Source organism: Mirounga leonina, unplaced genomic scaffold, assembly GCF_011800145.1.
Source record: "Mirounga leonina isolate KUSES-001 unplaced genomic scaffold, KU_Mleo_1.0 Mir_53, whole genome shotgun sequence".
Lineage (NCBI taxonomy): Eukaryota > Metazoa > Chordata > Mammalia > Carnivora > Phocidae > Mirounga > Mirounga leonina.
Genome location: NW_023270807.1, coordinates 1,117,600 through 1,186,606, shown reverse-complemented (window position 1 = coordinate 1,186,606; position 69,007 = coordinate 1,117,600). Strand labels below are relative to the sequence as shown.

At 55.3% G+C, this 69,007-nt stretch overlaps 3 protein-coding genes across 3 annotated transcripts in view; all 3 read left to right on the top strand.

The window, feature by feature from the left end:
* Nucleotides 1–473, top strand: part of MLN (motilin) — a 6,453-nt gene extending 5,980 nt beyond the window's left edge. The window contains exon 4 of the mRNA XM_034990948.1: nucleotides 307–473. Within this exon, the coding sequence (XP_034846839.1) occupies nucleotides 307–314 (8 nt within the window). The 3' untranslated portion in view covers nucleotides 315–473. The remainder of the gene's footprint in view (nucleotides 1–306) is intronic.
* Nucleotides 474–5,659: 5,186 nt separating this feature from the next.
* On the top strand, nucleotides 5,660–22,913 carry LEMD2 (LEM domain nuclear envelope protein 2). Its single transcript, XM_034990371.1, has 9 exons — nucleotides 5,660–6,596; nucleotides 8,204–8,244; nucleotides 11,261–11,336; nucleotides 14,431–14,507; nucleotides 15,422–15,501; nucleotides 17,172–17,317; nucleotides 18,299–18,400; nucleotides 18,483–18,585; nucleotides 21,532–22,913. Exons 1-9 carry the CDS (start codon nucleotides 5,708–5,710, stop codon nucleotides 21,680–21,682), a joined length of 1,665 nt encoding a protein of 554 aa, XP_034846262.1. The 5' UTR covers nucleotides 5,660–5,707; the 3' UTR covers nucleotides 21,683–22,913.
* Nucleotides 22,914–51,341: 28,428 nt separating this feature from the next.
* IP6K3 (inositol hexakisphosphate kinase 3) lies at nucleotides 51,342–63,163 on the top strand. The gene is made up of 5 exons (XM_034991426.1): nucleotides 51,342–51,540; nucleotides 57,760–57,964; nucleotides 59,142–59,317; nucleotides 60,423–60,598; nucleotides 62,547–63,163. The coding sequence occupies exons 1-5, from the start codon at nucleotides 51,342–51,344 to the stop codon at nucleotides 63,012–63,014; spliced, it is 1,224 nt and encodes a 407-aa protein (XP_034847317.1). The 3' UTR covers nucleotides 63,015–63,163.
* Nucleotides 63,164–69,007: the final 5,844 nt, after the last annotated feature.

Genomic DNA, 69,007 nt, shown 5'->3' with positions numbered 1-69,007 from the left:
GGTCTGCCCAAGTAACTTGTGCAAAGCTAGGACTTGTCTGACAAACAGCCACTAATTACTTCTCATAGTCCCCAGGAGGAGAAGAGAGAGGCGGGGAGGAAGTGTTCGGGTTGGAAGAACCAGAGGTTAAATGACTCGCCCCAGGCTACAGAGAAAGCTAGAGGCAGAGCTTCCAGATGCCTGGCCAACCCTCCCCCTGGGGGTGCCCCCTCCTCCCTGGGTCCACAGGCAGGTTTAGAAGTCCGTTTCATAAGTGGACCTGCTGATGTTCCTGAGCTACAAACCCCCTCTGCTTTTCCCCAGCAGATGAGTGACAGCCCGCTCCAGGTAGAAGGTGGATGAAAACCGGGAGCCCCCCTCCCACCTGAGGAAGGCCCCGAAATCTGCATGCCCCACAGCCGGGCTCCGAAGGAAAATGCTCTCTCCCAGGCAAGCCCCCCCGCCCCCCAGCAAATAAAGCAGGAAATCTACAGAAACGACTCTTTCATTTAATATTTTAATTTTTAAAGGTCAAACTCAGGTCATTCCATAAAGGGGGAAAAGAAATAAAGCTCAGAGGGAATTGGCCATAAATGGTGGTACGTACGGGAGCAAAACGTGTGCCTTTGATAAATTCCACATTCAAATATGAAGTCAGACCCACAGAACTGGAAGATTTGTGCCACTGAGGAAAGATGGCACTTTCTGGCCACACACCAGTCAGTGGCAGAGCAAGGACTAGAATTCCGGTCTCCTGAAGCCCGGTCTACTTTCTGTTTATTGGCAAGCTCGAGGTCTAATGGGCCAGAGAGTTGTAAGACTTCTGCACTCAACCCCTTGCTGAGTAACCTCCAGCTAGCCCTTTCACCTCAATGAGCCTTTGCAAACACAAGGTGGTAATATGTGCCTTGAGTTTGGGGGGGACAGGCACCAGCAAATCACTATTATTATTATCATCTTGTGACCACACGCTCCAGCATCCGCAACAAAATTCGACAGCCAACCCACTTATTTCTGCCTTCTAAACAAAACTCGTTGGGAAATTTCATTCTAATTTAATTTTGCATTAATGAATGTTCATTTATTTATCAACCAGGGCCTTATAGGAACCACAGCTCCCTCTAGCCATAGGTTACCAGCAATTTGACATGCTGTCTCTTCGGCATTTCCACCCACCCCACCCATTGTGGGAGCTTAGCCACGGATTGTAGTTAGCGGAACAAGACGAGCCCAACCCTTAGAAAGGACGTTCCTTTGGGGTGCTCTGAGTGCTCCTGAGGGACACCCGAACCTTCCAAGGGACCCAGACCCTTCATGCCGCACAGTCACACAATTTCCCATGCGCGTATTGATCAGCCCAAGCACAGCTGCAGGTTCCCGGGAAATGCTGCCAAGACACCCTGTAATGAATGGAGAGAGGGCTGCACAGCAAGGGTGGAAAAGGAGGAAGAACAGCGGGAAAGTCTACAAAGCATGCGGTTGGGAAGAACTGGATCCAAGACCCCTCCTCGCCCTTTGGAGCTCCGCCGTGCCATTCACGCCATTCCCCAGAACCCACTCCAAAAAGCAGACAAGCAAAATGCTCACTGTCTCTTTCTGGGCGGAAAACACAGCTTTTGTGTCTTTTCCTCACTCTCTGCTCAGATCTGTGGATACAGTGAGACTACCTTCCCCCATCACCAGAGGGGGGCGCTCACCTTACGCCCCCAAGGTCCCAGACTGCCCGCACCCCACCCCACGCCCACCACCCGGCTGGAGAATTTTCCATAAGATCCTGGGGTTAGAGAGCAGCGTTGAAATAGGTACGAAGAAGGAAATGAGACCCCTAGGTGATTGTGCCCCAGGCGGTCTGCATTTCTGAAAATGGGAATTGGTTCCACAGCCACAGCACCTGGGTGGCAGGAGGGTGCTGGTCGTTCTGCAGAACAGCCCTGTTCAAAGCTCAGTGCCGCGCCCGGTTGTCCCTGACCCTCACCCAGTGGCCTCTGATGTGCTTCTCAGTAATGAGCCGCAACAGGGACCCAGCCGCCACCTGCATGTGTATGCACAGTGCCCCAGCCGCCTGGTTAGATGTGTCGGCTCCTTTCTTCTCTCCTTTTCCTCCTGCCGCTGTTCAATTTCTCACAATCGGCTCAAATAATTCTTTTTCTCCAATGAGTTCCTCCAGTTTCCAGGACAGCAGACTCGATTGCTTCTTACAAGACATGCAGAGCCCTGGAAGAAATTAAAACTGGGGGCGGGGGGCGGGGGGCGGATAGTGTGAGCTGAGCTGAGACAAAAATGACCATATTTTCACAAAAGAGAAGAAAAAAGAGATCCACTCTTGGTTAAAGGTATCCATGGCCAGGACCGGGACCCAGCCAGGATCGGAGAGGGTAAAGTGCCCAGAGGAACCAGTCAGGTGAGGACAGCGAATCTTCCTCACATCTTACTGAGGTTTATCCAGCGAAATCGGCAAGAATCTGTCCAGAAAACTGGCAATTACAGAGAGTTACAGATTACCCCTCTTCGTTTGGAATGTACTTTATACTTAACAGGACCGCGGGTAATTATTGGGCAACCTGAACCTCGCTTCACAAGATGGAGATGATGAGGTATTTTCTCGGTAACCACATCGGTATGATTTTATAATTACTGAGCTGCGTGGATTTACCATGAAATTGAATAGTTAAAAGCAAAGAGTAATTGCCTGATATCTGTACTCTGTAATTTAGTATAATCTAATCATGGACAAAGCCCAAAAGAAAATGTTCTGAAAGCATTACATTTTTCTTCATACACAATTCGTTATTGACATCAGGGAATGTATTCCGTGCCTCTAAAGGAACTTTTACCCACAGATATCAAAGTGTGGCCGAAAGAATGAGTGTTTTGTTACATTTTCAGCCGATTGTGAAAAGCAGCCAACCTAACTGCCCATTATACCTGTTCTGGCATTTCTCTGTGACTCTCTTTGCCCCCTCATTGACCTGGAGGGATGAAAGGTAGCTCTCCTCTTCCCCGGGGCACTGAGATAAGCCAGCCAGAAGCTGGACCGTGCTAGGGCCGTTCCAGCCAAAACCTGAGCCTAGATGGCAACCACTTTGTCCCCCACTTTTCAACCACACTCTCCCAGGGCCCCACCATCCCACAGCGTGACACCACCCACGATGTGGTTCCAAGGAAGCCCAGAGAGATGCACGAGGCTGGCGAGGGGGTGGATCAAGGACGAGGCCACAGTCCCCCAGCATCTCTAAGGACCTGATAAATGTGTGCAGGGCTTTTTGCAGGAGGAGAAGGAGAATGGAACCCACTAAAAGATTTATGGTTGTTGTTATTATAAGGCTCTGCTGAGACAGAGGTCAGCAGGACGGCAGGCAGTGTGGCGGCCCTCTGGGAATCCAGAGCCTCCTTCTAGAGGCCCCTCACCTCTGCTAAATGTGTGGATGTGGTTACTAAGTAGATTTGGACACTGGAGCTTGTTTTTCCTCTTCTACCTTTAATAAATCAGCAAGACTGCCCGCAGTCTAAGCTGCTCACCTTAAAAAAAAAAAACCTACAAGAAAGTGAGGAGAAAGCGGGAGGGGGGGGTAGCACGCAGGGCAGCCACTGACTTTGCAATATTGCCCTTTGCTTTAAAATATGCGTTCCCATACTCGACACAGGTGGCAAACTCGGAGAATGCGAGGAGCCTCAGGGGCAGCTCCCAGCGTGAGGCAATGTCACAGAGGGGCCCCATGGCTGAGCCCACGGCGGGGAAGACACGAGGGGCAGGGAAGAAAGTGGGCTGAGAGGGACGATTGACTTGTGAGGGTTTTTCTGATTGACTTTTCTCAATCCGATGGGGAGGCTTCTTCCCCGGGGGGGCAGGCGTCACGGGGGAGCACTGACTGGCAAACACGCTTCGAGGGATGGCGCATGAGCCCAAAGGCCCGCTGGACCCAGCGAGACAAATCCAGCCACTGCTAGAAGCCCGTGGAGGCAGAGGGTGGACCACAGGGGGGCAGAAAGCCACAGCGGCCAACACGATGGGTTCCAGGCTAGAGGGAAGACAACAGGCTTGGCAGGTGGGGCTCACTGGGCCCTAGGTAGATGTAACAGCACCAGCGGCCCCAAACACAGGCAGGCTGACAAAGCCCACGCTGGGGACCACTGCGGGGGGCGGCTCCAGTTCAGGACATATTTTTAAATCGCCCTGGGATCCACTGTGATGAAACAGACCGTAACTCTGCGAAATGCCAGAACGTTCACTTCGTTTAAGCGTCAGATTCAAGCCCTCTTAGAATACACGGGGCCAGTATTGATGCCGAAAGGCTCATTCCTTATATATTGAACTGCACAGCTGCAAGGAGTTGCACAAATGTTACCAACTCATTTGTCATGCAAACAGTGCTTCAGAAAGAAATAAAATACTATTATGTGGTATATGTGTTAGGCAATCACTATATCAAATTCATGGCATTCCGTGCAAACACAGGCAGAGAAAAGGAAAACAACACTTGGTGAGAAAAATTGCACCACATGGGAACAGCTAAGCTGGGGGATATGGGGAGGCTAACAACGGAAGCCTGACTGAGCCGAGGCTCTAATTTTCCCAGCAATTGCGGCCGGTGTAGGAATACTCCGGTGGTACAGCAAGTGGCAAGGATGCAAACCACTGGCAGAGGGGCCTTGCCCACGACCCAGGGAAGGAATAGGGGCAGGCGAGGTGGGGGCTGGGCGATGGGCAGGGACGGGGAGAACTGAATTAGAGGAGTAGCAGTGACAGAACCTAAGAGGCCCAGGGCGGCCATAAGTGTTTGGGACAGGGAGTTGAAGAAGGATGTGGAAGGCTTACAAAGAGGGGAGGAAGGCGGAAGGGAGACTGTGAGCCATTTGCCACCACTCCCCATGCTTCCCTCAGGGGCTTCTCAGCTAAGAGCCTTCCTATAACCAAATAGGGTGCCCTATGGGAGGTTCTACCTGCCGCTGTGGAGAGAGGGGTTAAGTATAAACACTTAGGAACGTGTACCAGGCACTGTTTTGATCCCCTTATACAAATTACCTGTTCTAATCCTCATAGCAACCCTACCAACCGTACTGGCCAGCAGGCTAGAAACGATAATTGGGTATGATCACACATCTGAGAGTGGCGCCGTTGGGATTTGGGAGTCGCCAACCTAAATCCGCAAGTGACAAAAGACTGTGTCTCGGGGGTCTTCCCCTACCCATCTCCCGTGAAAAATCCCACCATCCAGACCTTTGGGCTCCTCCCAGAAGCCTGTACTGCCCACTCAAGCCCAAGGGCACTTGGCTCTTCTGCCCCTCGATGCAAGCAGCATCAGCCTGGGGCACGGCCTACATCCCCTCCAAGCCCCACCTCAGAGTGAACTCCTAGGAAAACACAGAGGCCTGCCGCCCTCGACCCGAAGTCGGACGGGGTCTCAGAACATGCCCGGCGTCTAGTCCACGACCCAGAGCCCCTCCCCAAGCACAGACGGAGGCACAGGATCCCATCTCCCCATTCTCCGAAACGGCTTGTCTTTCACCGTTAAAGCAATTCATCCACTAAATCAACACTTTACTGAATGCCTACCACGTGCCAGCGACCGCGCATGGGGCGGAATATTCGGAAAGAAACACCGATGGTCTTACGAACGAGACGGACTGAGCACAGAGGGGAAAGGAAAAAGGAAGAAGGGGGAAGAAAAAAAGAATCCTCGGACCTCCCCAACATGGCGGCCTAAGGGCCGAGTCTGACCCCCTCATCATGGCCGGCAATCAGGCAGCCGCGGACCTTCTCAACATGGCGGCACAGACAGACCTTCCCATCATGGCGCGGGGCCCCGCCCGCTCCGCCGCGGCCGCCGGCAGGAGCAGTTCCGGGTGCGGTGCGCGCCGGGGGCGGGCGGGGGGCGGTGTCCTGGCCATGGCCGGCCTGTCGGACTTGGAGCTGCGGCGGGAGCTGCAGGCCCTGGGCTTCCAGCCAGGACCCATCACCGACACCACCCGGGACGTCTACCGCAACAAGCTGCGCCGCCTGCGGGGCGAGGCCCGGCTGCGCGGCGAGGAGCGGCTGCGGGAGGAGGCCCGGCTGCGCGGCGAGGAGCGGCTGCGGGAGGAGGCCCGGCTGCGCGAGGAGGCGCCGCTGCGAGCCCGGCCCGCCGCGGCCTCCCTGCGAGCGGAGCCCTGGCTCTCCCCGTCGGGCTCGGGCTCGGCCTTCGCGACCTCTGGGGCCTTCGGCGATGTCGGGGCCTCCGCGGCTTCCTGGTCCGGGAGCCGCGGCCTCGCCTACCCCGCCCGCCCTGCGCCGCTCAGGCGCCGCGCCTCGGTCCGGGGCAGCTCCGAGGAGGACGAGGACGCCCGGCCGCTCGACAGGGCCGCGCCGGGCCACGGAGTCCGTCGCTGGTGGGCCTCGACCCCGGCCCCGGCACGGCCGCCCTCCGCCCTCCTCGGCGCCGACCCGCGCCCGGGCCTGCGGGCGACGCGAACTGGCCCGGCCGGCGCGGCGCGGGCCCGGCCCGAGGCGGGGCGGCGGCTGGAGCGCTACCTGTCCCGGCTCCTGTTCTGGGCCAGCCTGGGGCTGCTGCTCGTCTTCCTGGGCATCCTCTGGGTGAAGATGGGCAAGCCCTCGGCGCCGCAGGAGGCGGAGGACAACAGTACGTCCCGGGCCGGCGCAGGGGAGGGCCCCGGGCGCGCGAGTGTCCACCAGAACGGCCACCCGTTCCTCTCAGCGCACATCGCGGGCCTTGTCGGATGTCTCCGGCTGTCTTCTTACCTCCAGACCCCGATTCTCCCTCCCGCTGTGGGAGGAGAGGGCTGGAGTTCCTGCAGTAATTTCTGTCTTCACTCTCTCCTGTTCTCATTTTCTGCCCTAGCCCTCCCTATCAATCTCCCTTTCAACCACGTGCTGGAAGCAGTCTTCATTCCTAGTCACTTCCACCTCAACCTCTGGTTTTCCCTCTCTAGAGAAAACCACACCCCTCTCCAACAGACAGGTCCACCCCCATTCCTTTTCAGTTCTTTCTTAACTTGGATCTCTTGCTCATTCACACATTAGTGCCCATTTGAAGGCACCCCAGGTTTCACTGCCCACAGATCTGATGTGGTTGGGTTCCCAGCTTTGCAGCACCAGAAGAGTTTAAACTGATATAAATGGAGGCGTTTATCCTTGCTTGCATTATCCTCCTGGCGTGTGTGCTGAGAGGGTTCTGTGAGTCAAGGACATTCCCAGCCATTCTTCTGTCCACACTTTAGTGATTTGACATGCCAGTAAGAGGTCTGCAGGAAACAGTATGCTTCCTGAATAGTTGAGGATTGGTACGTTTCTTAGAAGGGAAATCTGCCTCTTGGGTAACTCTGAGCTTTATAGTCTAACAGAAAACATAGAAATCATTTCTTTATAAATTTAAAGGGTAAAGTGTATAAATTTAAAGTATAAGTATAAAGTGACATTGTGAGTTCACCAACTTTTGATACTCTTTGCAAAGCATTGTGATTAGTACTGCTCCCAGCCTCAAGCCACGGCCACATCTTTCCATGCCTAGCAGGAACAGCCAAGATGCAGGGAGAAGCTAAATTGTGTCTTAGCTGTCGCAGCAGATGGGTGTTTGGGTATATGAACAAGTCTGTGGGCATGGGGATCCCAGACTCATGCACACACCCAAATAACTTCTTGGCTATGAGAGCAGTTTATCCACCTATTAAAGCAATTAAGCAGACCCGGAGTGTTGTGGGACTGTACTGGTTCCACAGTCGTCAAACGGTATACTGTCATACTCACTGCTGAGATGCTTTAAGACCACAGCTCTTGGATATATACTGGGATTTACCTGGAGCACCCCTCCCGTGATGGTACTAATCCCTGTTCAACATATCACTGTTTGCAATTTACAAAACCATCACGTATATTTGGCTTGTTGGAGGTTAACTCCCTGAGTTAAGCAGGGGAAGCTTTATCGATCCCATTTTACAATGAGGAAACGGAGGTTCAGAGTGGTTGAGTTACCCAAGAGCCTGTGGCTAATCATTTCCAGCTAGGACTTGGACCCAGCTGTCCTCGCCCTAGTTCCTAATCCAGGATTGGGAAACCTGTACATGTTACTGTCTGCATTTTAAAAGTGCCCCCATTTAGATGACATCTTCCTGATCCCCACCCTTAGGTTGGTAATGTTGTACTTCCCCTGAATTTTGAGAGTGGTCCCTTTTTGCAATCTTTTCCTCAACCCACACTTTTAATTTCCTGTGTTTCTTTTCTTGGTCTCAGTGAAGTTATTGCCAGTGGACTGTGCGAGCAAAACAGATAAGGTGAGTCCGAGTTTCTCTAGCTTTTGTTATTCATTTTGTATAACATCCTGAGGATGTTAGCCTCCGTCAGGAGGTAAACTGGCCCAGAAAAAGATCATAATAGGATCATTTTCAGGAGTGCTTCCTGTAATGTACCAGAATCACATCGTGTTCTGTGATGTTTGTGTCAGACTCAATTGTGGTAGGCGAAGGAGTACTTGAAACAGAGAGAATTGAACTCCCAAGATCCAACCCTGGGCTTGTTATGGAAGGTCTCCCCATCAATCACAGCTCTGGGGACTTTGATCTTCTGCCTAAGTCAATCTAGGGAGATGCAGTAAGTTGGAGCTGAAGGACCTCTCAAGCTCCCTGGCTTCCAGAGGAAGGGCTGACCATTTTTAAGCACCCAGAGGCCGGGTTCTCAGGTCTGCGTTCCCTCTGGTAGTACGTCTGTGGCTGGCAGTGCTGTTCAGATTTGAAACATCATGGGGTGGGGGGAGGTTGTTTTAAATATATCTGAAGTAGAATTAGCCCTCCTAGTCTATAGATTTGTTTTATGAAGCTTTAATGTTCCCTACAAAGAATCTTTGGGGAAGGCGAGCAGCCCCATCCATTTATGAGTCATGCCCGCAGCATTAGCCGGGAGCTGGGATGCTGGCACAGGTAATAGTCTGGGGAAGATAGGAGGCAGTAAATTTTCAGGTCATAAATCCTACCAGGAGGAGCCTTTTGCTGCCAGAGGGCATGACTTAGTAGTCTAATTATTAATTGTGCAATGCCAGGCCTCTCCCGAGGCCTCAGGCTCCATATCTGGCAGCCCGGGGGCTGGGAAAGAAACAACACATGGTCTCACATTCACTTTCTTACCCATGTTACCAAAGGGGTGGCCTGGTGGAAATAATAGGTTTTATCTTCTCTTTGGCTTCTGCTATATTATTTGGGGGTGTTTTATTATACTCATTTATTGCGTTCATCCAAGTATCTTTGCCTCTCAATTGTTTTGTGAAAACAGATTCATATTAAGTTTAAACTGCCTTGTGCCGTGAAAACCAGAGTTGATGATTATAGGAAGTGGCCCAGGAAAATAGGTAGTGGTCAGAGGGAAAACTAGAATTTTGAATCCTGAAAGCAAAAAACAGGAAACAAGTCTGTAAGACTTCTCTGGTTTCTATCTCTTGGTTCTTCACCCCAGCTGAGTGAGCCCCAACAGGCACAATCCGGGGCCTTGCTAAAAATGTGCTCAATGAGCAGACTGGGGACTTGCAACCTCCAAGCATCAAAAGGCAGGGTCTGGGCATTGTCGGCAGGCTCCACTGAGCTGAGATTTCACAGGATGCTCTTGGCCTTCGTGAAGTGGCCTTCGTGAAGGGAGGACATGGGAACAGGCAGATTGGGAGGTGCTTCTTGGCTTTGGTGAGGCTCTTGTGGAAAGTCTCATTCTCTGTGTGGCTCAGGCTCCCCCAGAACCCAGATGGGCATTGGAGTTCTGGGGATATACGTGTTCTTTCCCTTCTCAGCCAACTATGACACTTAGCGTTTTTCTTTCTGCCTTTGTGTTGCTGAAAACGTGTGGACAGGCTGGGAGTGGGTGTGCTGTCTCAGGCAGGCCATCTCGTGGTCTGGTGCCTTCTATCCTTCTGTTCCCTTTAGGTGGTATCACTCTAAATGTCATTGAGTTGGAACAGAGTTCATTGTGACCACTTTTGTTGTTGTTGTTGTTCTCTGGTTGTGACAGTAAGCGAATGTTTAGTGTAGCAAATTTGAAAAATGTGACAAAATCAGCCATGATTCTGCCACCAAGAGATAATCGCCACTGACATTTTGGGGGCATTTCCTTCCCCTCCCATCTGTGTACATATGTTTATAGAATTGGAATCTCCGTGTACATTCAGTTACATTTCTTACCATCAACATTTCCCATCTCATTCGTCTTTAAAAGGTAGTTTGGGTACCCGATTCTACTTACAGACTTGGGAGTCATTTCTGAACGTTAATGGTCATATGTGTAAATCTTGGTTATGCCATTTTGTACCTCGTAAAGGCTTTTGGGTCTTTAGGCAACACGAGGGGACCCATCTTGGCCTCTGAGACTATGACAAACAAGTCCCACATGTTGCAGGTGAGGGCAACAAGCGAGCCCAAGAAAGAAGGGGACCATGGTTCCTTCTGCAGTTGTCGCGAGCTAGGCCCCAAGCCCGGGCCCTCAGCGTCAGTCGGGCGTCCTGCGCAGTGACAGCCCAGAGGAGGTCTGAAGGTGGCGGGAGGCTTGGATTCGACCGGCTCCAGCGCTTGTTAGTTGTGGGATCTTGGGGTCTAGCAGGTCTCTAAACCGTGAGCTCCTCATCTGAGAAGTTGGGGTGCGGTCGAGATTGTGGTGAAGATTCAGTGCAGACTCATGACAACCCATGGCCTGCCGTTCGCTGTCAAGGAGAGCAGCCTTTCGTTCAAATGTTCTAAAGCTAGCGGCCTAGCGGCGTCAGTCCTGCTGCAGGTGCAGGAGAGCGAGGTGTGCCTGTATCCCTGTTCCTGCGTTCTCGTACAGATGACTTTCGCCCCCTGTCGTTTCCGGATGTCTAGACTCTGGATGTCTAAGGTGAAGCCTTTGCTGCAGCTCATCGACAGAGCAGACGATTTATGGGCAGAATGTAGACACCTGACTCTCCAAAAACAGATGGGAGTGGCCCGAGGGGAGACGAGACTGCAGTAGTACGGCATTTGCCTGGCCCGCCTCGGAGGCCCGACTGCATCTCCCTGCAGCCCCACCTCATGGCCTCTATTCCCGTGAGAGCCGCAGGACAGAGGCTGGGAGCCTCCAGGATGACTGGCCCTTGGTGGCCGGGGCAGCTTTTAGCTCTGCCTCAGCTTTTCTGGTTAACCCGATACTTATCCATCCTGTCCCTGTGCCCACCTCTTTGCAGAATGTGGCTTCTGAAGGGCTCCTCGCTGCTTAGCACTTGACAGTGCAGCCGAGGAGTTCAAGCCAGCTAGACGGAGCCCCCTGTCTCCCTTGCTGACTGCTTGTCCTGTGCCCTTCCAGTTCTGTCAGGCCAGGCAGAAGGCGGCCTTGCTGGAGCTGCTGCATGAGCTGTACAACTTCCTGGCCATCCAAGCCGGTGAGTGCATAGCTCGGGGCCTGAGATTCGAGGGTTGTGGGCTCTTACCCTTAGCGGCCAGGCGGGGGCTGGCTGGCAGGTGGCTGAGATGCTCTGTGGTGATGTCCCAGAGGACATACTCCAAAACCAAGTCTTGCCTTCCCCGCTTCTCCACTCAGACACATCTTTTTTAAGCCTACGGTTGGTTCTCACATCCCCTTGAAGGCTCCCAGGGGTCCTGGCCCATGCACAGGCCTTTCTGCTTTCTCTGGATGCCCACCACCTGATGCTCTAGGGGGTTCATGTTGCATTGGGAGGGGCCAGGCCCCAGGTCTCCTCAGTCTGGGTCTTCTGACCTGGAGGGCCTCCCTGTACCAGACGGTCGGCCAGGCCAGGAGGAGAGGCCTATGCAGGTGGCAGGGGTCTGAGTAGTGGGCTAGTCCCACAGGTCCATCCAGCTTGCCAGGGCCCCGGTGTCACCTCTGGTCCTGATCTCCCCATCTGGCTGCAGGACTTTGGACAAGTCCCTTATCCTTGTGCTCGCTTCGGCAGCACATATACTAAAATTGGAAGTCCCTTATCCTTTCAGAAACTGTCTCCCTATCTAACCAAGTGGTCTTGGGTCGGGTTTTTTTTTTTTCTTTTTTTCTTTTTTTACAGAGTGAAAAGTAAGCGCTGTACTCTAGAGGAGGGCATTTTCAGCAGTGCCATGAAATACGCCCCTAAAAAGTCATCCATCCGGAAGGTTTCCCTACTGTTTTATTTAGAAAATTGTTCTTTGAGGCCAGAGATATCACCTCCCCACATCTCTCAGAATCACTTGCTAAAGGCATAGCTGAATGACCAGAGCTTGTGCCCCAAGTTAAATATATCTGGCACCAGAACCAGACGGAGCTATTTAGTCTTATGAGATGTTCAAGAGGTACCTCTGATCTGTGGGGCCTTGTCTAAAGTTGTTGCTAGGGAATCAAGGCTGGATGGGCCTGTACTGGGCCCTCAGCCCTCGGGGCCAGTCTTGTGGGCCTCAGCTCTCCCACTGCCTCCTGACTGGTGGGAGACTGGTGATGGTCAGGGAAGCGTCTGTAAGCTCGGAGGAGCAGTAGGAGTGGGGGCTCACAGCATCACAGGACTCAGGGGCCTTTCTCCCTGGCCCAAGGGCTCGGAATATAAATTCTGGCCTAAGAGGATGTTCCAGACCTTAGTGACTCAGCTGTGGTCCAGGGACCAGCAGCATTAGGATCACCTGGGAGCTTTTTGGAAATGCAGAATCTGAGGACCATCCCAAACCTATGAATCAAAGTCTGCATTTTCAAAAGAGCCCTAGGGTATAAAGTAGAGAAGCTCTGTCTTAAACAGTGGATGCTGGTAGACATTTCTCCTCCATCCTGCCCTCCGTATGTGGTCCCGGCTTATGCCATCAAGGAGCCTAGTGCCTCCTGTCCTCTGAGGCACTTAGTGAGGGTCTCACTGCAGGGGAATGAGGACTCTACCAGGCCATCCCCCCGCCCCCCCCCCCCCGGAGGTCACCCTATAGGCAGAGCATTGTGTTGGCCTTTGCAGCCCACAGGCTGCTTCTGGTCTAGTAGAAGAGACAGGCCACCTACCTCCCTGACCACTGGCTGTTACGAGGTGTGATTGGATGAGAACCGAGAGGCCAGAAGTTCTAGGAGGCACGCTGCCTTTTCACTGGAGCAGTCAGGAGAGCGGCACAGGGGAGGGTATCTGTGCCAGGCCCTGACACCCAAGAGGAATTGATTCTGTGTATGTGGGGGGCAGGCGGAGCCAGAGAGGCAGGAAATTACAGGGGCAGAGACGGAAGCAGTTGGCCTCATGGGGGAAGGAGAAACAGAAGGAATGGAGTTTGGAAAGGTCGCTTGGGCCCCACTGTGGATGGCTGTAGATGCCAGGCCACGGGGGCTTGATCACCGCAAGCGGTGAGCACCAGGGAGGCTTCTGAGCAGGGGAGCAATGTGCTGAGAGCCAGGAGCCGGGAGGACAAAGGTGATAGCAGCTTGAGTGTAGCAGTGCCATTTAAGCAGAATCATTTTAAACTTTTGTTGATCAAACGTGGATGGGAGAGGGGAGAGGAGGAAACCAATCAGGAGACCATGGCCGTGGTCCAGACAAGCTTAAGCAGGCCAGGGCGATCGGGGCAGGGCAGGAGAAGCCAACTTGATCTCAGGGGTCCCATAAGGTCAAGATCAACTTCGGCATGGGAGGGATAAGCTTTAGTTCATTCTCAAGATTTTTAAAGTTCATTCTCAGCCACTCCCTCCCCAGCACACAGATTGGCCATCGGTGGCCCCTAGGCTGTGCCAGGTTAAGAGCAGTCAGGCTCTGTGTGGGTTCAGGATCTGGTGCAGGCCCACCCCGTGCTGTCCCTGCTCTCAGGAGTCTGGTGACCCACAGGAAGCAGCATGTGGTGGGTGGACCATAGCGGGCTGTCGAGAGCCAGTGGCTGTTGGCAGGCCCCCAAGTCCAGAGTGATTTGGTCCAACAAGACTCCCCTACAGGCCGGGGATTTTTCAGAGGCGGTGGCCCTGGGTGGGCTTCATCCTAGGCGGGAGCTGGTCACCCAGGGTGCTCAGGAGGGAACAGCCCCTTGGAGCCCCACACTGAGGCCCCACTGCCCAGCACAGAGGCGCCCTCTTTCTCTGTGGGGCATTTTGGACATCCCTCCCCAGAACCCCTCAAAACAGTGGGCCTGGGGTTCCGGGTCGCCTGCCTATGTCCCGGTCGGATTCCCTGCAGTGCCTTTCTTTTTTCCCAGGTTGCGTTTATTTATAGTGCCATTCTGGTTCCTTCCAAAGCTATCTGTCTGATCCTTTTAGGGATCAATTGCAAACAGACCTTAGGATTGGGCAGCTTTTTAGTCATTTAATGCAAATCACCACACTGCTTTGCAGGTCAGGTTTTAATGATCTGGAATCGATCCAAGCTAAGTGGCTTTTGATCTTGCTGCAGAGTGAAGATACCCCACAGAAGCCGGAGCCGTGGGGCCACATGCTCCCCATCAGAGCGGATGGCTTGATTCGCACTGCATTTTTTTAGTCTGTTTCAGAGTAATTTTTTTCCACCTCTCCTTTGTGTTTGAATGTGTGTTTTTTCCTCCTAGGTAATTTTGAATGTGGAAATCCAGAGAAGCTAAAAAGCAAATGCATTCCTGTAATGGAAGCCCAGGAATACCTAGCAGTAAGTAGGCTGCGATGCTTACCCGTTCCCCAGAGGTCCTGGTGCTTTTGTACTGATCTTGTGAGCACTGCTTTTTTTTCCCCTTTTCGTTGTGTGTTTGCTTTTTGGCTTTTTTGTTTTCCCTTTTTTTTTTTTTTTTTTAAACTTAGTTGAGTGTTAGGCTACTTTCAGTTTTAGCCAGCAGTAGGGGCGACTGGTCCAAGGTGGGCTGTGAGCCAGAGCCCGGCCTGCCGCATGCGGGCTGCGGGGGTGGGGGGGGCTACTGAGCAGCTGGTGTGGCCACTGCGGGCTGCCCCTTCTTTCAATGGCCCTGTTACTTGCTCCCCACTTTTCTCCTCTTCCCAGCAGCTTTACGGATCTACACTTTACCTGTCTGTTCTCTCCTTTATGTTCACTGTGCAGATTGCTCAGGGTCTATTTGACTATTGGCCTGGCCCCAGTTTGATAGAATTCTGGAACTTCAGAACTGGCAGAAACCTTAGGGGTCACCTAGCTCATTGTCATTTCCCAGATGAGGATACTGAGGCCCGGAGAGGGGCAGGGACTGGCCACCGGGCACCCACCTCCCCGCCCCCGTGCCCCTGCCATCCCCACGCTTTTTTTCATTTTCCCCAAGATGAGCTGCCAGCTCTCTGGCCTCACACTTTGGTCCTTGAGAAAGGTTTGGGTTTGGGTTTGGGCTACCTCAGACCTGCGTTGCTTTCTTGTGTGCTTCTGCATCGACTCTTCCCAGTAGAGCTCTTTCTTGGCTCTCATCAGCCCAGATTTTCACCTGCCACTTTGTTGTGCATTTAGCAGAATGGGGCTTTGGGGCCTGCGGAGGACGGGGGAGAGGGCCTCCTTAATCCAGCAGGAGAATAACGTTCCAGCTGGTCCGCGCAGACACGGCGCTAACTTCCCGCCCCCTCCCCCAGAATGTGACCGGCAACTCCTCCGCCAAGTTTGAGGCCGCACTGACCTGGATACTGAGCAGTAACAAGGACGTGGGCATCTGGTGAGTGTGGGCGAGGCCTCACAGGGTGGCAGCACCGCCACGGCACCCGCGACCATGGTCCTCACCCATCGGCCCGCTGCCGTGCGCTCACAGATGTGTCTTGGGGCTGAAGTTAGAGGCGGGTGTCCCAGCTGAGTCCTGGCGGGCTAAGCCTGCAGCCGGGCATTGGAAGGAAGAAGCATTCGGTGGGGCACCGTAAGGAGCCATTTCAAGATAAGACACAAAATCCAGGTGTTAGAACGTGAGCCTAGTGTTCCAGCTAAGCGTTTCAAGTAACTCACTCTGCGCCCTTTGAATTCACTGGTCCCACATGGGTTGCTAGAGAAGGCATTTTTCTGAACTTCCTTTCATCCGGTGCTAGTTTTCATTACTAGATGAAATGTTTCTGTCTGTTGGTTTCACTCAGCATGGATGTTGCCAAAGGAAATACTGAATTTTATTCTCACTAGGCAGTTCAACCTCATTTCTATCTCTGGGGAGCACTGTTAGCAGAGATAGCAAGCCCCCTCACCCTCCTGAGAAGCCCCATCTGGCTGCTCAGCCCGTTGGGGAGGGGCACCCCAGCGATGCTCCCCCTACCAGACCCCCCATCCCCCAGAGCTCTTCACGCTGGCACTCCCTCCCCTTTCCCAGGGTTTGTTGGGGACTCTGTTCAGGCCACAGCTCCTGATATTCAAATACACTCTAGGGTTTTGTTGCCTTCGTCTCTAATCCACCCAGACAACTAATTCCATCAGCCACGCCTCTACCAGAAGCCCCTCAGGCAACTCAAGCTAAAGCTTGATAACCAGATGCAGGGCCCGATTAAAATTCATTGACTTAAAAAAAATAATGCTTCCCTGAGTGGCTGAGCGATTTTCCTGTGTGTTAGGAACGGGGGAGGAGAATATGGATTTTAGCCTCGGCAGCACTCACCAAAGCTGCTAGCACAGAAGGATGGCATGCACCTTTTCACACGGGGGGAAGGCCGTCGGGAGGGTGGCCAAGCCCAGCTCAGAGGACCAGTACTCAAAGTGGGTTCGTGAGATATCGGGACACTTCAGATACTGGGCATTCCCGTGTGCTGTCCAGAGCACAAGATGGTCACCTAGCTGGAAGAAGGTGCAAGCGTGGGCATCCTAACGTGTCCTGACACCGCCTCTCAGGGACCAGGGTGGAAGCGATGGGGCTGGGACCTGGCCTCAGAGAGCCCAGTGGTTGTCCTTCCCCGAGCCTCATGGCACCCCGATCTTTACACTTAAACAGCTTATGTGCCTCCTTGTCACCGTCACCAAGGAAAAGCACACCCTCCCAGACTCTCTCAGTTCCTGCCATGCAGTGCAAAGCCAGCGATTCAGTAAACATTTCCATTTCTCTATGCTGGGAGGTGGGAATCCAATTTACAGTTTAATCTTCCACACGCTGAGAGGGGCTGTCAAAAGACCCGACAGAGGGGGATGTCACTTTAGCGGTAGGGGTTCAAGCCTGCTGCCGTCTTTAAAGCTTTATTCTTTCTAAGTAACCAACATGGGAAATTTCTGGAAAGCATGCAACCAGGATACCAAGTCTATTTCATAAGCAAGTAGAGGCCTCAAAGCTCCTCCTTTTTTCTCTTTCTGCTTTAAAGCGGGGCTGATTCCGCGGCTCCTGGGAGCTTTTGAACGCCATTGCAGCCCTGTGTCCCGTTTCAGGTTGAAGGGGGAAGACCCATCGGAATTGGTGACGACTGTGGACAAAGTGGTCTGCCTGGAATCTGCCCGCCCCCGCATGGGTGTGGGCTGCCGCCTGAGCCGTGCCCTGTTCACCGCGGTCACCAACGTGCTCATCTTCTTCTGGTGTAAGTCCTTGGCTGCCCTTCTCCCGCGACCCCATCCTTGCCGTTGGGACTGCTCATACAGCACCTCCCGGGAGCCCAGCTCAGTGACACTCTCAGGCATGAGTGATACAGAAACCCAAGCCCAGACAGTTCATTTCTGTCTAGTGAACCTGAGGTCTGTCTAATAAAACAGAGGAGATGAACAAGTCAGCCTCTGCCCTGGGTCATCTTACCTTTAGAGATTGGTGGCAGGAGCATGAGGGTAACTGGAAAATATCCCTGATCAGGGTTGGGGACAATCAGTGTCCCCAAGGGGGGAGCTTGGCCCTGGCTGGAGCCCAGCATCATCACCCCCCAGGGCCCCAGAGGGCAAGCCTCTCAAAGGAGGAGAAGGCGCAGCAGGACCTTGGCCTAATTTTACTTCCTGAACAATGTAAACATCTCCTCGGGAGATCTAGGTACCCGATGAAAGCAGGGTGGACGCAGGGGGCTGAGCTGCAAAGCAGAGCACGGGTCTTATTGCCTGACATCAGGGGCTGCCTTTGAGCAGAGACCTTGGGGTGTCTCTGAAGGTGAAAGGCCGAGTCATAGAAACTGCCCGCTCTGTAGACATGGCGAAGTTACAAATCACAGGCCATCTGGGCGTGCACACGGCTCCCTCAACCACACCATCAGGCACACACATCATTATCGGCAGCAGCATCTCGGAATACAAAGGGCCCCGCATGTATATATGTATGAAACGCCGTGTTCCAGTGCACGAGGGAGGAGATGAAAGGCCCGGAATGAGGTTGGGAGGAGCCGCAATCTGGACAGCTGGGAAGGTCTCTGTGGTGACAGCCAGCAGGAGGACGATGATCACTTCACAGCCTGCCTCCCCTCTGCATCTCCACATCCTGTGTCAGCGGCAGCCGGCCTGGGCCTGACACGTAGTAGGTAGTCAGGACACTCGTGCGGCCAGAAGCGATGTGGCGGATTCACGGGGCCTGTGTTCCCTCATAGGTTTGGCCTTTCTGTGGGGGCTCCTGATCCTCCTGAAATACCGGTGGCGGAAGCTGGAAGAAGAAGAACAAGCCATGTACGAGATGGTGAAGAAGATTATAGGTGTGTGGCCCCTGGGGAAAGGACCACTGGCACCCGCCAGAAGGTCCGTGCCCTAAACGGTGCCCTCTGTCCTACCCTGCAGACGTGGTCCAGGACCATTATGTGGACTGGGAGCAGGACATGGAGCGCTACCCGTACGTGGGCATCCTGCACGTGCGCGACACCCTGATCCCTCCGCAGAGCCGGTGAGTCCTGGGCTGAGCCCGCCAAGTGCCACAGAAGGAGGCCCAGAGCATCAGTTATGAGGGGGGAGGGGGGCAGCTCAGCCCCGAGGAGCACAGGTGAGGGGGCCGTGCATGCCTCCTGCCACTGCTACAGCGCTCGGCTCTTGGAGAGGAACGCACAGACGACGTAGGGCCGCGGGAGCCCACTCCTCTGTTAGCGTCCTTGCTGACCGGGAAGCTCTGGGTGGCAGGCACTAGTGCCCTCCTCCCCACCGTGGCTCAGGCTACATTGCTGTGAGTGCAAGTCCAGAGTCCTGTGGGCTCCAGGCACAGAATAGTCGGGTCTCTGGTTCCAGTTCTCTGTGATGCTTGTTGTCCCGGCCCCCATGGATGTTGTGGGCTGGTTAGAGTTCCTCCTGGTCACAAGGTGGTAGCCCGCAGGAGCAGGGTCAGCATCTGCCTTGTCACCGCCAGCAGGGGAGAGATGGGTCGCCCTCACGGGCAGGAGAAAACATTCCCAGAAGCTGCCAGTGACCCACTCCTCGAGGCCCTGCTGGCCAGAATGGGTTATTTGTCTATTCTTGAATCAGTCACTAGCGAGGAGGAGATTGTTTTTCAAACATTTTTAACCATAACCCACGACACGTTACCTAAAATATCATGGTTCGCTTTCTACGCGCTTAGGCCCATGTACACGTGTGTGCCTGTAGCTGAAGCAGAGTTCCTCGGCACTGGCTGGGGTCAGCTTCCAGGGCGCCCAGCTGCACAGGAAGAGACAGCAGGCCATGGGCATGCCTGGGCTGCGGATGCTGGATGGACCCCGTCAAGACCCAGTGTGGGGTAGCTTTGGAGGATGGGGTCCCAGGGACCAGCCAGCAGGGCATGCCACAGTGTCGGCCCAGACCGTGGGCCCTGCTCAGCAGCTCGCCGCGGTCTCGGGCCGGATGCCATCCTCTCAGAGGGTGCCGAGCGCTCGCTGTGAGCCGGCACTGCCCTGGCCCTCCACGGACACAGCCCCACTCGCTCGGTCCTCACTGCGGCCCCGGGAGGTGAGAGAGCGAGTAGCCCATCTTACAGATAAGGGAACCGAGGCACGCGGAGGCCAAGGAACTTGCTCGAGGCCCACTGCTGGTGGTATTTCTGTGCAACCCAAGAGGAATTGGAAGAGTAAAACATTTAAGTCCCCTTTTAAAGGTGAAGATGCTTAAGAACTTTCAAGCCCACCCTACTCCTTGGGAAGGTGCAGGCAGGAAGCTTAGGGAGAGCAGATGGATCACGGCATTGGCTGGTGCTGCTGTTGGTGCCCAGCATGAGGCAGCCGCATGGCCCTCCAGGGGGAGGACACGGTGCATTCATGCTGCCACCGAATTCCTGGCTTGCCCAGAGTCGTTAATGGCCTCTCTGAGCCAGTTTACTCATCCAAAACACAGAGGTAACACCACCGCCTTGCAGAGGGCTGCGGTGAAGCCCTCATTTACTCAACAAATGCTTACTGAGCACCTGCTGTGGGCCACACACTCCTGGGTCACCCGGGGAGACGGTGGGGGGCGGAAGAAGCCCAAATCCCCGCCCTGCTGGAGTGTTGGTACTCAGGAGGAATAGAGGTGAGAAAGGCAGAAGGAAACTGTGCTGTTGGGTAGCGACAAGTCCCAGGAAGAGGGGAGTGGGGCTGTCGAGAGATGGGCTCGCAGGTCTTAAGTCAGAGCCTAGCACTAGGGCGCTCGTCCCAAGGCAGCCCTTACTGCTCGGCCTTCCGTTAGCACAGCCCACACATCGACCGAAGTACCAGCAAGAGCGCCATTGCCTCCTGTCTCCGGCCTGAGCCACCCGGCCTCCGCGCCCGTGCGGCGGCCCGCAGGGACTGAGCCCTGGCAGTGAACCCCGGGAGACTCACCCCCTGTTGGCTCTCAGCCTCTCAATTTATCTCCCAGGCCCCCCGGTCCGTGCAGCTGAGCCCTCAAGGCGTGAGGACACATCACTGCTGTCGGCCCTGCGTGGGGCCCCCTCAGGTCTGCCCTGCAGAGAAGGGTCTGCCCGTGAGACTGAGCGAGGGCTGGGGAGCCTGGCTCACACGGGCTTGTTCCGTGCCTGTTCATGGGCACGTGGGAGGGAGGGCTGGGGCTGGACCAGCCAAGTGGGGACTGCTAAACAGGCTGAGGGGCCATTGGTGACAGGACCTGACCTCTGAGGTAGAAAACCCCGGCACCCCCACTCTGACTCCCAACCCACAGGCCACCTCAGGAGCTTCACTCCTTTGTCCTCCCCCAGGCTGAACCTTTCCTGCTCCCACACGTTCACACCCACAGTCCCTCTCCACGCGAGGGGTCATGGGGAGGTAGTCTGCAGAGCTGATAAAAGACAGGAACTCATCAAAGAGAAGACGTCAAAGCAGCCCTCTCTGACTACCTTGGAATCTTCCTGTCTAGTCTGGAGGGGGAAGAGGTTATAGGGGGGTGTCCAAGGGGATGCAAGGCCCCAGGGACCCAGCAGAGAAGGGGTCCTGCCTGGTAGCTCCGGTTCCAGGAGCAGCTCCAGCTTCTTGGCCTCCCCAGTTGGATGCTGAGCTCATTCCCACACTCCAAAGTACTGTCGAGTTTGGACTCAACAGCCCAGTGGCCACTCTGATTGCCCCACATGGGGCATTAAAATGCAGCCAGCACTGGTGGGGGGCCGCCTGGCCAGGGCTGCTGCAGGAACAGGCCCTTGGACACTGGGGGGTGCTCTGGACACCTTCGGCTCCCTTCAGCTCCCTTTAATTGAATGCTTTTAGAGCAGAGAAGATTGAGGAATCATTTCTCTGTGGCTCAAGAAATTTCTCTCCCCTGCAGGAGTTCTTAGTACTCCAGTTTGTACAAAGTCCCCAGTTTGTACAAAGGGTGTGTACAGGCCAGCTCGCTTCTCTGGGCTGTGCCAGAAGAGCTTCCGGGGGCACTGCTGGCCTGCTCAGCCTGGCCCCTCTCATTGCAGAAGGCGCATGAAGCGGGTCTGGGACCGGGCTGTGGAGTTCCTGGCGTCCAATGAATCCCGGATCCAGACAGAGTCCCATCGCGTGGCTGGAGAAGATATGCTGGTGTGGAGATGGACTAAGCCCTCTTCCTTCTCCGACTCAGAGCGATAAATCCCGGGCGGGGGGGGGGGCCTGTTCCCAGTCGGCCTGTCCCAGGCCAGTCCCCTCCAGGGGTGTGAGAAGGCCACCAGACCTGCCAGTGCTGAATTCACACTTGCCTTGACTTTCATCTTCCTCCCGACTCTGGTTCCAAAGGTCTCTCTGTAGGACTCTTCAGAGATTAGCTTGTAGGAAAGCATGGGCTTCCTTGAAGGGCCGGGGAGGGAGAGAGCCAGAGGCCAGGTGGGTAGCTTGTCCTCTGCATTGGTCCAATCCTCTCTGTCCCGATTGCTGGCAGAAAAGGGGAGAAGGGTTTGGTTTTGATGCACAGAAAAGATGAAAGAGCAGCAGCGGTGAGACCCTGCCGAGCAAGGTGGGCTGGAGCTCTTCCACCGCTGGTGAGCACTCAGCAGAGTGGGCATCGTGCCTGTGGGAGGTGGGTCGGGACGGCAGGCTGGGGCGGCAGGGGTTGGGGAGCAGTTTGGTCCATGTGCCTTCAGAGGGTGTTACCTGGGAGCTCAAGGGTGAGGGGAGAAAGCCTGTCCTCTAGCTGGGTTGAGCCTCTTTTATCCTGAAGGGGGAAGGTGCTAGAAAGTAGAACAAGTACTGTAGAAGAACTGTCTAGAAATGCAGGTCCTGGCACGCGGGACTCGCAGGTCAGGGGAGTGAGCTGCTGGTGTGGCCTCCTGAGAGGAACCTGGAGCAGGCACAGGGGCCCGGGAGCAGACAGGAGGGTAGGGCTGCCTGCAGGCAGGGCCGGGCTCTTCAGTGGTGCTTCTCACCAAGTCGCGGGTCTACACCAGACCCGCAGCCGCGGCACTGCAGCGGGCGACGATGCGGATTCCGGGACCTTGGGAGTGCCCCGCCTCCGCTGTGCGACGGTCACCTTGACTTAGGACGACCACAGCGGGCCCCACTGTGGGGCCGCGGAGCCAGAACATGCGGCACGGACCCGGTGGGCGCGGGGGCCGCACGGCTGCCCCCTGCTGGCCGCCCGCGAGCGTGCCTGCGCCGCCGCAGACCCTCTAGGTCCCCCGCCAGCCCGTGGGCCCGCCGCGCGGGAGCCCCGCTCCAGAAACGCCCTGGCGGGGGGCCTCTCCAACACAGCCTCGTTCCCGTATGTTCTCAACCGCGGCAGGCGGGAGAGGGGCGCGCGGAGGAGCCCGAACAGCTGCCTCCAGAGGCATCAACCACCCCCTTTCGGTCTTCCTGGTATTTTTTGTTTCCTTAATAAAGCTCCAGTCTCCCTCATTTGAGCAATACTCTCTCATTTCCTCTGATGTCTGGATGATCGGCGGGGCTGGAATCCGAGTGCCGGCCCCGTGGCAAATGGTCTCGTAATCAGGCTCCAGCCAGAAGAATAAGTAACACTGCAACAGGCTTCAATATCAGGGTTGAAACCGTTGGATAAATAAACTATTTATTAAAAATGGATGTGTTTCTCGTCCGTGGTTCTCTCCCTTTACCCCCCAGAGCAACGTTGTAAGGAATGGCAGCCTGCAGAGAGGTCAGCCAGAAGAGGAGGCTGCGGGGGGGGGGGGGGGGTGCTGAGTAGGGGCCTTACCCCGCTATCGGCCCCAACCTTTCCACCACCAGGCTCTCTGGCAAGCCACAAAACCTCCCAGAGTCTTAGTTTCCCCATTACCACTCTGCGTGGCTACCATACCCAGCAGGGTGGACTCAAAGCATGCCCACCTGGTCCCAGGGGGTGGGGGGCAGCAGAACCTTTTTTCCTTGGCCCCATTTCTGCCTGCTTCAGGGCCCCAGAGGCTCCCTGGGGGTGCTGGGCCCCTCTCAGCCCTGGGAGGGGGAGGAAGGAAGAGCAGAGTGAGGTTGGATGGGGCTCCTTGGCAGCTGATGGTGTCTCTGAGGAGGCAGAGATTACTGTCAGCCCGCAGACTAGTGTCTGGGCCCCCACCACTGCGGAGGCCCCGGGCGCAGTCTGGGAGGGCGCAGGGCCAGCACGAGTGTGCAGGGCAAGGGTCTGCTAAGCTTCCGGGGTCCCACCACTCTCCGCCAGGGCAGCCCCGACCCTGAGGGCACGGTAGGGTGTGGGGAAGAGCTGCAGGCATGGGGGCAGCCCTTCCTTCTCAGTCGGCCCTGCTGCGCCCTCCCCACAGTCCCACCTATAGGTGGTGGCTGGCACGGGAGCACCATCTGCGGGAAATTTGGTGGAGAAACTGATCGTCAGAGCACCCAGAAACACAACCCAGACAAAAATGAGCCCACCTTTCCCATTTCTGTTTTTCGGGGAAAGATTTTTCCCTCTGCCCTGTTTTGTCTTAAGCTGAGAAGGGAGCTAATGCACGGCTCTATTTCTGTGACGCTGTTTGGAGAGCGGGAGCGAGATCAAAATAAGCGAAATAACAAAAGGCCCCTGCCAGCCGGCCCCTGCCTTTCTGGAGCACGGAGCGAAGGCACAAAGGCCCGGAGGTGCATCCTCTGCCGCACAGCCTCAGATCCGGCCCGGCAGCCCTCCTCTGCTTTGAAGGGCCAAGTCTCTCTTTCAAGCAGCTCTGACTGCACAAGGGACAGGGCAGGGTGGTGGGATCTGCCTGAGGAGGGGGTCCGGGGGCCTCTTTTTTTAGTGGGAGCCATTGTTGAGAAGTTTCCGTTGCTCTGCCCGGTCCCTTCCGAGGCTCCCCAGGCTGCAGACTGGTCTTTCCTCAGTGACAAACAGCCCTCTTGGGCTTGGTGGCATGGATAAAGAAGCTTGGGGGGGTGAGGGAGGGAGAGGCTGTACCCCACAAATCTCGGCTGTGGAACCCCACAAATCTCGGCCATGGACATCCACCCAGGAGCTCCAGGCCATCTTCCGGAGCCTCTGCTCAGAAGAAAGGTAAACACGGCTATTTGTCACTGACTTATCATAAGAACTGCGGTAGCAGCTGTTCCCCTTAATTAATACACCATTGACTTTGAGCCACACACACACACACACACACACACACACAAATCCCTTCGTTGAGGCAGGTGTGCAGACTTCAAATCCATTATCCTGTCGGCCTCCACCAAGGGAAGGGGCAGCGGAGTGGTCAGACAGTAACTCGGCCCAAGTGCTCCGAACAGTCCTCCTCGGGCCGCCAGGCCAGCTTCTCCACCCCTGTCCCCAGATAAAGCTCTAGAGATAAGGAGAGAATCTGGACAGAGGGGCCCATGGTGCACCAGGGAAAAGAGGTAGAGGGGATAAGTGGGGGGGGGCAGCATGCCACCTGGTGCTGTACCCGAGCAAGCGGTGGGGGGCAGGCGGGCACTCAGCATACTCAGGCCCGGCTCTGTCCTTTATTGGCTGGGACCTTGGGCTGACCAATCACTTTATCCTGTAGCAAGGGACGTTACTGAGAGAGAAATGGTAAAATTAACCAACACATGATAGCATTACGACATGCTCCTAGTGAGCTGTAGCCCACTGAACGGCCACCACACCCCCATGCGGTAGGTGCTACTGTTACCCCTTTACGGGGGCGGGGGAAACTGAGGCACAGGTTGGTCAGTCAAGTAGCGGAGCTGCGGTTTGAACCCAGACATTCCAGCTCCAAAGCCTGTCTTCTTAAGCCCTACTCTCTTCCCTTCTCCAAAGAAAGTAAGGGGAGCCACTCACGATTTGTTGAGCTGCGCTGGGTTCGCCAGAACAGTAAACTACCTCGTCCCGGGAAAGAGCCAGGACCTCACAGAGGCTCTAGGAGGCTCCTCTGACCCGCCCGCATGCCTGCCCCCACTCTGCTCAGGCCACACACCTTATGTGCGCCCTCGCCCTGACCTGCCCACTGCTCCACCAAGCCTCTGCATTTGCTGTTCCACCGGGTCAGCTCTTCTCCCAGGGTGCCACGTGGCTTCCTCCCTACTCTCCTGGAGTCAGGGCCAGTGGAGGGCTGAGGACCCCGGGACCTCAAGGGCGAACCCCTCCACACGGCAGCAGTGGTGTGCCGAGACTGCCGGCCACCGTGGAGGGGCTGCCTCCCGCAGCAGGTTCCAGGCTGCAGGCGGGGACAGTCCGGAGCAGGGGCTCGGGAGCAGGGGACTCAAACTCTGAGAAGCAAGGGGAGCAGAGGTATCACTGGTGATTACAGCCCAATTTCTGAGCCGCTTCTGTTTAGGAAGGAGACAAGGGAAAGTACAGCAATTTTCTTCAATGAAAACAGGCACCAGAATTCCCTTTGCCTCCTTCCCCTTGCAATTAAGCCCTTCTCTGCAAATGAAATGATTTGGTTTTCATGGGGACTAATTTCAGCACACTGGAAGGGCCGCTGAACTTTCTGATTGCAAACACCAGCGTGTGCAAAACAGACTCCCTGACAGCCAGCGGTGCCAGGCTGGTGAGGTGGGCCCCGCCACCCAGCCAGGGCTTCGGGAGGTGAGGCGGGCTGAGCCCTGGGGGGGGGGGGGTGTCCAGCTCTGCCCCCGAATCGGTGACGCTCTCTGCTCTCCGCGTGGCCCACGCTGTTCCTTTCTCCAGCCTCCACCTCCAACGGCCCAGGTGAGGGAGTTGGACTGGAGCCAGGGTGGCAGATCGAGAAGCCTCAGACACAGCTGGTGATGGCAACGAACTGAAGACGCTGCCCCTCCCGTCAGGAGGTGGCATCTACTCTTCTCCTTTGAATCTGCGCGGGCTCTGCGACCGCCTTGACAGTGGAAGCCTGAGGCCTGACCATTTCCGCTTTCACCCCTTGGGCCCAGAGCCACCACGTAAAGTGGCCCAGCTGCCCTGCTGGACAGACCTTGGGGGGGGACAGCTGCCTGCCTGTCTCCAGCAACCCCGGCTGGCATACCAGACGCATGAGTAAGCCACTTCCACCAGTCCCACGAGGGCAGGGATGAGCTGTTCCCCCCCAGCTCCACCCACATGGCAGTCACGGGTAAATGCACCGTTGCTGTGTTAAGCCACTAAGCCTGTATTATTACCGTTACAGTTTTTTAATTTGAAATAGTTGAAGATCCACAAGAAGATGCAAAGAGTACAGAGATTTCTCATGTACCCTTCACCCAGCTCCCCCCAGTGATAATAACCCACATAATTGTGGCACATTGTCAAAACCAGGAAATTGATCTTGATCCAATATACTAACTCAGGCACAGACCTTATTTAAGCACTGTGTGTGTGTGTGTGTGTGTGTTTCTATGAAATTTTGTCACACGGAACCACTAAGTTTTGGGGTGGTCTGTGACTCGTGATGGATAACTGACCCAGGCGTGGACAAAATCCCCCAGGAGTGTGTATTACACAGCCCCTTGGGTGGGCAGTGAAGAGCATTGCACACTAGACTCAGAATGAGCATCCAAGCGGTGTGACGGGAACTCAGGATGGCTGCGTGGGACGGGAGCCGCCAGCATGCACAGTGGTCACTAAGGCCACTGGCCAGAATTCCTGGCACTAGAAACGATCAGACTGCCTCATTCCCTTTGAAATTAGGCATGGCCACATGACTCGCTTTGGCCAGTGAAATGTTGAATGGAAGTGACAAATGGCACAGGGAGCAGAAACGCTAAGAGCTAGTACGCCGTCCGTGATCTCTTTCCTTCTGTGGTGCTGCAACCGGGGCCACCCCCTCAACCTGGGTCCCAGAGCCACGATGGCCTGGACCGAATCCCCAGCTGACCTGCAGTGTAGTGGTGTGAGCAAGAAATCAATGTATATTGGTAGAAGCGACTCCCAAGAACCTGGGGTGGTTTTTTACCAAGCTCAGCTCCCTGATGCAGGTAACCAGCTCTTGCCACCTTCCCTGCGGGGAGAACAAACAGCTCCCATTGCAGGAGCGGAGCTATAGGAATAGGCCTGAGTCCTCTGTACTCTAACATGCAGTGCCTGGAGCCTGGGGAATGGCCTAGAAGATTCTGGAAGGTCTGTCTAGGCCCTGGGATCTTTTTCATTCTGTTAAGGCAGTGTCTGGCAGGCTCTGCCATGAGGGTCTGGATCTTTCCAAGCTGGCTATCCCTGCTATGTGCAATTACCTCAGAGAGAAGGCCTGGGGTCCCCTGAAGAGAAGGATCAGAGAAACAGCACGTGGCAGGTACACTGGCAAGAAGGAGCTCTCACCCCATGCAGTCGTGCTGACTCCACCGTCAGCAGCCACAGCCAAGAGGAGGACAAGCTACACATTGGGGCGCTGCGTCTTGTGTGTCTAGCAGCAGAGGGGGTGCCGCACAGCTGGCTGGCCAGCCTCGAGCTCAGTGGAAGCGGCCAGTGGGGCATTGCCAGGGCAGAGGCTCTTTAAACAGCAGCCAATGGAGGCGAGGCCATGTGGACGTACCCAGAGCATCCCGTCCCCCACGGGGACACATGCATGGCAAGTGGCTGCTGAGTGCCAAACCCTCTGTGGGACACAGGTGCCCAGGATCCCCACCAGGATCCAAGTGCCTGGACAGGGCTGACAAGCCTCAGCCAGAAAAGAAAGGGGAAAGCGCACGTGTGTGTGTGTGTGTGTGTGTGTGTGTGTGTGAACACATGCGTGCCCGCACACACCTGTGCTCCAGCCACCCAGTGAGGGGAGGGGGCTTCCTCTGAGACAAACACGCTCCATGTACTTTAGCGAATTTGCAGATGCCACACAGCTGGGGGGGGGGATGATGGCAAATACACCAGATGACAGAGCTGGGATCTAAAGAGAAGTTGACAGGCCAGAGCGATGGGGTGGATCTAATGAGATGAAACTTAACAGGGACGAACGTGTTTATTTCGTTTTATTTATCTATTTGTGCCCTGCCTCCATGTGCAGAGGAATGGGGGAGGAACAGTGGCTCATGGGAAGAAGGAAGTAAAACTACTGGGCGCAGGGCCACAGACCTCACTGCTCAGACCTGGGGGCCCGGGGGAGGGGGGGACTGAACTCCAGTGTGGGCTTGGGGTCGAGGGATGATGGTCAGTTCTACAGGCAGCAATGGAGGGGTTGGTCTGTGGCTGCATTAATAAAGGTACAGCATCCATGTTGAGGAGGGTAGTGGGGCCTGGGGAGCCAGGGCGCCTGAGTCTGAAGTCCGGGATGGTCAGGCTGTCCTGTTGGGCAGGGACCTTTCAGGCCGCTCAAGCCCGGCCTCCTTCTGTGCCATCCACTTGGGGATCAGGCCCCCACGTCCATCTCTCCTTTCCTTTTTGTTTTTTTAAGATTTTATTTATTTATTTGAGAGAGAGACTACAAGCTGGCAAGAGGGGCAGAGGAAGAAGGAGAAGCAGGGAGCCCAAGGCGGGGCTCAATCCCAAGACCTGGGGATCATGACCTGAGCTGAAGGCAGGCGCTCAACAGACTGGGCCACCTAGGCGCCTCTATCTTTCCTTTCCTATGGCCAGGACACCCCGAGGGCAGCCGCTCCCTTCAAACATGTGCCACCAAGAGTCAGGCCTGGACCTCAGACCCCCCAAAGTTGGGGGGCACATGTGGGTTCTGCCAAGAACTCTCTCCACTCTCCACCCAAAGCTAGCAGGGCTGGGCTTGGAGTTGCAGCAGCTCAGCTGAGGGTTGGGTGTGAGATGCCTCTCCCCTCTGGCAGCCACCTCCCCATTTCTCAGAGGGGTCTCATAATGGGCTCTTCACTTTGGGGAGAACACTCAGCAATAAGATAGTCACTCGCTCCAAACATCATCAGGGGAAGGGTTAGGGGGATTTTGAGGCTTTGTGAGTGGAAGCCTCAGGGAGACAAACCTCAGCTCTGTAGGAGAAAGAAGGTCCTCACTATTTTGAGCCTTGGGCTGCCTCAAAAGGTAGTGAGCCTCATGTCACTGGAGGTATGTAAGCAGAGGCTGCCTTAGCACTCAGAGGAAATGCTAGCATGGCATGAATGGATGGAACTAGAGGAGTTTGAAAGTGTTGCCCTACATTGAGATGGTTTTGGTTAAAGCTTGACAGAGTTTTTCACCCATGGGAATCCTTCTGAATGCAGTGCTGCTCCCTGGGGTCTCAACAGTTAGACTGAAAAATGGAAGGAGCTTAAGGTGGCAGCCAGGGATGAGGGTGCCTGAGCATGACCAAGGGCACTGAGGCCATGGAAGGTGGCCAGAGGTCATCAAAGGAAGGGGGAGACTCCAGACCCCTGGTAACCAGATTGTCCTGTGTCCCACCCCCACACCCACACAGCTTCTCGCCCTGCAGGGGCTGGCCCAACTCAGGAAGCCTCTCCGTGCCCCCTCCCAGCTCCCTGTCTTTTGAGGAGCAAGGACGTCTGTACCCCCAGCCCTGCCCTCAAGCACTGCTGGTACCCCAACAGAAGCTGGTGTACCAGGCAGGGCAGGGCTACAGGCCTGCACGAAGATGTCACCCCACCGCCACAGACCCTGCCGTCCTGCCAAGGGTCAGTATGAGACCAGGCCCGGGCAAGCCTCCCAAATGCTGACTCCTGGGGTCCTGCCAGGCACCAAGTAGGTCCTTGACCAAATCTGGTCTGGAGGGGAGAGAAGCAGTAGGAACAGACCCCCCTCCTCACTGTATCACCACAGACTCACCCACATCACAGACATGGGCTCCCTGTCTCCCTCCCTCCCCTCCTCTCACTATGAGAACACACCTGGGGAAGAAGCCTCTTTCCTTAGCCCTTAGCTATCCAGGAGGGCTTCCTGGAGGAGGAGTGAATCCACAGCAGGTTCTCAGGGAAAGGTGGGAGCTTATATGGGACAGCAGGGCTTGGTGGAAAAGTAACAAGATGGAGCCAAGCGGGAAGTGAGGGTGAGATGGAGATATCTCTGGCTGGCAAGGGCATGGGCTCTGGATTTGAAACCCAGGTTCTGTAACTGTTTGGCTTTGTGACACACTTAGGCGACACGCTTCCTCTGGATCTCAGGTTTCCCATCTATATAATGGGGATGACACAGGCACCAAACTCACGGTGTTGAAAGGATTAAATGACATGTTGCACTGGGCCTGGTACATAGATAGTACATGATGATGAAAATCTACTCCAGAGGGTGTAACTATAAATAAACAGATGGCATTCACCAGTATTCAGACTTCAGTTAATACAAAGAACTTTCCTAAGAAGCAGAGCACCTCTGCCTGGAACAGGCTCCTGCATGAGGTGATGAGCCCCCTGTCTCTGGAAGCATTCAAGCACCAGGGCTCTGTGGAAGGATGCCTGGGCAGGGAGGAGTGTGTGTGGAAATGGCCAGCAGGGGTCAGCAACACAGCAGGACAGAAGGGAGGTGTGGCCAGTCAATTCCCCTACCCCCCAGCTCGGGGGACAGTAGTGACAACTGGATCAGGCTGCCTTGCTTCCTGGCAGACAGGATCCACAGGACCTGGCCCAGGCTGTGGCGTGTACTGCAGGGTCAGACCAGAGTCCTGACAGCCAGCAGGCTGGGCTGGGGTGATGGGAAAGGCGAGCTCTGAGACTTCCAGGGAGGAGCCCTGCAACTGAGGGGGTCTGGGCCGACTGGGGAGGTCAGGACAGGGTGCTGGCACCTCAGGATCTGAAGCTCTAGTACAGGCCTTCAGAAGGGTCACTAGGGTGGCCAGAGCTGGGGCCTGCTCATCAAGCCGTCTGTACCCGAGGCTCCTTAGCACTCCGTCTGAGGGGCAAGGCCTTCTTCCCTTCTGATCTCCACAGCAGGGCCTGACAGGGTCCATCACACCCCACCCTCAGTGCTCAGCCCTCCCTCAGCTCCACTGGGGGCCTCCCAGAGCCAGGAGACAGAGGGCAGGGCCAGGGACTCAGCCATGTCTCCAGGCCTTGTCCCAGCTGGTACAGCCAGAGATCCCTACAGATGGTGCTGCTTGGGGCGCCTGGGTGGCTCGGTCGGTTAAGTGTCCGAATTCTGGATTTCGGCTCAGGTCATGATCTCCGGGTCGTGAGATGGAGCCCTGGCTCACGCTCAGCGGGGAGTCTGCTTGGCATTCTCTCTCTTCCTCTCCCTCCACCCCTCCTCCCCAAAATAAATAAATAAACAAATAAATAAATAAATCTTAAAAAAAAAAAAAGATGGCACTTCTCCCTCTTTCTCACTCCAGGACTGAAGAGTGGGGTCTGTGATAAGGCTGCTCTGGGAGAAAAGGGGTAGAGTAGGGTGAGGGGTGGGCAAGAGGGGGAGAGCCTGATAGGTCCCCTGCAGCCTGCCCTGGTGCATAAAGCACCCTCCCCCATCCTGGTTGGCTGTTGGGGGCACCCACCTGGGCAGAGGGAGCGTGAGGGGTTCATTCCTTAGCTTGCCAGCTGAGGCCTCCCACTCAGGGAGAGAAGCTGCAGCCCCTGTCTGAGGCCAGGAGAGCTAGGTCCAGCTAAGAGCTGACATTGCATAATAGCTGTCAGCTAGACTCGGATGTGGCTGGGGTCCTCTGCCCAGTCCTAGCCCCACAGGAGGGGGTGCAGGTCACTCCTGGCTCCCAGAGGGCCCCCCACCTCCCTCTGGGGAGGGTATGCCAGGGCAGGAGGGAAAGGGACAGGCTGAGTGCAGGAGTGGAGAGTGGATTTTCCCTGGCTGGGGGTCCGTTTCAGAGCCAGAGGAAGCTGCTGATCTCCACCCCACCCCCCAAACGCTCTGGCAAGTGATGGAGAAAGTGACTTGACCAATGGCGGAGTCCAGGAGGGAGCCTGAGGCAGCAGGGTGGCTCCAGGGAACACAGGGAAGCTTCCCTGACAAAACCAAACCAAAGCCAAAACAAGTAAAACTTCTCCTAAGAGGAGGAGGTCTGAAATTCCACCATTAAAGATTCATTCTTTTAGCTTAACACTTTGCCCTTTTTAAAAATGCAAACCGACCAAAGCCTCACCTACAAGTAGGTTTGTCAAAGTAAAGAAAAGAGAGAATGCATAGCATTCCCTGTGAAGAAATATCGTGAGGAGGCCAACGGAGAGAGCAGCAATGGTGGCAGCTTTCCCAGGATTTACTTCGCCTGCTACAGTTTTGGCTAAGGGCCAGCTCTAAAGACACCTGCAGGAGAAGGAAGCTGAGTCTCCCGGTGCTGTTCCTGTGTTCAGGGAGTGAAACTGGACAGAACAGACTCATACCCCTCCAACCAAAGACACCATTCACACATGCACACGCCCCCACGTACGTGGGAACATGTGTACCTGGGCACATCTGAGAAACTCCACGTGCAAACATGCCCCACCCCCCATCACTGCTCCTACCCTCCGGGTCCTGTGCCTGACCGGAAATCCAGGAAACAAGACCACTCTGGGCCCAGAACCCCCCGTTGGGGGAGGGGAGGGGCGGGGTCTCCACTGTTCCCTCCCAACACCTCTCCAGGGTGGTTGCCTGGAGCTGCATCCCCACCAGGAGTTGCTTTCTGGTTTAGGGTCAAAGCTTGCAGCCAGTGAATATTTATGGAGGGTTTACAGGAAGCTGCTAAAGTACCCTTGCAACATCTGAGAGGTGCAGCGATTAACCCATTTGAGGAACCCATTATCGAGGATGAGTTTTTGAGTTTTTCACGGTCTCAGGAGCCTCAGACCTATCACGGCACCCCTCCCACCCCAGAGCTCAGCCGGGTGCCCCTGCATGGACCCTCCCGCATCACAGCTATTTCTTTGTGGGCTTCAGCAGGGCAAGGGGGGGTCCACTTTGATGCACTGGGCCAATATACTGGACTCCTCTTCCTTTCCTTCTTCTTTGTTTTTTAATTGTGGTAAAATACCCTCCCCTTCTTTTGAAGTAAGTTTAATTTTTACATGACACAGGGGTATCATTTTTAAAATCAAATAGTGTTTCACGGCTGGTACATAGCAGATGTCCCATAGGTGGATGAATGAACGAACGAATGAATGAATGAAAGAGGAGCCCCTCCTGATGTCTCTCCAGCTCCTCACAACGGGGTCCCCCAGTGAGGAGTGGCAGGGAATATTCACATCGTGCTTCACAGGGAAGAAAACTGAGGCCAGGAGCTGCATTGAGTGTTGTTGGATAAAATGCAGCAGCCCAGGGACTTGCCTGAGGTCACCTGCAGTTTGGGTCTAGACCCAGCCCCACCCCTGCTCCGCAGCCAGGGCTGCCTTCCCGGCATTGCCCTAGGGCCACTGTGGCTGGCCCAGCCGGGGAAGGTGAACTGGCTTCTCACATTGCAGGCCTAATTTTATCTGCTTCTTCAGAAGGGCTGGACAGGGTGCCAGAGGATGCACCAGTCCTTCAGCCCCAGAACTTGGGGGCCAGGCTTCTAACCCAGTCTTCCCTAGGGGGGCAGGCGGTGGGTGGCCAGCTGGACTGAAAAAGAGGTGAGAGAGAACGCCTCTGGGGTCCTGTGGGATCCATCTGGCCAGGTCCTCACTGCATCTCACCTGGATCATTGCTGTACCTCCACAATCTCAGCACCTCTCAGGGGCTCAAGGAGAAGTGCACTGAGTCGGGAGCCAGTGCCTCAGTCCCCTCATCCCAGAAATGGGAATAATAATGGTGCTTCCATCTCAGCGTGACTGGAGGGTTAACTAAGTTGAGAGGATTCATGTCTAGAACAGTGCCTGGCACATAACAAGGGCTCCATATGTACCTGCTGATGTTGCCGTTCCAAACCTCGTGATTTGAGCCCCTTCTCTCACCCCCAGGCCGCAAGCCTCCCCCGGAGCTCCCAGGTACTCCCAGCCCCTCACTGTCTGCACCAGCCTCCAGGGCCTTCTCCTGGGGCAGAGACGGGGGCTCGAGGAGTGGCCCTGCCCAGAGAACAAAATCCCTGACCACCAACGTCCCAGGGCCCTGCCTGCGTGGGGACGTGGGGACGGCTGCCAGGGGACGGGGTGGGGGCAGACCAAGGACGCATGGCCGCTCCAGCCCTGCTGGCCCAAGTCAGCAGAAACCAGGGCCGGCGGTAATGGGCTGGCGGCCCCCAGCTGCAACCAACTTCATTTGCTGTCACAATTAAATGATCGCTCCAGTTTGCTCACGCTCACTTATTCAATTACCTTCTTGGCCCTGAAGGACTCACAGAGAAACAGCCATAAATAACCCGCATCAGCTGCCCCCCAGGCTGTCATCCCTGCGCATCACTCACTGGCCCAGGCCGGACTTGCCTGTGAGCTCGGGACCATCGCCGTGCGCGTCCCTCTCCCCTCAGGTCAATCCTCCTCAGCTCCCACCACCCACATCTGAAAGCCGATCTCTGGCCCAGCTGGCTCCCCTCTAGCTGCCCAGCCGTGTATTTCTGGGGGGCCGCTTCCTCCGGCAGGCCTCTGGTTCCTCATCTGTGAGATGACAGAACATTCTGTGTAAGTTGTGAAGTGCTGCCCTTCTAAGAAGCTGTGGTCCTGGCTTCACGCTCAGAATGTGGGCAGTCAAAGGTGAGACAAGGTGTCTTCTCTACCTGCTTGCACCCCCACCTCCACTCCGGGCACCTCCACTCCAGGCTTCCAGAAATGCCCTGCCCTTCTAGCCTGCATGCCTTTGTGGATGCTATTCCCCTTGTTGTTCCCTTCATTCACTCTCAGCCTGGGGACTCTAGGCACCCTTTAAGGCCCGGCTTGGACGCCACCTCCCCTGGGAGGCCTGGAGTCTGCCCCCCACGGCACGCATATTAACGTCTCCCTCCTTAGGCTCCCACAGCACACTGTGTGCCTCTGTGGTACCTTCAGGTTCTGCCTTTGGGACAGTCCCAGGATCAAATATTCTGGGGCCACTGTCCTCTTAACCACATCAGGGCATGAATCTCAATTCAGGGTTGGGAAGGGTAGCCACCGCGGTGCCCCTCCCTGACAGTCCCGTCCGAGCGAGGCCTTGCCAGCCAATCAGAATCACACTAATAGCCAGTATCTTGGAGGCCTGGGGTCACACACTGCGCTAAATGGTTTTCAGTGGCATTGTCATTACATTACATTCACCCTAAGAAAATCATCCTGGCTTTACAGATGAGGAAACTGAGGCTCGGTAAGGTTAAGATGCTGGTCCAAAGTCACATCACCCGGAAACAGCAGGGTGGGGACTCAAACCCGGTGCGTCCACACCCACAGGCCAGGCTCTGTGCCCGCCCTCTCCCCGGTGTGGTGGGGGTGGGGGTGAAAAGAGCTAGCAGTCTCAGGACTTGGGTTCAAGTGTGGCTCTTCCACTGGCCTCCGTGCGCCTCCGGGCATCCCTCCCTCTGCGGCTTCTCTGTCTCCCCCCTGCTGTAAAATGAAAAGACTGTAACAGGTAGCCTCTGAGGGGCCCTCCAGCTCTGATGTGCTGGGATTCTGTTTCTTCTGTAAAGCACTGCTCTGAGCAGCAGAACCAACAAAGCTGGCGGGGGTGCTCATCTTCTGGGGAATGCTCTGGAACAGGGCCCTACCAGTGCCCCTCCCCGTGGGCCCGGAAGGCAGGCGGCAGCCTGTTTTCTCAAGGAGGGCAGCTCCTGAGTCTAGCAGTGGTGGCAAAGTTCTCTGGGCATTCGCGGGCAGGGCAGGGTCCTTCCTCCAGTGGCCTTTGCTGTGGCCGCTAAAGGTTACCATGAACGTGTGAGGGCAGAAGAGCCAAGCACTGAGGTACTGACAGCGCTAACTGGGCTCTCGGTGCCACATGTCGGCTGCTTCTCCCGAGAGCTGCCTGGGGAAGGCGCCCTGTGTGTGCCTCGGCCAGATGTGAGCTGGGGGACACGGCCAGCAAGCCTGCACCGCAGGGACAACCAGCCCCGGGCCGAGGTCCCCTGCTGGGTCCACACGCGCGCACGGTAGAGCCAACACCTCCCTGCTGCCGCCTCCCCTGCCCAGGGCTGGCCTGTGGGCTTGACTGCGCAGGTGGAGAGATCACCCTGCGCTTTCCCCCTTGGCGTGGGGCTGCGTCCTTGCATCAGTGTGTGTCTGTGGGGCGGCCCGGCGACTAAAATAGTCGTTAGGAACGGGGACCCTCGGTTCAAATCCCAGCTCTGCCACTGAATAGCTGTGTGACCTGAAGCCTCTCTGAGCCTCCGTTTCTCAAGCTGTAAAAGGAGAGTAATAAAGGCCCCTCCCTCGCAGGGCTCTTGTGAGAATCAGATGAGGTAGAGAGAGAGAGTGTGTGTGTGTGTGTGTGTAAAGAACGGGGACCACCAACTATGTGAATGTTAGCTGCCCCTGTGGAATGATAACCCTGCGGGTGGCTGTGGGGGTGCCCCCACGACACTGAGCCAACGCCCAGACCCCCCAGCACCTGGCTGGCATCTTGGGGGCTCCTGACGCCCCTCCCAGGGCTGGTTGAGGACACTCCCACAGCTTCCTAGTCAAGGGAGTCCATCGGACCTACAGAGGGTGTCCTGCCTGCCCACCTATGTACAGTCTCCTCAGCTTCCGGGCCTCCAGGAAGCAGGAGGACGTCAGTAAGGGGGAAGTGGCCTGCTCCCCTCCGCCCCAAGGGGTCTTTGCGCATCAGCCATTTGGGAGTCCAACACAGATCCAGGCGGGCTCTGGGACGGGCTCCAATGCCCAGGCTAGAAGTTCCCAGGTGGGGCCAGGAGCTGGGCGCCAGGTTGGGCCGGCATGCACGCAATCCTCAGCGAGTGGCCAGACACCAGCCTTCAGCCCTCCTCCGACTGCGAGAGGCTGGACGGTGACCTCGCTCTGTGTGCGCTCTATCCTGGGCTTTCCAGGCAATGGGGTGGCAGCTGATGTAGGAGGGCCCAGGTCACCACCATCTGGGGAGGCTCTGGATGACTGGGGCCAGGTGAGATCAATGTGTCAACCATGAAGGAAGCCACGGGGCTCCATCCCTGCCACCTTGCTCTGGGATTCCCTTCGAGGCTTCCAGGGCCTGGTGAGGTCCCCCGGTGCCCAAGTCTCTGGGCAGAATCTCATAGCCCTGCCCTCCCCAGAGCACCCATTCCCAAAAGCCCACTAATGAGGACATACTTGTTCAGCCCAATGTGCTCTACCACCTCGAGGTGCTCACACACCCACACATGGCCCGAACACAGCGGAGTGAGAACAGGAAGTACCAGCAGAAACAGAAAAGGTGGCAAGAGAATGTGAGAGAAAAAAGAAAAACCAGAGACAGAAAAAGCCAGGACAGCACAGGAAATAACCCACTGGCGGGAAAAGGAAGAAGAAAGAAGACTGTGGAGAGAATCGAAAGATTGAGGTGCTTCCCCTCTGAGCCTCAACGTGCCGGCCTGTAAAATGGGGCTCCTCACACAGAGTGGACGTGGGGAAGGGCCGTGGAGGGGGCTGTGGGCACACTGGGCTTGGAGGGCCCCACATGGCCAGGCAGCTGAAGAGCGGGAGGGAGGGGAGGGCAGCATGCCAAGCTGGGGTGCAGCAAGAGGGGCCCAACATGGGGCAGTAGGGGCTTCTGCGGGAGCCCGGGTGGGTCAGCAGAGGCCATGGCAGCCGCGATGTTTATGCCAGGAGAAGGGGATGATGACATGTCCTGGAACATGTTGTTGTTGTCTCTAGAGTGGGAAAACTGGGTCATAGGGGCAGTAGAGGGGGAGGCAGAGGGGGAGGGTGTCACAGGCCACAGTGACCAGGCAGGGCCTCCACACCAGAGGCCAGGAAGAGAAAAGGACCCCCTGAAACCAGCTCATGACCCCACACACACCCAGCTGTGAAAGCCAGGGCCTCAAGAGGCTGGAAAGGGGAGTCATAGACCCAGAATGAGTTCATACGTTTATTCCTTCATTCATTCACCAAACGGGTACCAGGAGGCTGGCGCTATGCTACATGCTGGGGACCCAGTGTTAAACACAATGATCCAGGTCACTGCCCTCATGGAAGGAAACCACGCAGGGAGCAAATAATCACACAAGGAAAAGTGCAACTATATCTGGATCAGTGCTTCTAAAGAAAGGTCTTGGGTAGCAGACCATGTCAGAGAGGTTAGGGAGGGCCTCTTGGAGGAGGTGACACTTGAGTTAGGATTTGAAGTGTGAAGAGGAGTTAGCCAGGCAGAGAGGTGAGGGAAGGGCATCCTAGGTAGAAGGGACAGCAGGTGCAAAGGCCCTGCACAAGGTATGGCTAGACCACAGAAGGTGAGGGGGCACCCCCAGAGATAGGGCTGGGAAGGTGGGCAGGGCTGGGCTCCAGGGAGGGCTTTGGACTTTATTCTAAGGTCAGGGAGCCATTGAAGAGTATTAAGCAGGTAAGTGACATGACCTGAATTATCTCAAAGCATCACTCTGGGGAGGATGGATTATAGGAGCAGGGGTATGGTGAGAAGGGAGGACACCATGAGGAGCCACTGAAGCCATCCATGTGGGAGATGGCAGGGTGGTGGGCCAGGGTGGTGGAGATGGAGAAAAGGAGTCCAGTTTGGGATTTGAACTTCACAGGATGTGGTGATGGGTAAAATGCCAGGGAATGCAGTAATGAAGGAGGGTGGGGGGTCCAAGAAGGTCAGTTGGGTGGGGAGGGCTGAAGGGGGAGCACCCCTTTGCCTTGAGCCAGCAGGGTGACCCCCAAATAGGCAGCTGTGTGCTTATGAGCCCCAGGCATTTTCTGCCTCCAAATGGTGGCATCCAAGAGCTGGCCTGAAATGCTGTGTCCACAGACAAGCCTCATGGGTCAGGGCTGATTTCCTGGAGGAGAGGCAGGATCAGGCCCAGAGTGTGGGCAGGGAGTTGTCATGGGGCAGAGGGGGTCCCAGACATAGCTGTAGAAGAAGGCTTAGCTTCAGGTATCTTGCAGGTAAAGCTGAGCTTTGGCAAAATGACCATGAAGAGAACTTGGCCACAGTAGGGAAACAAATAAAGTGGCTCATGTGATTGCATCATGGAAAGCACCAGATCACTGGCTCTGTGACCACAGAGCCCTACGCATTTTGTTTACTGCCCTGTGTCTCAGATCACATAGTAGGGGCTCAAAAATGATGTTAAATAAATGGATGCATGGGAAGTCAATATGGAACTTTGCTCTTTACAACAACAACAAAACAAAACCAGAAAGCAAGTACTGGAATGTGGTCCCACCCTCCTGAGGCCCTGGGTTCAGCCACCAAATGGCTCAGGTGCGGCTCAGCCCTGTGTTGATTCAAGGTTTCCCAGAACGGGGCTTTGAGTCCAGCAGGTGGGGATGGGAAGGTGGGGGAGGGCTGGGGGCAAAGGAGGTCACACCCTCTCTTCCAGGGCTAGGTAACCGGAGCCCAGCACATAGGCAGCCAGCGTGAGAGACCAAGTACACAGGAGGCTCGCAGAGCAGCCTGACCATCTGCCTGCCCCAGTGAAATGTGATCCGCTGCTCTGGGGAGCCAGCAGAGGCGTGGGATCCTCAGCCCATTAAACCCAGCCTCAGGGTGCCCAGGAATCCCTGGCATGCCTGCAGGCCTCTGCCCTGTCTGGGTGCGGGGAGGACTCAGGGTGGGGACGGGAAAGGAGGCTGGCCACGGGAAGGGCAGCTGCCAGCAGCCCCCAAACCTGCCGTGGCCTCCCCGGGACACTGTTCTCTGCCTCTAACACATCTGTCTGGCAGCTGGTGATACGCCAGGCCCCAGAGTGGACGCAGAGCACACTGCACAGACAGTGATGGGGGGACCTCTGGGACAAGGGCCAGGAGACCTACGTTCCAGTCCTGTCTCACCTCCCATTTTGGCCCCTATCAAAGCCTGGGGCTCATCTGCATGCATGAGCAGTGAGGGCGGACAGGCTGTCGGTGTGGAATAAAGTTCTCCACAGACACGTGGAAACGGGGGTTGAGGGGATGGAAAAGCCATCATGGCTCAGTGCTGCAGCAGTAAATCTGGGGGAGCCCTGTTAGAACTAGGAGACAGGTGAGGGCACCCTGAGGGAGGCAAGGACCTGGGGGAGGTGGCCCAGAGTCAGAGAGAGGCTGGACCAGACCAAGGAGCCTGGGCAGAGCCTGTGGCCAGATAGGAGGCTGAGGCCCATGGCTGCTGCTGAGCCTCAGGGGCCAAGTGCCCACACTCAGAGAAGCCTGGGAAGGGGCAGGCTGGGGCCCCAGGCTAGCAGGGCACCCAGGGCCTAAGGGAACTACAGCCAGAAGTCTGGAGTAGCTTGAGTTGCCTGAAAGGCAGACTTCAGACCTAATACTTGGTCCAGAGTCGCTGAGACCCGAAGCCTGTCCCTTGACAAGCCTCTGTCCTTTGCCCACACCCCATCTCTCCCCCTCTACATGTCACCAGACCTTGTCGAGCCTGTCTCCTCAACATCTCAGGAACTCACCCACTCCCTCCCACCCCACTGCCTCTTCTCCCCACCAGGCTGGGCTCACCTGGAGGACAGCACCCAGCACCTTCCTAACCTGCCTGCCCATCTTTGATCCACTCCTCCCTGATCCACTCTCCTCAAAGCAGAGTGGATGTGCTCAAAATGCCAACCTGGGCCTGGCCCTTCCTGATATAAAGCCCTTCAGTTTCTTCTGAGAAGCCAAGGTTGGAGACCTGTGAGGACTGCCTCCCCTACCCCAGCCTCATCTGTCATCACTCCCCACCTCCTGCATGCTCGGGGCTCTGAATGCCTCTACCTCCCTGACCACCCGCTTCCCTGCTGCCTCTGGGCCTTTGCACGTGCTCTTCCCTTAGTTAACATGCTCTTCCCACCACCCTCTCCCCACCCTAACCTGGATGACCCTGTTTGTCCTTCAGTTCTCTGATGGCTGTTTCCTCTAGGATGCCTTCCCTGCTCCCCCCCAGGCTGGGCAAGGGGTATCCCTTAAGCTCCATGTTCGCCCACCAAATACACGGGGATTGCCCTTCAACTTGCTGAACACCCCTTCCTCCACCCCCACTGTAATGCCCTGACAACAGTCACTGGTCTGGCAGGTTCCTGGGTCAGCCCTGCTGAGCAAGGAGCAAGTCCAGAACACACAAGGGCCTCAAAAACGACTGGACTGTCTTCAAGCTGATTGAGCGCTGATTGGCTGACTGGCTGACTGGCTGACTGGCTTCCTGCATGACTTTCTCTCTCTCTGGGCGGCCACGGCTTGGGGCAAACTGGCAGTAAAGTTGTGGGGGAACAGGGTGGGGGAAGGGAGAACAAGACCCCCTAGCCTAGCCTTACCTCAAGGCATCAAAAACCCATCAGGGGCCTGACATCCCTCTGTGCAGCGGAGCAGACCGCTTCTCCCCCTCAGACCTCCCCTCCTCTGCCTCCTCTTCACTCCCCCTCCCTCCTCGGCCCTCAGGCCCTGCTCACATCAGCCACACACCAGCTGACAGCTGGACGCGCCAGCCCCTGCCAGCCCTGCCCGAGGGTCAGGTGACCTCCGTTCCCCAGGCCCGCCGGGCAGACCTCTCCACGGGCGCTGTCGTGGACAGTGAGTCCACAGGGCTGGGACACCGGGAAGGGCCTGCAGTCGGCAGGCACTGAAAGAGGAGTCTACGTTCCCCTGGACCTCCCCTTCCACACGCTCCCTGCTGTCCCTCCAGGAAGGAGCCCCTGGTGAGTGCCGCCTCGGGGGACAGGGCCTGGAGGGTCCATCCAGGACGGGACGACCCCCACCCCCAACAAGGGGTCCACCTGAGGAGGGGCCAGTCTGTCTGGGTGTGTATCTGTACATGTGTGTGCACCTGTGTGTACGGGGTGCTGGGGGTCGGCTCAGGGACATAGAAATTCTGTCGTTCGCTCGTCTCCCATCTCTGCCCCCTGCCCCTAGAGTAATTCCAACCCTTCCTAGGGTGTCTGGGAGTCTCTAACCTCGGCTCCTGCATGGAGGCAGGGCGGTTTTGGGGGAGCAGGGACGGCAGAGGAAGCTGTGTGGCAGGTGCAGGGGTTGGAGCCAATGATTCCCACTGTTTAACCCTTCACAGAGGCAGCTGCCCCAGGAGATGTGGGCAGCAAGCCCTGGGCTCCAGGAACGGTGTGTCCTGTCCCAGCAGTCTCACCCTTCCGGCGGTGGGGGGGGGTGGCTAGGCTGGGATGATGTCAGGGCCTGTGGGCACCAGCCCGTGGCCTGGGTATGGGGCGCCCCCACGGACTGCTGGTAGACCACGGGCACTATCAAGGGCCCCTGCCCTGGGCAGCAGCAGAGTTTGGGGGGCCCCCTCTCCATGGGCTCTTCTTGACCCTCAGTAAACCTGAGAGCCGAACCTGTCTGAGCCTGGCATGGTCCTCAGGACCTCTGGGGATCTAAAACCCCCCATGCCAGGTTCCTTCTCCAGAGATTCAGATCCCGTGGAGCAGGGCCCAGGCTGCCACAGGTTTTAAAAGCTACCAGTTTATATCTGAACTTTTTTTACTATGAAAAACTTGAAGCCTACAGGAAAAAGTAGAGGGAATGATATCATGAACTCTTGCATATCCTCCCCCAGGGATTTACACGGTTGTCTGACCTTCGCCATACTTGCTTCACTGAGTGCTCTAAGGCTAAACTTTGAAGTAAGTTTTGGACATCACAGCATTCCCCCCAAAGTACCTCAGGAGGTTCTTACATAACCCCAATGCCATTATCCCACTAACAAAACTAACAACTCCCGAAGAATGGCCACATGGAGTTCATATTCAAATTTCCCCAAAGGCCCGCTAGATGTTCCTTATTGCTTTGTTTAGACCAGGATCCAGTCAAGGTATATGGGTCAGTATGTCTTTTAAGTCCCTTCAATCTGAAAGTGTCTCTTCCAGCCGCCTCTCCCCACCTTCACCCCAACCCACCACCACACTGACTTGCTGAATTAAAGGCCCATTTGTCCCACAGGAGAGGGAGACTAGGGCTGAATCAGACAGCTCTCAGTACAGAAAGAGAAACTGAGGCCCGGAGAGAAAGGGACAGGGAATCTGGGGCAGAACCAGGTCTCCCAGTCCCCTCCTGTGCTGTGCTCCCCCAGAGCCAGCTCCTTACCAGGGATCTGAGAAGCTCCTCCACTGCAAAAGGCCTGTGGCCCCTGAGACCCTCCCGGTGTGCTCTATCCCAGGGCATCTTGGGGGTGGCAGGCCAGGCTGAGCCATCCTGGGGCTCCCCCTACGTTCATCTGCTCTGAGCAGGGCACCTGAATAAATCCTTTTCATATGGTTGGTATCTTGTTCACCAGCAGCCACAGGGAACAGCAATCGGCAATCAACTTTATGAGCACTGGGTTGTTCCGGGAAGTGAGATGAAAGGCCGGGAGGAGTCCAGGATGCAGGGGCTCACCGAGAGCCACTACTCTTCCTCATCCAGCAGGGCTGGGACTGTGGGGTCCCGCTGCCCCCCGCGGTGGGGGGAGCGGGTGAGTCAGGTTGCTGAAGACCACGTTCCCCTCAGCTCGGATGTGCCCTCCAGCTCATACGCCCTGTCCCCTCTTCGGCAAACCCTGTCCCTGGCTTTGGGGTCCCTCATCCTCTATATGGAGCCAGGCACCGCACTCCTCAGAACATGCGTCACCATGGGCAGGAAGCTCCCCCCAGCCAGGCACCCCTTAGAAAAAGTAGGGCGTGGTGAGAGGAGAAGGGAATGTGGAGGGACATCGACCTTGATGGAAACTTCTGAGCTCTTGAAAAGAGCTGGGAAAGGTAGGGGCCCCCAACCGCCGTTCTGGGCTCTCTGAGGGCAGGCGTGGCAAAGCCAGGTCAGGGATGTGTTCCCTGGTGGGAGCCAGGGCTGGCTGGCTGTGGGGTTTGGGCCAGGGACTCCGGCTTGGGGCGGCTCTCGCATGGTTGCTGCTGCCCCCTGCTGGGCAAAGGCCCGCTCGCCTTCTCCCTGAACAGGCCGGCTCATGGGAGTTGGTCTGAAGGACTACGACCACACGCTCACACACACGCACTCACACACTCATCTGCACGCTCACACGTTTGCTCCACCCATGACTGCATTTTGACCTTAAAAGGTCGTTTCTTCCTGCAGCCACAAAGTTGCCATGCTAACCACTGCCAAACCCTTCTGTCTCTGGCTCAAAGGCCTCTTACGTAAGGCAGGTGACTGCTGATCACAATACTGAGAAAAAGGTGGGGAGGTGTGGGGAAGGGTGTCAGGGTTGGGAAACGTGCACATCTGGGTGGTTAGCGGTATCCAAGATCCTGGACGCAGCTTCAAGGGAGTGAGGTCCTGAGGGAGTTGGGGGGTGCTGCTGGAGCCATTACTAGCCCTATGCCCAAGGCACCCGAGGACCCGTGGTGCTGTCATGAGGTCAAGATATGGTAGGAGTCAGGGAGGGAGAAGCCTCCAGCCTCTGCCTCCCCCCAGAGCAGCCCTTCCAGTGGCACTGGGATCTGCAGTCATCTTTGCCCCATGCGTCTCCCGCCCCGACAGCAAGCTCAGAACATTGCTTCTTCTGCTAAGGACATTTGTCAGTGGCTGAAGGGCTTCTAAACTAATGATCACTGTATTAAAATCGCATTTGGTCCTCAAACTGGAGGAACATTGGGAGATTTTAAATGTTAAGAGAAAAGGAGAGAGGAAAAAAATCTCTCAAAGGATAAAATCAGCCCCAAAATAGTTTGTGTGACGGAGGAATATGAAGCATTGCTCCGTGGTTCTGGGTCTCAAGCCTTCCCTGGGGAACAGACGCTCTGCAAAGCCACATATTTCAGCCATGGCTGAGGAGGTGAGGGTGAAGTCCCGCAGTGTTCGGTATTGAGCCCACAGGGCGGGGGGGTGGGGGGTGGGGGGAGGGCACGCAGACGGAGGGTGCACGATCCTGTGGCCCTTGAGTCATTTTTAGAATGGATTTTAAAACATGGCTTTTTTCCCCCCCAAAAATAATCCTGTGCTTTCCCAGCCTGGATGGCCCAGATGATGCACAACCCTCTGCCACATGAGAAACTCCAAAATCCTCCTGCCCATTACGACCTAAGCAGTTTTAAATGGTTTTCGGGTCCTCTCCTCTCTAATAGATTACAAAATGCTCCCTCGGGCATCGCAAAGACATCGAATGGTACTTGTACCAAACCTCTGGCTCCAGCAGGCCTGCAAAATGTACGGTAGAGCTTCAGAGGCGAGCGGGCAGGCCATAAACCACGTTGCTTTTGCATCTGCAGCCGACACATCCTATACTGCGGTCTTCCTTTGATCTTAATTATCTCCGCCCCAGAACGCTTCCCAGCCCCCCACCCCATCAGATTTACTGGGATGCGATCCTGAAGGCTTCCACAACCTCACCCTCTCAGGCAACCCCCTCCTCCCTGGCCTGAGCAGGAGCCAGACAGGCACCCCAGGTCTGTGTGGCCGGGCCCCCTCTAGGCCAGCGAGGGAAGCAGGTCAGGCTTACCGCCACTCACAGCCCTCCCTCTGGTGTCCTGGCCGGTGCTGGCCACTTCCCTATTGCTCCCTTTGCCCCCCGCCCCACCACCAAGACAGGCCCTCCTCAGCCTCCCCCAGACCCAGGCCCAGCTGGTATCTCTCCCCCCTCAGACTCCATCTGGGACCCGTGACACTGCACCCGCCTTAGGAGACAGCAGTACCTCTCCTAAACTTTTCGACTAGGACCCAATTTCAACATAATTTGTTCCCTATGAGTCCCCGCTGCGATACTCATTATACTTTTAGTATCTGCTGATTGAGAAAATAAATGATGATAAAAACTACTAGGAACTCAATAATGCCTTTAAATGAATTTGTATTTTAGTAATCACAGAAGTGTTCATATACGCCTGAGAGGTTGTCATGCTCCGAGGTATTACTGTTCTGGTCTGAAGATGACGCTGTGGTGGTGTGGCTTCGGGAAGGTCTACATGGGCCTGAAGGTGGGAGCCCTTCACCCTTGGCCCTGCAAATCCACACTGCTGAGTGCCCCTTTGGACCCTGTCCACCAGCACCACGCTGCTCAGCTGGGTGCGAGCTCCTGGAAGGTTCCCGTTTCTGATGCAGGCCATGGAGGCACACACAGTGGAGAGGGCCTCAGACAGGAACCTGGCCCTGAGGCCTTTAGAGTAGACAGGCTCGCTGTGGCTGAACACCAGCTAGAGTGTTCACCAGCTCCCAACTGTGTGAACAGTCTTCAACATCTCAGACCCTCGGTTTTTCCATCTGAGCGTGATTCGCTTCAGAAACGGAGATAGTGATTGTACAGCCAGTGATCCACAGGAGATTCATAGGAGTGGTTCCTGTTACATAGAATATATTTGTGCATGAAGTATTTGAGTGCCTGGTTCCAGGGAAGTCCCTTTCAACTTCCGGGCTCCGTGCTGGGGATCTGGCTGTGAGCTGGCGCATTGGTGAAGATGCACAAGGCCATGCTACATAACAAACCACCCCCAAATCGCAGGGGCCTCCTAGAGCAGAGATGTATTTCTCTGTCGGGCCACATATCCAACATGTACAGTTGCTCAGGGAGTGGCTGTGCTTCCAAGATGGGCCTGGGAGAGAGGACATGGGCAATGGCTTGCCCTTAAAGCTCCCACCGGAAGTGACACAGGTCACTCCCATCCACATTATGTTGGCAGAAGCAAATCATGTGGCTTCACTTACCTTCAAAGGGCAAGGAAAGTGCAATCATACCACATTCCCACAGGAAAAACCAGACTATGTGCGAACAGCGCCGACAATGACCAGTCAGCCAGCTTGTTTCCAGATATAAGGAGCTGACAGGCTTTCGCAAGACACAGTTCATGACTAATTTAGTCTAAGTTTGAGCTGGTACAAGTCTGATTTGTGGTCTCACCTGCCATCCCTAAAATGGGAGCGGCAAGCTTGAACAGGGGCGTATCTTCTGTAATTTCTAATGAACTCGGGTTCAGCATGTGGGTAGAGATTATATAAACACAGACTCTCGGGAAATAAAATGTGCCAACTGCTAGTGACGAGCCACGAGGCCCCCATCCACCTCAGCCTGGTGGCGGCCTCGGTCCCTGTGTCTGGCATCACTGGTATTGTCATCTGTCTCCACTCTGGAAGCCAAATACAACTGCAGGCCCTGCTGTCCATGACCCTCCTTTCAGACCAGTGGCAGGCTGGCTGTCACTCGGGCCCCATGGGGCCTCATTTAACAACCAGCTGCATAGTAGGGCCCTTCAGAGATTTCTTGAATCTCCTGGAGTGAGCCCAGAGTTATTTCATTCAGGATACAACCCAGTGACAGGATAGGAGGACATGGGGATGGGGTCATTTGTCCACGACTCCTGAGGAAGGGGGCTTCCAGCCGAGCTCTTCGGGCTGGGGGCATCTCACCCTCTTCCCTCCCTCCCCCCCTTCTTCTCCCTCCCCATGGAACACTAGGGCAGGATGCTGGGTGAGGGGCCAGCTGTGGGGCCACAGAGGGAAGTGTGGGCTGGAGAGAGGACATTTGTCTCCCTTTGATGCACTAAAGGGAGCCCAGTGTACTTAGCAAGTGTGTCAGAGGGGGCGTAAGGTCCTGTCTCAGGCAGGCGCCTCACCTGCCTTCCCAGCACCGGAGCTGAGTCAGTCCTGAGAATAACCCACACAGTGATAAGCCTTGAGTGGTGGAGACGTTTGGGAAGAGGACTGCACAAAGGAATACTGTGCATTCTGTCATCTGAGCATCGTGACAAGGCTATAGCAGTGGGTGGGAAACCAAGACTCAGACGAACATTACGAGTTCATCCCAGGGGCCTCAGCAAGCTAGTGGGAATGCCTGGAACAGATCTGGGCTCCTGACTTCCTGCCCAGTGCTCTGAGGAAACAGGGCGTTGACCAAAGGCCAAGGCCCACACCAATGACAGATGTACCTGTGTGTGGCAAAAGGAAGGTCTGGGTTGAGAAAGATCCGTCAGTTTGAATTATTTATTTGGGACCTCTGAGGGAGGACTGGGAAGAATGGAGGTCTTCCCTAGCTCATTCCCACAGAGCAGGAGGCTGTACACAGTGAGAGAGAGACAACCTCAAGCTTCCTTGGGCATGGAAGGTCAGCTTGAGTGCCAAGGGGAAGCCACAGAGTGCCTCCCTGAGCGGAAGCAGAGCCCACCTGCCTAGCTCAGGGGCTAATGCCCCTGCCCTCCATCCTCCCTCTTGCCCCTTCCCGCCAACCTGTGTCAGAACCACAGACCATACAAGTCAGGAGCAGGACCCTCAGAGAGCACCTCTTCTATACCCTAAGGTGACCCTTGAGAGGAAGAGCCTCAGCTTCCCCACCTGTTGAGTCTAGATTTTTTTTAAAACTTTTTTTTTTAAAGTAAGCTCTATGTCTAACATGGGACTCAAGCTCACGACCCCAAGATCAAGAGTCCCATGCTCTACTGACTGAGCCAGCCAGGCGCCCCAAATGTAGATTTTTCTAGAAGTATAGGCTGACTACCCAGCAGACACCCCATCACTACCAACCCACCCTAAGTTTGCACTGTTGTGCCTTGGAGGCCCAGGATCTTCCTGGCTCGCTCTGTGCTGAGGTTCAGCCGGGGGCTCCTGAGAATATCGGGGAATGACAGTGCCTCTTGGGTCTTGCTGACATCCCCAGCCAGAAAGTCCCAAGAAGGTCAATACCAAGCCCTGGCTCTAGGTTGGCCTGCCCCGACACCTCATGATGGTGTCTGCAGAGGTGCGCGCCCCCCGCCCCCACACACACACTGGGACATGCACTCACTTCACCAGGTTGGAGGAGGGCAGGCCAGGGGTAGTCAGGAAGGGAGAGACCAGGCCTGGAGCACAAGAAAACCTGGGTCCTGTCCCAGCACAGCCAGTGACTTACAGGTGACTTTGGCCAAGTCCCAGCCCCCTTGGGGCTCAATTTTCTGACCTTCAAAGTGTGTACACAGCAGCCCGCAGCCTCCCTGCTGCCTGGCGGGGAAGGGCGCGACGGGGCGAAGGTGTCTGCTTCCTCCTTACTGGCGGGTGCACACAGGCAAGTTGCTTAACCTCTCATTTTCCCCATCTGTGAAACAGGCTGATAACACTACCTCGTCAGGTAGTTGTGAAGCTTGCGCGGGTTGATCTACAACACATCTGGAACACTGCCTGCCTGGCCCTCAACAAGCTCTCTGGCTTTACTACCACTTACTTTATCTCCTCCTAATGCCACCACTGCGAGGCGACGCCGATGTCCTCAGAGCCCCTCTTAGAGTGTGGGGAAGAAGAGTGGTGGGCTGCCCCTCGTGCCAGCACGAGGGCTCGCCTGGGATGCCCCCTGGATGCGTCCGCACGGCTGGGCTGGCTCAGCAAGGCCACGCCTGATTGGTTGGTGCTGGGCCACCTTGGTTTTTCTCTTCTTCCTTCCTTCTTGCCTTCACCAAACTGGCAAGTAGGACTGGGTTTGCCAAGCAGTTGTGCTATCTTGTCCCGTATCAACTTATCCCTGAGCCGATTTCGGGTCTGCCCCTGCATCTAGATGCCTCCTACCAACTTCTCAGCTCGTGGAACAGGCTCCAAGTGGGGCTCCCGCTGTGCAGTCTGAGAGCAGGCCGGAGGTAAGGCCTAGGCTGTTGCGTCAGCACAGCCCCTTGCCATTAGGCCTCAGGTTCCCCCCTGCCCCTGCCGCCTGGCCCGGCAACCCTAACCTCCCCGTTCGTGCTCCAGCCACACAGGCAGCTCTCAGAAGCCTCGTCCTGCACCTGGCAAAGCAAATGCACATACCAGGCAAAACACCTCCCCCTTCCTAAAGGGGCACTCTGTGTTCAGAAAGACAGTAGACAACGTAAGAGACCCCTGGGGGGCTGGGGGGTGGGGGTGGGGATAAATGGGTTGGGCTGAGGCTTTCAGCACCACCTGGTGCCAGAGGTCCAGGTGGGTGGCGGAGGGTCTCTCTGAGCTGGGGTCGTGAACAAATGGACAGGCACTCCCTGCATGGAGCCAGCTGGCCATGCCCATGCCATGGTCTGGACTGAGGTCGTTTAGAGCATTAATCATGTCCAGTGCTGCCTAGCTTGCTGGCATCCTTGGCCAGGAGTCCAGCAGAGGAGAGGGTATTAATAACTCGGTGGTGATGGGCACCCCTGTGGGAATGTCCTCTTAGATGGGATAGGACGAATGTGGCCAGAAGAGCCTCCCCTCAGTGTCTCCTTGGGCACTCCCCTGAGACAAAGTCAGGATGTCTTGCGGGGCTGTATTTGCAGCCCGGAGTTTCAGCAAGCCTGCCCTCAGGGAGGAAAAGGGAGCGGCAGGTCGTAAAGAATGAGGCCCCCCTTTCCTCCTGCCTCGCCCCTGGCCCGCACCAGAGCCCGGTCTGGTCCCCACTTCCCTCATGTCCAAAGCAGCAGTGAGAAACACTGCCTTCTTTACAACCCAGAGCTGTTGGGAAGATATGACCACCCCGGCAATAACGCTAGAAGTAATTATGATAAATCACATTTATTGAGTACTTAGCTCTGGGCCCTTGGCTAACCTTTTCACGGGCTGTATCTCAATTTTGTCCTACGTGCATGAGGTAAGTATCCTTACTATTTCATTTTATAGATGCGGAAACTGAGGCCCAGAGAGGTTTGGTAACTTTTCAGAGTCACATGGCAATTATGTCGTGGAGCCATAATGCAGACTCATGTGCACAGCTGTGCTGTACCAAAGTGAAGCTTTCCTGTACCCCCTGAGCCCCTGCAAGAGGCCGAGTGCCCTGACAGCAGGGACTCTGCTCTCCTCTTGGGCCTGCGACAAATGTTCCCAGAGGCAGGCAGGAAACATGGTATGAGGAGTTAAGACACAGTCTCTGCGCTCTGGAAGCCTATGGTTGTATTATTTGATTTTTTTTAAAAATGTTTTAGTATTTAAATTCAAAAGCACAGGACAGTATTTAGAAAAGTCTACCTCTCATCCTGGCTCCCTGGAGCAACCACCATTTCTAGTTTCTTATAACAGATTATTCTAGAAGTGACTGATGCCTCTTTACGGTCTTGTTCAACTACCGGTGGGTCGTGGCTAGGAACTGCGGGTCCTTCCGCTCCTCCCAGCACCCCATCTCCCTCACACCATTTCCACCTTCCTCCTGTGCTTTCCAGGGGCCCCCTCCCAGGCCGACAGACAGAGGGACAGCTGTGCTCTGACGGTGATAGAGGCCAAGAAAGCAAGAGCTGAGGACCACTGACAGCCCCGCCTCCTGTCCGGAAGCTGCCACTTCTACCCCAGGCCTTCCCCCCGCGGACACATGGTCGTGCAGGACAGCACGGATGCTGGGGACGCCAGAGTGGGTGTGCGGCTAGAGCCCTTCCTGCACCAGGTCGGGGGGCACCTGAGCGTGATGAAGTACGACGAGCACACCGTGTGCAAGCCCCTCATCTTCCAGGAGCAGAGGTTCTACGAATCGCTGCCTCTGGCCATGAAGCGGTTCACTCCGCAGTACAAGGGTGAGTGTCCAGGCGGCAAGCCGTGGCTCTGTGCCCACCATACCAGGCCGGGCTCGTGTGCGCGTCCCCCGTCGCCTCCCCGGGCACCGTGCTGCGGGTGAGGGTTGACATGGAGACAAGCCCCTCTCCCACAGCCCGATTGGCCTTCGCTGTCCTAGTTTCTCTGAACTCTCGAGCCTCTGGGCCTGGAGTCTAATGCCATTTGACATCCCTACAAATTAGCTCAAGCCACTAGGCTTCAAGGAACTGAGAATGGAATAAAATGATACCCCGGCCCCACGCTGCCCTGCTAGGGTATCTGCTCCGTGTTTCAGGAGCGCCATGGCTGGGTCCTGTGACCAGGGCTGGGACAGACAGGGCAGGCCAAGGCCTCCTTCCCCTCCCTCCGGAGACCCAGGCGGGTGGCAGGAGCCTCAGGCCTGGGTCAGGGCGGGAAGGAGCTGGGACCTGACACGGTTAGGAAACCAGAATTCCTCATCCTCTTCTAGTGGCTAAACCAGGGCCACGGGCTGCCTTCCCGGTAGAGGTGGGGGAGTGGGGCACAGAGCATGTGTGTTCTGAGTCCAGGGTGGGTTCTGGGGAGTGAAGTCTGGGTGGGCAGGGCCACCATTTGGGGGCCTGCAGGCAGGGGCACTCTGGGCAGCAGGCCAGCATCCAGGGGGCAGGCTTTTTGTCCACACCCGCCTTCAGTAAATGCGGCTCACAGGGCTCAGGGCATGACTGCCAGCCGCCAGCCCTCAATGGGATGAGTGCCCAGAGAAAAGACCTCTTTTAAAGGTCTTTGAATGTTGTGAATACAAGCTTTTGCCCTCGAATAAGCATCTGTAGTAAAAGTTATTATAGCATCCAAATCAGTCAAAAACTCACTTGCATTTCAAAGATCAAATAAGTGGGAAGGATGGGGCCTAGCTCTATGGGTATTTCTCAGAGTGGGCTCTGGGATTGATCAAGGCTGGGGTAGGGGTTCACATGCAGATTCCCAGGCTCCCTTCCCAGAACCCCTGGGGTCAGGGCCCAGGAATCTGTATTCAGCATGTCCCAGCTTGAGACTCACCTGATAGGGGGCCAAGGCATTGAGCCCCAAGCACCACTTCAGTCCCGCCTTGCCAAGACCTTCCGAGAGTCTGAGATGAGACCCATGAGCATCACACGCTGCGAGAGAGGGCCAGGTGGCCGGTGTGCAGCCTGTGCAGGCCTCCCCTGGGGCCTCTGGGGCCGCAGGCCAGGGTTGCCCATCAGTTGTGGGTCGCTGCCCAGCTCGTCAGAGTGCCCACTGGAATGAATGTCTGTCCTTTCGCAACTGAACTCAACCTAGCAAAGGGGTGGCAGGGTCTTGTGTGGGGTGGCCTCCCGCCTGCAGCATCTCACGCTTGTTGGACACAGCTCTGGGGCTGAGACAGATTGCCAAGGCAGCCACAGGCAGAGCAGGAAAGTGAAAGAGGCTGCGTGGTCTCCAGGACCCCATCCTGGTGCCTTTCCTGTGTCCTATCTACACGTGCCCATTCCTCTGGGTGGGGGAGAATGGCACCCTTCTTGGGCACCCTCAGGCACCGGTCTACTGTCCAGACCCCTACTCTACCCTGCCCCGCAGGCCTGATCGGGCCCATCCCTGGTACCGCCTGCCTTAGGGCTCTGCTAACTTGATAGATTAACTTAAGCCAAGGCACCCCAGCTACACATACCAATGGCCACAGAGCATGTTCCAGGCTCTGCCTTGGGGCTTCACCCAGGAGACGGTGTTTCCACACAAGTCGGGAGGGGGCTGGGTCAGGGAACCACAGGACACCCCACAGGGGAGACCACACAGCCCTGCTGAGGGTGAGGGTGAGGTAGAGCCCACAGACTTGGGTGATACCCAAACATGAGGATTCCGTGGTGCAGAAATGTGGATTCACTCAACAGCCAGAAGGCGGTCTGTGGAGTGCCAAGGGCCAGGCACCACTTAAGGAAATGCACATCTAGGGAGACAGCAGAGAAAGGCCCAGAACCAGGACCCTCACACTCTCAGATCCCTGGAGCAGGTAGCTGAGGTCAGGTTTCAGACGGGAAATGGTCCCTCCAAGGGCTCCCAGGCTGCACAGGCTTCTTGCTTCACCAGATAAGAAAAGTGGTCTCAGCTAACCCTCAGCATTCACTCAGTGCCAAACACAACTGTAAATTGTTCCCCTGTATCAAGTCAATCCTCGTAACAACTTTCCGAGGCAGGCACTACTATTATCCCCATTTCACAGGTGAGGAGACCGAGGCCCAGAGTGGTGACATGACTTGCCTGAGGCCACACAGCCAGTGAGAGGCAGAGCCACGATTAAAGGTCCGAGGTCTGGCTCCCAAGTGTGGGCTCTTGGCCACCCAGGCCCACTCCACCAGCCACTGCTACCCACGAGATGGGCTCTTCGGATGCCGGTGCTCAGGGGGTCTGTGGCCCAATGAAGGAGGGGATGTGACTTGCCCAGAGTCACTCAACAAGTGACCTCAGGTCAGGCTGCCACAGCAGGGACTCCCTTTCTCTCCCCCTGGGAAGGGCCCCAGAGAGAGGGGCTATTTCTGTAGTGGCCACTGAGTGCCATGGAGCACACCCTCTCCCTTCTCACCGCCCTGCACTGTGATGGCATCAGGGAGCACTGGACAGGGACGTCACTCCTAAGGGTGGCCTCCCCATGCCGGGAGCTTGCCCGGACCTTTTGCTGGGCTCCTCGGGCATGGCAACATCTTGGGGCTGCGTCCCTCTGCCTCCCAGTGTACCTGTCAGCCCTGGGTGAGCAAGGACATACTCCTGAGTATGTGAATAAATGCTCTCATGAGCTTAAAAATAAATACATGACAGAATATTCTCGGAGACTGGGGAACTGCTTGGCCAAACCGAAATTGCTGAGATGCTCTGGGCATGGCAGTTGTGGCTGTAAGCACTCCTGTCTGCCCAGCTGGCCTGACTGCAGATTGAGGTGCCTGGGGAGGGCTGGGAGCAGGCAGACGAAGCTATCCCCTGCTCCTCCCCCTGCCCCAGGCAGAGTCGGCAGAGTGCTGGGAGCCCACATCCCTCCAGGCCTAGCCCCATGGACACACAAAGCAAGTTGGTCCCACGCTGGGACCAACACAATTGACTAAAAACTAATCCAAGTCCCAAGGGGTCTGGATTCCACTGACAGGCTGCTGCAGTAAAGAGCTGGCAACTGGAGACCGTTTGCAGGGCGGCTATCTGCTATGGGTCTCGGGCTTCAGAGCAAGGTCTGGGCTGCGCTGGAGAGGGATGTGGGAGAGAAGACGGATAGGTGGAGACACAGAGCCAGAGGCGTGCGGGAAGACAGAGCAGGGACACGAAGTTTGGGTAGCTCTGACAATATGAGAAATAGAAATGATTTTTGGATCTTACTGGTTTTGGGTTATTTTGCACCCCTGCTTGCCTCCATTTATTTAGACACTCAAATCTGATGAGATCAGACAAGAGTTGGAGCCCAGAGAAGCAGGGGAAGGTCACATTTCTTGTCCTTCCAGGGAGGCCTCGTGGGGCTGGGGCTCCCAGAGACAGTGGTTTCTGGCGAGCGTGTCACCACAGTCCCACAGCGGGAAAGGTCAGATGGTGAGCTGAACTTTACAAAAGACCCAAAAGGGCTTCGCCCTTGGCTGGCACACCGTCCTGGGCTCCCCAGCAGCCAGGAGGCTCCAAGCTCCCCAAGGACAAGCAAGGAGGCCAGCGCGCTCTCCTTTCCCCATGGCAGGGGGTGGGCTCTGGGGCCTGGTGCTGGCATCCAGGTGGGCCCTCCTCCCCAGAACAAGCACACCAGCCCTCCTGCCTGAGGAAATAGGAACGGAAAAGTAGACACCACATCCTTGGGCTTCTTGGCACTCTCGACCCTTTGTACTGATGACCCTCCCAAAACAGGTTTCTCTGTTCGCTCCCACGGAACACAATGGCCAAAGCAAATGTGATAAGGACAGATAGGAGCGTGCCTCATCCCCGCACAAGTAAACACAGCGTGACCACACCGGAGTCTCCCGATAAAGCCCTTGGCTCCGTGTTACAGCTTGTTCCTTCTTCCATAGCCACGTCTGCTGTGGCCTTTCTCAGAGCTCCACCCCTTACTATGTGACCTTGGGCACATCATTCCATCTCCTGAGTCTCGGTGACTACAGGCAAGGGCCTCGCAGGCCTGCCATCACTCCATGGTAACAGACGAAAGGCCCGGGAGCTGGCACACGGCAGTGACATGACCAACGCAGCTCTTTTCCTGACCTGCCATCAGCCCCCTGTTATCATGAGCAGAGCCCCTCTGGTGGGCATGCCCGGTTCAGGTAAACGACAAAACGCCAGGTTCAGGTACAGTATTAGCAGCAGTATCATTCATTCCCGGGACTCAGGGGCCTGAGATGAGCTGAAACAACACAGAATTTTTTTAAGGAGCTAGAAAGAACTGAATGTCACTCTCAGGCTGCGAAATTAGGGCACCGGGAATCTGAGATGACAGGACTAGCCCAGAGAGACCGCTGAGCTAGGCACAGATGGCCCTGAAGAGCAACTTGCTGAATTATAGAGCAGCCCTGAAAATGAGCGTCTGCACTGACCAGCCTGGGCAGGGACGCAAGCAGGGAAATCAGCTGCCTTGAGTGCTGGTTTAGCAGAAATTACCACTTATGCTGAGAAAGTGACCAAGTGGCCAGGGGAGGAAATAAATACCTGAGGGGACCTGATCACATGCAGCCCACCTTCTCTCAGTCAGAGTCCCGGCAGGAAATGAGCGGTATACTGAACGGGGTTTAAGTGAAGAGAGTTTTCAAAGGGACGGCTCATAGAAGCGCTCGCAGGATTAAGGGGACCGGGGGTGATGAGGCACTCAGGACCAGCACCCCTGAAAGGCTGTGACTACCCCTAGGCCTGAAGGGAATGGGGTCACGGACACAGGGAAAGGGAGGCCACAGAGGGACAGGACCATGCTGCAGCAGGGAGGGAACCAGTGGGATAAATACCTCGATCTTTCTCCTGCCTCACCCCATCTCCTGCCAATGTCCTCTGTTGGCCCAACCCCTGGGAAACCAGGGCCAAGGAAGCCACTGGTGCACCCCATAGGGTCAACCTGGCAGGCACAAAGCAGGGCGGAGACAGGTGGAGGGTGGCTTGGTGGGAAAAGGAGCCACCAGAACAGTCATGGCATCAGCTGCAGGAAGAACAGGGAACCAAGGACTCTAGAGAGCCAGTCCTCGCAAAGCCATTTGTGGGGCTATCTCCCGTGCCACCAGCAAGAGTAGAGCTCCATCTCCACCAGAACTCTAGCGCGGCCGGGCACCCACTTAGCTCAGACACTGAGCCCCATGGGGGGAGACCCAGACTGTGCCGCCAGAGCGAGAAATCCGAAACGGTGACCACAGAGCCGGTGACACGCGTGCCAGACCTAATTACCTGACCTGGCCCATGTCCAGGAGAAGCCAATTAGCACGTTTGTTCACTGGGGTTCCTCACACTCTCCACTCTCACAAGCAGCAACTAGAGCAGGCTGCCATGCCTTGATTACAAACACCGATGGTCAGGAGTGACTGTAGCTGGAGAAACCCCACAAGTCTCCTATCTTCTATCACAGAATCATGTTCCGTCAATAATATTCGTGTGCTGTGTGTCTAACTGAAGGAGATGGTGGGCATCCGTGTTAAAGCCAGAGATCAGGGTGTGGGGAGAGGTCTAAATGAAGGGGACACAGAGGCCGAGCCCCGGAAGGCTGTCTGAGGCGGGCTTCCTGGAAGAAGCTGGTCAGACAGAGAGAAAGGGAAGGGAGAGGAAGGATGATGGAGGCAGAGGGGAGGAATGGGATGGGCCCCAGCTTCCCTCACAGCCACCCTGAGGCAGGGGGCCCCCTTTGTGGAGGACCAGCTCTGATGACCCCAGGCTGGGCCGCACTGGAACAGCTCTGCTGTGACTGGGAATGTGCCACCGTGCACCGAGGAGCCAGAAGGTGGGAACAAAATGTACAGGGCTGGCTTTGTTCAAAGCATGAAAGGGCAGAGAGATGCAATGAAGCAGACCAGCCCAAGGCTATTTTCTGCAGGCTCCGTGGCCCTGGGCTCATTCTGGAACAGTCCTCATAGTTCTTCCTTGAGAGAGGAGTTAGGGAAGGGGGAGGGAGGAGGTTGATCAGTGCCATTAAACTACCATTCAAAAGGATGTCACCCCTTACAACGTGTCCACCAGGTAAATTCCGTCTGATCTCCCCCCCCACCCCGTGTGCTCTGCAGGCACCATCACGGTGCACCTCCAAAGAGACAGCCGAGGCCATCTCAGCCTGGTGGCCACCCCGCTGAAGGAGAACCGGGGGCCCTTCAAGGTCTCCACGGAGTCGGCGGCAGTGCCCATATGGCAGACTCTCCAGCAGACCACCGGCGGTACTGGTGGCGCCCACCCCCTCGCCCAGTGGCAGCTGGCTCACTCGCTCGAGGAGAGGTGAGGGCCACATGGCAGGATGACAGAAACCTAGCAGGGACCAGCTCCGCTCCCACCTGCGCCAAGGTCCACAGCTCCCCAAAAGGGCCGAGGAAGTGACAAATTCACAGGAAGCCTCCTTCTAGAAACACCAATGCAACCAAAGAAAGGAATGAATTTTCCTTCACGCAGTTTGTTAGAGGGAGGACTCCGATGCATTTACGTCAGAGGCTGCCACAAACGTAGAGTCCTATACAGAGCAGGCATTCGGTGCATATTTGTTTAATTACATACCGATTTCACTGAGACCATGCAATGTCTCCAGATGGGGGTGGGGGCAATGCAGAAACCCAGAAGAGGTGACACAAAGGAAAAGTGGTTAATGGCAGTCCGAAATCACCTTTCCTCAGCGGCCAGGAAGGGATGAGGAGAGAGGTCAACGCAGCCCCCCATGGGACCTTGGAGACCAGGCAGTTCGGGGCACCCGAGGTCCCAGAGAGATCTCCAGAACCTCTGATAATGTAGCTGACCTTTCTCAGATGAAAAGGACCCCTGGGGACTTATAAAACATTTATGGGAAACAAAAGGGAGCTAATACAATGAAAGTACCTCCCTTCCCCAAGGAGCACAACGGATCTAATTAAGCCTCTTGGCTCAGCGTCAGGAAGCGGGTACGCATTATCTCCATTTCACAGATGGGTAAGCCAAGATGCAGAGGACAGGAGAGAGGGCGGACCAAAGATCCAGGATTCCCAGCCCTGAGGGCCTTTGAGGTCTCAAGGAAATAACGACAAGGCATGCTCACAGCCTAAACTCCCAGCCTTCTGATTCCAGGCAGGGTCGCTTGTTCCCACACCACATCGCCTCAATAGTGCAAGCGGAACCCAGATCACTTACAAGTGAATTTAACGCCCCCCCCCCCCGGCCCCGCCCAGCCCTCTGAGGAGGCGACATGCTCTAATGCGTTCTTCTGGGGTTCGGAGAGACGCCCTGCCAGGGCTGCAGTGTGGCCCGATCTCATGCCCAGGGCCTGAATGGGGCAGAAGGGGCACTCCGAGACCCTGCAGGCAGCGTGGAGAGCAGCCAGGGACAGTCTGTGTCAGAGCCCAGCTCAGGAGAGCCCCGCCCCAGGGACGGGCACCTTCCCCGGCCCTCTGGCCAGGCTGCCCTGACTGTGGTGCGCCTCCCTCTCCCGCAGCCCCGCCACGTTGCTCCTGAGGTCTGACTTCCACCTCAATGCCCCGGTGTCCTCGCTGGTGGAAGATGCTAAAGGGAACCAGGCCGAGAGGAGGAGCTTCAACCCGTGGGGCCTGCAGTGCCACCAGGCCCACCTGACCCGCCTGTGCACTGAGTACCCGGAGAACCAGCGGCACCGTATCCCTGTCAGAGGGCGGGGGACCGGAGGGAGGTGACAGAGACAGACAGGGGTACAGGGGCAGAAGGGGGAGACACAGACACGGGGCCAGGGGAGGGGTGGGCGGGGAGAGACTGATAGGAGGGAGACGTCGAGGCACAGGCCCTCAAACCTAGGACCTAGAAGAAATCTGATCTCTCCAAAAGAAAAATAAAAGAATATGGGGGAAGTTGGACTGGGAATTAAGTTGAACACAGTGCCCGTGGCCAGGCCACTGGCTGTGTCGCTGCCACCTGGGCAGAGGGGCTGGGCTGGACTGGGGGTCTCTGTGGGCAGAGAGGAATGATGACGGCCATGCTGGGTGGGGATGGCAGGGGGCTCAGAGGGCTGGGTGGGTTCCCCACACCCCAGCCTCCCTTCTAGCCCTCCAAATTCTCCCCGCAGATGTCTTCCTATGGAGCTGATGGGGTGAGGGGGTGTGGTACCCCCTCAGGGAAGTGCCCGAGCAGGGGATTTTTAGGGGAGGTTCTCCCCCCTCATCCTCAGGCTGCCATGTTCTCAGTGAGTACATTTAGGCTTGAAATACCCCTTTGTCAGTGCTGGGCTCCTTCCTGCAAACGGGTGACTGGTTTCACAGTATTTACTAAGACACATCTGCAACCCTAATCCCTAAGAAGCTTTTGCAGTATAATTACTCCGCTGAAATTAATATTCCTGCAACTCATCTCCAAAGCTTACATCAACCCACTTCTCCCAAAAGGTATTGGCCCATTCAGTGACTCGAGGTTTTAGCCTTATGATTTTCTGCCATAAAATGTAAATTGGGCATGGCCTGCCAGGGATTTCATGCCTGCATTTTAATTCCAACCTCAGAGCAAAAAGGAAAAGGAAAAGAAGCTCACATAGACATAAACTCCCCCTAAATAAATGGACTTCTTAAAGCAGCCTGCAAAGCTAATACTTTGAATTCTCAAGAGGGACGATGGGCTTGTCTGTGAGGAGCTGGGAGAGAAGGAACGGTGCTCAGAGGAGGGGGTCCCAGGCAGCCGCCAAGGCGCGCTAGCTGCCTCCACAGGGGCCTCAGTCTTCATGTCCACAGAGCCTTCCTGAGCTTAGCGTGACCAGGGTTTCTGTTGCTGGAAAACGTCGTATCACAGTACAAGCACCCCTGTATCCTGGACCTGAAGATGGGGACCCGGCAGCACGGGGATGACGCGTCCGAAGAGAAGAAGGCCCGCCACGTGAGGAAGTGTGCGCAGAGCACCTCGGCCTGCCTGGGCGTGCGCATCTGTGGCATGCAGGTCAGTGGCAGAGGGCCTGCTGCAGGGCTGGGCATCCGGCGTGTGCACTGCGGGGCAGGGGTGTCTCCCAAGCGGACACCACTGCCCACAGAGCCAGCCACCCAGGAGGCAGCCGGGCACGGCCCTCCCACACAGGAAGGGCAGATCCCACTCTAGGACACGCTGGGATCTCTGTAAGAGCCCCTTTCAGGACAGTGGTGCCAAAAAGCTGCCATTTTTTTTTAAACTCGGTCTCAGGGTCTCCGGCTGCTGAAACTTCCCAGGGGCCACGTGGGGCCTGTCCACGTTGAGAGCAGACCTCTGGTGACAGTGTGTGAGGGGGGGCTGGGGAGAGAACTGAAAAAGAGCCTCTCTGTGCACTCCATGGCTTCTTCAGTCTCTTAAAGGATACAGCTGAATCCTCTCCTTCTCAGGTGCCATAAGGCACTCTGCTCTCTGAATTCTTATTAGCCGTTCCTTCTTCCTACGCCACGTCTTCTGCTGCTTCTTGCTACCTGTTCTGGTTAATGAAGTGGGAAGGTCGTAGCCTGCTAAGCTGAGGCAAAGGAATGGTTAATTTTTTTATTGCCCAGACTCTACCCCATTTTTGTAGCTCTGATGTGGCTCGTGGCAGGGGCTGCAGAACGGGAAGAAATAAACTTTCCCCACTTGTTCGCTCTTAGCGTCTATCTCCTCAAAGCAAAACCAGACACCGGTGTGACGGTACACGTTAAAGCTTTCCTTAATTGAAACTGCCACCCCTTGAAGCTGGGAGTGGAGTCTATAAATTTGTTGCACAGATGTCCCCTGGAAGGCTGGGAATGCAGTCCTCAAGAGAATGGAGTGTGATGGTTTAGGGTGTAAATGGAATCTCTCTCCGGACTTCCAATCTTCTGAAAATGATCTCATTTATTTAGACAGTGATGCCTGTCATGTATTTATGACGGCTAATTTAACAGCCCATCTCCAGCCCTCCAAAGCAAGTCTATCATAGCTTTCTGATTTTTTTCCCCACACTGGTTTTCCACAAACATACCACATAATCGGAAGGCAGGAGAGACCTGAGAAACTGTCTTGGCCGGGTATGGGCTGCCCTTCCCAGGTGTGCCAGACAGAAGTGAGCCAAGTCATGGCCACGCCAGCCACTGGCCTCCGTACAGCCTCTGCCTCTGCCTGTGCCATCTGAATGAAACGGGAGCGGCTGCCACTGTCCCCCCAGCAGCATCTCCTCCATCTGCTCCCTTCTGGTGGCCAAGACATGACAGGGGAGGGGGAGAGGAGCTGGTGCCAAGGAGGAGCCACCAGTCCCATAGAGCTGCTGCGAACCTGCCCGTTCCATCCCGGCTCCCCTCAGCTGCACTGGCTGCCTGAAAACCCCATCCCTACCTCATCCAGCCTGGCTTTTCATCTTTTTATCTTCAGTCAACCCTGCTTTACCCCAAGAGCCATGACTGTTTCCTTAGAATCTGCAGAGAAAAAAAAAAAAGAATCTGCAGAGAAAGGACTTTATAAACTTCGCTGGGGAAAATTGAATCTAGCTGGCTTTCCAAGGCCATTGGCTGTGATCTCAGATTCCTACTAAGGCGTTCTAGCTTGGGTTTGCTAATATTTGAATTGAAGAAGGCCAGGAGCCAGGGTTTAAATCATGATTTGGAGGATGACACTGGAAATTCACAAGAAAGTCGATCCAAAGCTTTTCCTTATGGGCGGAGGGTCACCTTTGTGGGGTGAAGGATATGTAGAGCTTGGATTCCTATTAAGGGCGTGCACAGAAAGCATTTTAAAATGTGAAAGTTCCTCTGGTGCTTGATGAAAGATCATCCTTCCATTCATTTCAGCCATTCTTGCCCTGCATCTCCTGGAAATCTGTTTATATGTCATGCTAGCTTGTAACACTGCAACCGTAGCAGTTGCAAGCTTTTTCTTGAGTTGGCAATTCTTCACGTCTTCTTTCTCTTTTTATTACCAGGTTTATCAAGTTGATAAGAAGCACTTTCTCTGCAAAGACAAGTACTATGGAAGAAAACTCTCTGTCGAGGGCTTCCGACAAGCCCTCCATCAGTTCCTGCATGACGGAACCCGCTTCCGGACAGAGCTCCTGGAGCCCATACAGCGCCGGCTCCAGGCCCTCCTCTCGGTCATTAGGAGCCAGAGTTCGTACCGGTTCTACTCCAGCTCTCTCCTCATCATCTATGATGGGCAGGAGCCACCAGAAAGGACCCCAGGGGGCTTGCATCCTCAGGAGGCTCCACAGACGGCCCACGGCAGCTCTTCCAGAGGTCTCACCAAAGTTGACATCCGGATGATCGACTTTGCTCATACAACATACAAAGGCTCCTGGAACGAGCACACCACTTATGATGGACCAGATCCAGGCTATATTTTTGGCCTAGAAAACCTCATCCAGATCCTGCAGGATATTCAAGAGGGAGAATGAGGCTTGTTGGGCCTATCCAGATTTTTCTGGAGTATAGCTCTCAAAAGGGACCTACTGGTAGCCAAGTTAGTCCAGACACTGTTAGATGTCTTTGTCATAATTATATCCACATTCAAAAGCCACACATGGCAGGGTATATTAATGGCGGCTACAGAAACCAGCTCTAGAGGTAAGTCCCGTACTCTGGCATCTGCTAATGCTGGTCTTCGGAGGCTGGACTGTATAGTGTGAAACGGCACCATTGTGGAGTACACTGGAGGGCTGCGGCATGAGGGAGAAGCCAGCATTACAGTGAGATTCTGGAGAATTTGCATTTAAAAATGCTTTTTTGTTGTCACGCTGAAGTCTTGGCAAGCTGTGAGGCAAAAAACTCTACTTGAAGAAGACTAGAAGAGTGAGTTCACGAGTGTATGGTTTTTCTGCTCGCATGGGCTGCCCACCCCAAGAGCAGACAGAGCTCATGAACGACTGTCTCTTATCTTCCTAAGAGGCATTTAGGTGGGGCAAGAAGAAGTGGGACAGATCTGCCCGTCTCACCAGCTTCCTACCCAGGGTCTGAATGGGCAAGGGCAATCCAGACACAGCCCTGGCAAATCAAGACCCCGGGTTGTCCATTTTGCCCGTGGAGGCAAGGGTCTCTCTTTCTAGACGTCCGAGTACCTATTGGAAGTGATGCCTCTGCCCGATTCTGGCCACAAAACGGCTCTAACCATGAACTGCAGCTTCTGGTAGGGGTGGACTGTGCAAAAGGATGAGCCACTGCTGTTAAATTACACTATCCACTTTCTATTTATTTATTTTGGGGGTGGGGTGAGGGAGTCGGGAGAGAGAAGCCTGGAGGGCTGAAGAAACCAGGCGCAATGTTTACAAGACTGGTGGACAAGTGTAAATATGGAACAAAGAGCAAACAGTTCTAATTAATTCCTTCTTCTGCAGTGTGGAAACCTATTACAATGCCCTTGAGTCGAGCATGAAGATACTTTACCCAATTAGGGAAATAAATTTGTTAATAAAATTGCTGAGGTCACCAGTGATTACTTTGTGCACCTTATTACCCTTTCTGTTTGTTTATTCTGATCATCACACTGTACGGCAGTTCCAATTTATGGGTGACAAGAGTGTACAGCAAGAACAGTTCACCGATTTCTTGCAATCCTTTGGGGATCCCGGGGGGGAAATGGTGGCTAATCAAATATTTGCATGTATCTACAAGGCAGGTTACCAGACCTCGTAAGTAGTCCTTTTATCTGAACTTTCTATAATGCAAAGTAAAATAATTTTATTCTCATGGTTAATTACCATCAACTGTCCAAAAATCCACACTTACAAAAGGAAAGAGCCCTGGATTAAAAAAAAGAAAAAAAAATTTTTTTTTGTTTAATTTTAGGATACATTATATGGATTTCAAAGCAAGTTAACTTCCCTAATTATGTTTGGCTGAGGTAACGATGTGATTAATTTGCATGTTCTGCACCCATGGTGGGAGAATTGAGTCAAAGTATGTTGGGTGGCAAAAAGGAAGTCAGCCGAAAACTAAATATTTGCTAATGACAAAATGGAGCCCTAACTACTGCTTTTTCTAGGCCACTTCCTTGCTTAAAAATCTGGTTCTACCAAGTCTGAAGCTCCCTGCCTTAGCTTCCAATTCCTGGCCCCATTCTCAGCCCTGGGTGCTGTGAGACCTGCCTGAGGACTGGGGTGGGGGTGGGGGGTCAGCTAGAATATAAGTCTTTTAGGGCTGGCCACCCATGTCGCTAACTGTGCTGCAATCACTCTCCTGGCCCCTGTCTATGTGACCCATCTTCCCTCAGCCCCTCCCTTATCCAACAATGCCCTGCACAGGAGGCCTTCTTTCTGCTCTGCCAAACCCTTGAGGCCCAAACGAACTCCCCACATGCCCCTGAAGATGTCACCAACAAAAGTGCATTTTGTTGCAAGGGGCAAAGCTGGCTACTGGTTTCAGACTGTGGGCTCAGAGGAGTCACCACCGTCTGGAAATTTGCACAAGGCTTTGCTGACCCAGCTGAATGAGTCCACCCAAGCATTGCAAACCTAGGCAGAGGGAGAAGAACAGAGAGGTATGGGAAGAAAAGAAGATGGCAGCATGTATGTATTTGATCTCCAATGGGAGTTTACTTTAAAATGGCAAAAGAGGTGAGGGGGCCCTGAATATCCGGTACCCAGCAAGTATACACTGAACTAAGCAGCTCTTCCCTGCCGATCTTTTTGCTAAGTACTGGGGAAGATCCATCTCCTGGGAGCTTAGATTCTAGTTGAGGAGGCAAGAATCCCGCACAGGAACTGACGACAAACTGCACAAAGACAATACCCAGTGACACAGAGGATTCATCTGTGTGGTGCAGAGGATCAATCCTACAAGTTGAAGAGGTTGGTCCACAGCCAAAAGAGAAACACACATCATGTGACAGCTGACACACATCACAGAAACTGCTAGAGGAGGTGAGACTTCACTTAGGCCCTGAACAATGACAAGAATGGGGAAGGGGCTGGCTGAGCAGAGGGAAGGAAAAGCCCAGCATGCTCATGAGTCTATGGACAGACAACCCATCCAGAATGGGGATTTGGTGGTTGGGAGTGGTAAAGTGAAGAGGAGAGAAATGGAGTGAGCCCAGATGGTGGAGACATTTGAAAATCTGGCCAAGGAGCTTATTCATTTGTGATTACATTAGTCTGTCCTTCTTTCCCTCCATTCACCCAACCAACGAATATTTTCCGAGTGCCTGGTACAGACGGCACAGTGCTAGGACCTATGCAAGAAACAAGAAGTATGAGGATCATGTCATTGTCCTTAAGAACCTTATGACTTAATGAGAAGGTGAAGACCCTCAGGTGAAAATATAAGGGGTGCTTCAACAAGGCATGGGGGCCATTTGTGCAGCCATGCAGAGCGCTGCCCAGGAGAAGAGAGGCAGTGAGGGCTCAACTCCACGTGGGGTGATCACGGAGGTGGTCTCTTAGCTGTGCCTTGAAAGGGAGGCAAGTCCGAGAGGTGATCAAGAAGGCAGGTACTATGGACAAGCACAGCAACAGGAATCAGGCATTTTGCTCAGGGAACAGCGGGGTGGGGGCTGGCCACGGGGGTTGATGTGAAGAGGCACCAGGAGAGATTAAGATGAAAATGGAGAAAACCCAGCACTTTCGGACTGTCAGGGGCCTCCGAACCTTCCGCCTCTCCGACTTCCTCTTATCTGGAAGCCTGGAAGGGCCTCCCCTCCCTCAGACTGGGGAGCTCTCTTCCGAACTGAGAAACGCACAGGTGTTAGTCAGGGTGGGCTAACTTATAACAAACAATCCCCAAGCAACAGTAGCTGAACATTCCAATCAGGTTTGGTCAGCAGAGAGCCGCCGCTCTGCACAGTCACCCAGGGACCGTCCAACTTGTGACTCCACCACCTTCAAGCAACCATGAGGCCTAAAAGTTACACAGCATTGAGGAGGCACACCCACATTCCAGAGACAAGAACCAGCCATGGGCCCTGCCCAGATGCCAGCAGGCTGAGACGTCGTTTAACTGTGTGCCTGGAAAAGGAAATGGGTTTGATGAGACCCTAGCCAGTCTCTATTATAACCTCCAAAATCCTCATGTCAAACTGATACCTGATTTAAGGAGGGAGGAGAGACATAAAGAGCGAGTAGGGGCGTGGGGGGCAGCAGGGGCCTGCCGGTGCCAGAGCTGCGGGCTCTGATGCAGATTCTTCCCCCCCCGGCCGTGTCCTCAGACAGGGAGTGTGAGCCCAGGGTGCTGGCAGACTGGCTTCCTGTCTCCCCGCCTCAGCGGCCCCATCTGCCCCCCGGGAACTCTCACTTGGTCCTCAAGACAGGTGCTGTAGAAGAGCAACCCGCTCCCGAACTCCCCAGCAGGGAGGCCAAGGACAGCCGGGGACAGTCACCCAACCCTGCCTCCTCCCTCTAGTGTTCCCAGTGCAATTGAAGAGGAAGCTGAAGAGCAGAAAGTTATTACAGCTTTTCCATGACGCAATGTCATCAGGAAGCCCTGGGCCTCTGGGCAGCATCCTGGCAGGTCCCATCACTCTTCCCAGCTGCACAGAGCCTTGTAGCCCATTCTGGAAAGGGCAGGAAGCAGTCTCATAAAATAAATGGCAAGGCAGGACCACTCATCAGCAGCTCTTCAAAATGATCTAAACTTCTGACTTTTGATTTAAATCTGCATCCACTGTGGCCAAAAACATAAAACAGAAGATGAGGGAAAGAACTAAAATGAAGGTGTGGGTGCCAAGAACTAGAGGGGAGGGAGGGAGGGAAAAGCATCTCTGGGACCATACCAAGTTGAGCACCAGCCAGGCAGGTTGACTTGCAGCCAGGTTGGGTCCTTTTCGTTATGCATCGCTCAGAACTTTCTCCCTTCTGTTACTAGGCTGCCCTGAAATGGGACAGGAGCTTCGAGAGCTAATCCAAGTACCAAATCCAGAAATCTACCTGCTCCTGATTTTGCCCTTCACCTTTCTCCCTCAGACCTCTAGAGAGGAGTATCTCACAGAGGCAGGTGTTCAACGGGGGTTGGGGGGGGCGGGGGAATGGATAGGTGAGGAAACCCGGGTCCAAACTCTGATGTGGTCTGTTCTCCTCAGATTCATTTAGTGAGAGATGACTCTCTGTCAAGGCCTGCTATCGGATAGTGACTAGCGTTTTGCAGGGATCCAGAGTGGCAGGGCCACTCCTGAAATGGGGGTCAGGGAAGGCCTCTTTGAGGTGACATCAACTAGAGTGAAGGGAGGGAGGCAGGGCCCAGGGCAGACGACAGAGGTCTCCCCAGAGTGGAGGGGCTTTGGGTACATTGGGCTGCACTTTAGGACCTCATTAGCCTACCCTAGCACACCTTAAACACCTATGAGTCTTGAAAAGCAGCTCACCTCCAGAGAAAGGCAGCAATCTACTACCAGCCTGCCCCTTCCAGTTCACCTTTACACAGGGCACGAACTGACTAACTTCTCCCTTGCAAGTCCAGACCCACTTTTTATGGTAACATATCTGGGTATGGCAGCCAATCATTTCCTCCGGTTAAATAAGTTGAAAGAAGAAAAATCAGGCAATCGTGCCCCACAATACAGCTAAGTATTTAATTCATTTTTAATGTTTACATTATTAACACCAGCATTACAAAATGGTATTTTTACTTTCAAGCGATTTAAATGTACAATTCGGTATCTCAATTACTGGGATCATTATAACTTGAAAAACTGAAGCAGCGCTCCCTCCCTCCTCTCCTCCCCCTCTGGTGCCTGTTTCTATAAAGAGCTACCAGGACTCCATGGAGCCCAAATACCCATTCCAAATGGATCAGGAGGTACAGCCCTGGTGGGGGCTTGCAAGGAGCCTGGGGAGCTTGCATTTAATGTGGAATGAGTGACAGTCAGCAGGTGGGTGTTAAAATGGTCATCAACTCCCTGAGGACTGGCACTGCCAAGTCACATTCCAGATGGTACCTATTAATGTGTCCAGAATGGCGCTGGATGACTGACAAGCCAACGGGCCCAGACTCTGGCTCTGACAACCCACAGGCATGAGAAGGTGGGGGGCAGAGGTAACACAAGACTGGAGAGGACCCTAGACCCCCTTGGGAAACTATAATGCATCCTGAAAGAACCATCCATGCAGCTCCTGATAACACCGAAGGGGCATCCTGATGGGGGGTGGAGGGGGGAGAGCGTGGGCTCTGGAGTCAGTCAGCTGGGGTTCGAGTCCAGGTTCTGCCACTTACCAGCTAGCGACCTTGGCAAGTCCTCATCCTCTCTGTACCTGAGTCTCCACCTCTGTAAAATGGAGATAATAGCAGTACTTATCTCTGAGAGCCATTAGGAGCACTAAATGAGTCACTACTGTATAAGGCATTTAGACCAGTGCCTGACACAGAGCAAATAGTCAGTTAGGTGTTACTTTATCATTAGAATTCCCATTTTAAGATGAAGAACTGAAGCTCAGAGAGATTAAATAACCCACTCAAGGTAGGCTGC

Bases quoted from the DNA above. Each gene is read 5' to 3' on its own strand.
- LEMD2 (XM_034990371.1), top strand. From the start codon at position 5,708: ATGGCCGGCAATCAGGCAGCCGCGGACCTTCTCAACATGGCGGCACAG. The intron at 8,245-11,260 runs GTGAGTCCGAGT...GTGCCCTTCCAG, and splicing joins GTGCGAGCAAAACAGATAAG to TTCTGTCAGGCCAGGCAGAA. The intron at 11,337-14,430 runs GTGAGTGCATAG...TTTTCCTCCTAG, and splicing joins CTTCCTGGCCATCCAAGCCG to GTAATTTTGAATGTGGAAAT.
- IP6K3 (XM_034991426.1), top strand. From the start codon at position 51,342: ATGGTCGTGCAGGACAGCACGGATGCTGGGGACGCCAGAGTGGGTGTG. The intron at 57,965-59,141 runs GTGAGGGCCACA...CCTCTCCCGCAG, and splicing joins GCTCACTCGCTCGAGGAGAG to CCCCGCCACGTTGCTCCTGA. The intron at 59,318-60,422 runs GTATCCCTGTCA...TAGCGTGACCAG, and splicing joins CCCGGAGAACCAGCGGCACC to GGTTTCTGTTGCTGGAAAAC.